This window comes from Girardinichthys multiradiatus, chromosome 17 (genome assembly GCF_021462225.1).
Source record: "Girardinichthys multiradiatus isolate DD_20200921_A chromosome 17, DD_fGirMul_XY1, whole genome shotgun sequence".
Classification (NCBI taxonomy): Eukaryota; Metazoa; Chordata; class Actinopteri; order Cyprinodontiformes; family Goodeidae; genus Girardinichthys; species Girardinichthys multiradiatus.
Window position 1 is genome coordinate 11,537,726 of NC_061809.1, and position 72,089 is coordinate 11,609,814.

The 72,089-nt window shown below is 38.2% G+C and overlaps 1 protein-coding gene across 4 annotated transcripts; it reads right to left on the minus strand.

Annotated features, from left to right (window-relative positions):
* Positions 1-20,127: 20,127 nt before the first annotated feature.
* On the minus strand, positions 20,128-58,690 carry il17rel (interleukin 17 receptor E-like). Of its 4 annotated transcripts, none has more exons than XM_047390276.1 (19): positions 58,159-58,690; positions 55,988-56,100; positions 39,216-39,243; positions 38,669-38,818; positions 35,438-35,544; positions 34,734-34,848; positions 34,474-34,518; positions 28,358-28,497; positions 27,586-27,657; positions 27,442-27,496; positions 27,177-27,340; positions 26,546-26,590; positions 23,674-23,728; positions 23,438-23,583; positions 22,847-22,906; positions 22,696-22,753; positions 20,998-21,111; positions 20,700-20,756; positions 20,128-20,583 (listed from the first exon to the last, which is right to left on the minus strand). In XM_047390276.1, exons 4-19 carry the CDS (start codon positions 38,733-38,735, stop codon positions 20,474-20,476), a joined length of 1,410 nt encoding a protein of 469 aa, XP_047246232.1. In that variant the 5' UTR covers positions 38,736-38,818; positions 39,216-39,243; positions 55,988-56,100; positions 58,159-58,690; the 3' UTR covers positions 20,128-20,473. The 4 variants fall into 4 exon arrangements, with proteins under 4 accessions (XP_047246232.1, XP_047246230.1, XP_047246228.1 ...); XM_047390274.1 differs by having other exon boundaries at positions 39,216-39,328; XM_047390272.1 differs by lacking the exons at positions 55,988-56,100; positions 58,159-58,690 and adding an exon at positions 41,386-41,757.
* Positions 58,691-72,089: the final 13,399 nt, after the last annotated feature.

Sequence of the window (72,089 nt, forward strand, 5' to 3'; positions counted from 1 at the left end):
GGCTCCACTGGCCCCACCTGCCTCAACGGTCCCTGCATCCACCACATTGGACCCTCCAGCCTCCACGGCCCCTGTAGCCACCACCACGGCCCCGTCTATGGCTCCACCGGCCCCACCCGCCTCCACGGCCCTGTCCACGGCCTCTGCAGCCACCCCAACAACCCCTCCAGCCTCCACTGCCCCATCTACGGCCCCACCGGCCTCCACAACCCCATCCAAAGGCCAGTCCATGGCCCAGTCCAAGGCTCCTCCAGACTCCACGGCAGAGTCCACACTGAACACCTTAATTATCCAAAGTAAGTTTTAACATGAAATCAAACAATACAAGTTATCATAGCTCTATTGAAAATGCTAAAACAGATTAAATGTATGCTTATGATAAGCTATATGGAGCGCTCTATTTGAAAGCAAGTCAAAGTCTGCATGAGCGTGCTGCAATGGTAGAGTAACATACTGACCTAACATATAAACATTTTTAATTTAGAGAATAATCATGATGAGGAATTTTTTTCTATTGAATTTTCAACACAGAGTTAAACACAAACATTGAGAAGACCAAATCAGATTAAACAAGATTTAAAGGAACAATAGTATTGAGATATTTCAAATTGATTTGGATTTAAAGCTGAAGATTAACGGAAAAAAATATCACATATTGATGTTTCATGACAGATGTGAAAGATGTATGGGAGGGTAAAAAAATCTATCTTCTGGTCTCCAAAATTGGATTCTACAAATTATTCTTCAGTGACATTTCCAACACTGCCCCTCAAAAAGAAGTTGAAAGTGAGGTAAGATGTCAATATATTCAGAACTACTGACTTCAACATTTTGTAAATGAAACTTGAAGGGTTTTTTTTTGTACGCTAGGTTATCAATGCATACTTGACCCTGCTTGTAAAGAAATTCAATGACAAAAACACGGAAAGGGCCTTTGTCATTGATTCCTTTGAAATGACAAACATCTGGCAACAAAAGAAACCAAAGATAACAGTAAGAGATCTTTTTTGGTCTTGTGCTTAATTTTGAAGTACCCTCACAATTTAAAGACTTTTATTTTTTTCTAACCTTCAAATTGACCCATGCTTGTACAAGTATCTCATAGGGATGGTCAATCAAAGCCATCACTGGATGTTTGTGGTAAGATTTCATGATTTAATGAACTCTGTTGTCCATTCAAGATCCCTTAAAATTACATTGCCACGACTATCACCTGGACTCACCTGGATTTGTATGTACAGGTTATAATGCCAGGAGAAAAGAGAAGTCTTTTCTTGGACCCATTGGGTGAGAGCAAACGGCAAATTAAACACTGTGGAGACATTTCCAGGTAATTTTGTTTTAATTAACATTTATTTGAAAGTCTTAGTAGAAACGCATAAGAACGTGTGGACATGTCTGTAATTTCTGGTTCCTTTATGAATCTTATGAATTTTAGGTCATTCATGAGACTCAAAGGCTTAAATGTATCTAGATGGGCATGTGACACAGTCAGTCACCCAATCCAACAAGATGCCACTTCATGTGGCATTTACGCATTAAAGGTATGAGTTTCTGATTTGTTATGCACAAAAAGCAGCCATGGAAAGACCTGCTGCATTGATGCTAAGATGAAATAGGCATATAGGCATGACAAGGCTAGCTGGCAGATGGTATGATTAATGAGATGTACAATTTGTAACAGTTTATTTTTTATTTATTCATTTTTTCTGAAGAATGTATAAAACAAAATGTATAAAAGAAAAAGAAAGTCTTCAGTTATGGTGCTGTGATATAATTCTTAAACATAGAACATGTAATGCTTGTTGGATATAAGATTTTATATTTATATTTATATTTGAGTATTGTAAGTGGTGAAAACAACACTAAAGTGTACCTGTGAGCAGTTTATAATAAAAATCACCACAGCCTTTAACCCATTTTTTATTGTTTTCACATTCCTTTTTTTTTTTGGCCAACAGTTTGCAGAGAGCATCCTCGACGGGTCTCCAGTGGCATTTCACAACTCGGCAGAAAGTGTCAATGCTATGAGAATGCAGATTGCTGTCTGCCTCCAGGAAAACACAGGTATCTTGCTAAAACCGCACACATGTACTGCCTTGCACAATGGATCCCGAAACGTAGTATGTTGAATCTAAATATTATCATTTACAGTTACATTTACATTGATAAACAATGTATTTTTCTTCCTTTTTGTCATGCTATGTAGAGGACTTGACAAACGTATGTTATTTATGTGGACTGATGGATGGTGACACTAACTGGGTAACATTTAACATGTTTAAACTATATGAAAGATTAAAATACTTAATTTTAAATTTCCATAAAATGTAATAAGCCTCAGAATAACAAAGTGCACGGACACAAATTTTCTAAAATCAATGTTGCCAACTGTTTGTTTTTGTCTCTTTGTCCAACACAGATTGGATATGATGTGTGCCCAAGATGGTTCCACCAAAACTGCGTGAAGATGCAATTCAAAGCCAATACAGGAAAATTTGTCTGTGAGGCATGTCAATGAAAAAAAAAGTTGTGTTAATGTATCCAGGGTTCTGTTGCATATTGCCTCTTGTCAAGATGTAAGTAAAACTGATAGTTGCATAGCCTATTTTTCTATATATTTATTTTGATTTCTGAGAGGAACAAATATTTCAAGTTGAATTTTTTTGTTCATTTTAAATCTTGTTTGATCAAAATTAAGTCAGTTCACTTTTTGAAGCTGTGTTGTTTACATTTTTGATTTGAGCATACAAATGTGTTCGTAGATGTTGATAGATTCTGAAGTGATAGCATAAAATAAGTGATTTGTACGAGAAATCTTGGTCATGATCTCTTGAAAAAGTTTCAGTTGAAATGAGACCAGGACTACCAGGTATGTAAAAATAAAGAATAGATCTTTTGTGGGTTTCTGTCACTTTTTCATGAGTGAAACTGTCCTATGTCAGCCATTTTTGGGGTGTTTAACACATTGAAATGAGTGTGGCATGCTTTGGATAATAACACCTACAGGAAAGAGACATTTAAAGGCAGATTAGTCCTGCAAAAATTCATTGTAAAGCCATTTGGATAGCTTGTTTGCAAATAAACATGGGTAAGTGGAAGGGCTTGTAACAACAAAAAAAACAACTCAAGTCAAAGTGAAAAAAAAAATGGAATCTAACTTAAATATTAACCAAAAAGGAGCTGTGAGTGCACCTGCAGCTGCTTAGTTTTTTTTTTTGTTCCAGTGAAAAACTTAGATCTACAAAAAGTAACCCACAGACATGATCACTTTTTGGCAGGTGAAATACCCCCAAATTGTACTTTTGGGGATCTTTTTCAGTGTGGTAGGGTTTGTGCTCAGCAAGATGTCTTAAATATGATCCCCCTAAATAAAATAAAGCACTTTTAGACAGAAATATTATTCCATGGGTCATAGAATAAGCCATAATCAGTTTTCGGCAGGTGAAATACCCCCAAATTGTACTTTTGGGGATCTTTTTCAGTGTGTGAGTGTCTGTGCTCAGCAAGATGTCTTAAATATGATCCCCCTCAATGAAATGAAGCAATTTTAGACAGAAATGGTGTCTCATGAGTAAGAAAATAATACATGATCAATTTTTGGCAGGTGAAATAGTCCTATTTGGTCCATTTGGGGACCTTTTTCAATGTGGGAATGATTGTTTGTTGCAGGATCAGTAAAGTATATTCCCTTTGAATGGAATAAAGTTATTTTAGGAAGAAATAACATTTCAAGGATCAGAAAACAACCCTTGATCAATTTTTGGCAAACAAAATAGTGCAATATTTTACATTTTGTGTATTTTATTTAGTGTGGAATGGGCAGTTTTCAGTAAGATCAGTGAAATATTTCTCAGACTGAAGCAGAGCACTTTTAGGCTGAAATTACATTTCAATGGTCAGAAAAAAGGCCATAATCAATTTTTGGCAGAGGAAAAACACCTAGATTTTTGGCTATTTTGGCAATTTTGCACAGAGTGCATTCTCAGAGGTCTGTGAAATTCAGCCCATCAGTAAAATAGAGTCATTTAAGGCAGAAATTACATTTCATTGGTCAAGACATATTGGCCATAATCATTTTTTAGCAAAGAAAAACATCGATTTTTGGCCATTTGGGACTTAATTCATGCCTTCACTGAGATCTGTAAAATGTAGTTCCTCTGAGTGAAATACAGATTATAATTTCGAAATTTTGCAACGTTTTCGTTGGGCACTACCTGTTCTATTTTTTATTTTTTTTTTTTTGTCAAAATAAATGAATAATAACCAGCTTGGAAAAAAAATATACGTCAAAAAAAAAAATTTTTTATTTTATTTTGTCATTTATTAAGTTACATCCATCACAGTACAGTTGCGTGACAGAGTGGTTCTAAATCCAAGCAAAGTTAGTGCAGATAAATGATCAAAAGTTTATTCTTACTGCTATAGTTTAAAATGTAAATTTGCAGATATTTATGACAAACGACGAAAGCGTGAAACCGAAACTTTCACAGTGAGAACGTCGCAAGTTTTACAAGAAGAAAAGGATAAACGAGACACGCCTTTGCTGTAACATTGACCATACAGATATAACTGTTTTATTTGTCGACTTCAAGAGCTAAACTACCGAGAAAGAAACTCTCAAAACCAAACACTCAGCTGAAACACTGGGCGCGCTCCTGCAGCAAGCTCCTCCCCCTTTCGCTGCTCGCTCCTTCGTGGGGACGCGCACGATCTTACCCGATCAGTTTTTGGCAGACCATCACTTTACGGCACAACAACTGTTGCAAACATTCACGAGCACACAAAGAATATCAGATCCGCTACCAATAGGCAGTCTAAAACATATATATAGCCTTTTTTCCCCTCATTCCAAATTGTTTCTGAACTGTTCTGCTATGCTGGAGCCTCAATGCTTATGAAAATGGTTTATCATTGTTTTCATATATGGCAGTTCTTTAACAATTGATATATTACATTGTCAAGTTATTCTAATTTCTGCCTTATACAGACAGCCTACAGTAAAGTAAAATATTAATACGTTTGAATTAGTTTGAGTTTGGACTTTGCTGAGAGAGAGAGATCTCGAAGGGGCCACAGATGAGAGTAACAATTACAACACACATTATGTATATATATATATATATATATATATATATATATATATATATATATATATATATATACCCTGCCTCTCGCCCGTAGACTGCTGGAGATAGGCACCAGCTCCCCCGTGACCCACTATGGAATAAGCGGTAGAAAATGACTGACTGACTATATATATATATATATATATATATATATATATATATATATATACCCCCAGTGCCTCCCAGCCGCCCCCTCTAGCTCCGCCCCTTAGTACCGGTAAAAATTTAAAACTACTCTCACCCTTGCTGATACCCCTCTGATGCCCAGTCAAAGTACAGACCTATTGGCAACACTTCAGAGATGACATGAACAGCAAACTGAATTCTGAACTGACTTTCAAACAGGGGGAGTTTTTTAGTTTTTATCTATTTAATAAATACAAAAAAAGAAAATCAGTTTTTAGTCTGGCAATCGCTGATCAGAAACAATTAAAATTGGCTAGTTCTAATCTCATACCGCTTGACTGATGCATCTGTTGACAAAAAAGTTACAAAACTGTTGTTATTTATGCTTTTAATCTGTTAATAACTTAAAAACCAAAATTATCAGTGAGGTGGAAAAAAAAGTCAAGGTTTGCTCTGGGAAATCAAAACACAAAGGTCACAATATATAATATAAATCAATGTAATAAAATCTTACTTTTTCTAAAATTACAATGTTTCTGTTATATAATTGAATAAGAAATAACGTATTGAAACTTAAACTCTATCCATATTCAATTTTGTTTCATTTTTATATTTTTCTTAGTTTTTTAAGGCTGCATAAGAAGTCTGAATGTTGACCTTTCAACAGAAGAAACATCAGAAACAGGTGCTGAAGTAAATGTTCATTACAATTTGCAAACACATAATTTCCACATGCCGAATTTATATGAAGCTGCTTCAAAAGGAAAAAATATATAGTTATTTGAACAAGAACTGGTGTCTTCTATGAATTACTATTTATTTTAGTTTTGTTTCATATGAATGGATCAAACCGGATGATTAACAGAACTTTGAAAATAAGCACTTTTTAAACATTTGTTCATCTGTCCAGAAGATGGCAGTGTTCATCATGTTTCTAAATACTGCAGTTTCATTAAACTACCATTTTCCATAGTGTTGTAAACATGTTGCAGAAATGTACAGATTTTCTGCTGCTGTACGGGATCTGCTATAATTCTCCATTTTGTTGCTGTTGTTGGACTATTTTGCAAGAAGGATTTCTTTTGAGTAAGCTCTGACATCCCTTCTTGAGCCAACAGGCACGCATCCTTCCTGTGACCAAACTGATATTCAAATCTGTGTAGTTTCTTTCAGACAAGGTTGCATAATCAGGGGCATCTTTTTTCACTGCCCACTAAATTTAGAGGAATTCAAAATGACTATCTTGACTTTCATCTTTTATCTCATGCTAGATTAAGGGCCATCATGGTCCCTCTGTCACACTACCAAAATCATGAGATCAAAAGCATGATTTACATAGTTTCAGGGTGTTTCTAGTTTTAGAGATTTTTCCATAAACACTGTCCAAAGATGTATTGTCTTCTTTTTATTACACTCAAAAATTATTGCACACATGCAGATGGTTTGTAATTTATGGTTTATCATCTGTAAGAAGAAAGAAAATCAAAACCTTTGTTCAAAAAACATCTGGGAAGATTCACCAGACTCCAAAGCAGTGTGGTGTTTGGTCTGTCATGGTGGAGTTGGAAAGAAGCCCACACTGATAAAGTAAGGTAGACGAGTCTTAGAACTTTCCAGACTGTGGGCCTTGGAGACTGCTCTGGACTAGCATAATGCAAATAAAAATTATGGTAGAGTAACCTGATGGGATGTAAACTCCACCTTGGAAACTAGTGGTAAAACATGGTGGGCATTTTATTTTCAGCATGCATACACTTTAGACAACAAAGACTGGAAACACAATTGAAACAAGATATTTACATGGACTATATAAAAAGGACAATTGTGTTTATTTCCCACACCCTGGCAATACATCAGACCCAACTGTCACTGTTTTGGGTCAGTTAGAATTGCCAATTCTTTTTCTATTTGCAAAATGCAAGAATAATGAGTGAGAAAGAGGTTATTTTTGTATTTTTTTACATTTATGAGTTTATGTACATTGTGATTTTTGTAAGCTTCTAAAAGTTTAATTTACAACATTTGAGTTAAATGAAGGCACCTGTGGGTGTACTGTAAGGCAACACCTTATACACACTGCTTCCTTGTTGACATCATGGAAACATTAGCCAAAAGGATTATGGACCACCACGCATCTGGTTCATCCTTGGGCACAATTTCCAGATCAACAAGTCTAAACAAGTCTGTTCAAAAAATTCTAGACATGTATATACAGTATGAGAATGTTCAGCCATCCATACTGTTTTGTGTCCCAGAGATTAACCTATTTGGTGTAAAAAATGTGGTAATCAGTCTAAGAAGAAAAACAAAATACCTGTTCAACGTGATTGCATTGGTGAGAAGGAAGCCATTATCTAAAAGTAACATAAAATGCCAGATTACAGTTTGCAAAACCCCTCTATACCCTGAGGTTCAAAGACCTTAATGTTTAGAGGCATGTCATCTGGTCTGATGAAACTAAAATCAAAGTGTTTAGCCTAAAGGACAATCATTACATTTGGAGGAAAAAGAGGAAAGCTTTCAGGTCTGAAAACACTAACCCAACAGAGAGATAGTATCATGTTCCGTTGGTGTTTTGCTGCAGGAAGGACGGATGTGCTTCAAAAAATAGATGACATCATGAGGAAGAAAAATCATCTGGAAATGTTGAGACGACATTTCCAGACATCAGCTAGGAAATAAAAGCTTGGGCACAAAAGTCTTCCATTAACAACAACAAGTCATTGAACCCAGGTCATACAGATTACATAAATTCTAAAAAATACCAAGGAAGTATCTGTAAACTTCCAAATTTGAAGAAAGTAAAAAGTAATATATCTCTCTCATCATTCTGGCATTTCTCAAACAGAAAGTTTTACCCTGAGTTCAAATTAAACAGGAAAACAAGTTCATCAGAACAAAAAGATTCTGATCTTGTCTAAAGCAAGGCTAGGGTAAAGATTCTGGCAGATTTTGGCAGATTCTGTTAAAACAACTGAAGTTGAAGTTTTTTCTTGTGCAGTTTACTCATTTTTCTCAGTGAATCACTTCATCTTAAGTTCAAACTTCACTGGAAACGCACAAAAGCAAGATAGGTGTGGGAACAAAACCTTATAAATGGTTTTGTTGTTGAGGTTTGTAGCACACAAATCCATGGTGGCCATGTGCAATGTGGGCCTTGATGTCATAGTTCTTAAGGATCCGTGTAGACAATGAACAGAATTTTCAACAAACTTTTAATGAAAGCAGTTCTTAAAAATATCTAGCAAAAAAGTAATAGTTTCTATCGCTTTGTGTCTTTATTTAATAACTTCAATGGTTTTATAAATAAAATTTTTGGTCTTTTATTGGTTCTGTTTATACCCTATTTACCTTGTGTTTCAGTTCCATACGCCTTTGCAGCTGATACTAAAGAATACCTTTTGCAGGTATATTTTTTGGACACCCAAAAACTATTCCATGGCATGAGTTTTGCAACTCAGAGACACAAGCTACAGTATATGTCACACAAATTGGACAGTGCTATGGAATTTAGGTTAATGCTACCCAAATGTTTTAGCAACAAATCGATAACTACATACATTTGACAATATCATGCTACATTATGCAGACACTCTGTCTGCACTGATGAAGATTCACTTACTTTGGCATGCCGAGTGCTCAGAGTGGCTGACCCGACAGTCTTTTAAGATTGTGCAGCAGATGGCAGCCTCTGTATTTCACTTTCTGGTTGTTTGTGTGTTTTAGTGTGTTTATTCTGCTCTCTGCCGTCTTTCTGTGGTTACCTTCACTAGAGAGCAACTCCTAAACATCAGTTTTTCCTTTTTTCTTGATTCTCCATTTTTCATCAACCATAACTTCACTGAGAACATGGTTGGCAACGCTTTGGCTCTCTATGGGATTTACCAGAGTCACAGACATGGTAAATGGGCAGGCACGGTCGAGAGGCTTCGGCGGCGGGGACTCTGCACACCCTTGCCCTCAATACACCTCGCTAATGTCGTCTCCTTGGCTAACAAAATGGACAAACTGTTGCTTCTCAAAGCACGTCCTAAACCGCACACTTCTAATCCCGGGCATCTAGTTGTTTTGAGCAGACACCAAATCTGTAGTTCTTGGGGAATGAGGAAATGGAATCTGATCTGGAATCTTTTACAAATGCAAAGATTAGTGTATTGATGCCACAGTGTTACACAAGACGTGTAGTCCTGACCTGGAGTATTTTTTTATAAACTGTAAACCGTTTTATTCACTGAGGTAGTTATCCTTGTTTGTCGTCAGTGTTTTCTCTCTCATCATTGTTCTTGGAGATTTTAAAAGCGCAAAACGCTCAAATGAACTACGAAAATACAGACAGCATTTAAATGCGCCACCAGGGATAAAAACACACTGGACCACTGTTACGCAGCATTAAAGGATGCATATTGGTCTGTCACCTTGGTCTACTTATGACTTTCTGATTATGGTCTGCGTGACATCATTCCAACCTACCCACAGAAATTTCAAACTTCTAAACCTGTGGTTAAAACTGTTTAGAAGTGGACTGATGAGTCAAAGCGAATGATAAATGCCTGCTTTGATTGCAGAGATTGAAATGTTTTTGGAGCTTGCTGAAACTGTCACTTCTTACAGCAGTTTTTGTGAGGACATGTGTGTGCAGACCAAGACCTAGCCCACATACAACAACAATAAGCCATGGTTCTCTTCAAATCTGAGGAAGCTCTGTCAGACCAAAGAAGAGGTTTACTACAGTGGGGACTGGGCCCTGTATAAGCTGGCAGGAAACATCCACCCAAGAAGATCAATGCAGCCAAGAGAAGTTAAAAAACAGCTTATTGGCTAACGACCCTGCTGCAGAGGAGCTTGGATGTCATCACTGGCTACAGGAGAACTTCTTTGAGCGACTGGTGTTGAAGCATCTGAAGGACATCACAGGCCCCGAGCAGTTAGCTTACTGGACAAACAGGTCAGCAGATGATGCAGTCAACCTGGGACTACACTTCATCCTGCACTACCACAACCACCCAGGGGAATATGCCAGGATCAGGTTTGCGACTTCAGCACCATCAACCCAGACGTCTTTACAAGAAGTTCACCCAGCTAACAGTGCCAGCCACAATCTGTCAGTGGATCACCAGCTTCCTGACTGTCCGGCAGCAGCAGAGTGAGGCTGGGGTATATCTTCTCCCAAGAACCATCAGCACTGTTGCCCCCCAGGGGAATATAGAAGTACTACATTTAGACACAAGGTGGGATAGCTGGTCCACTGGTGTGGTCAGAACCACCTGGAGATTAATCCACTCAAGACTTCAGAGGTTTGGGGAACTCTCCCCACACTCCCTCCCCTTACCATCGTCAACAACACTTAGCTACTGTGGATCACTTCCAGTTCCTAGGAACCGCCATTTCTCAGGACCTGAGAAGGGCCTCTCACAGAGACACTCTTCGGAAGAAGGCCAAGCAGAGACTCCATCGCTGTCTGGTTTGGCTCATCCACAAAACAGGACAGGTTCAGACTGCAACGAACAATCAGGTCTGCAGAGAGGATCATCAGGGCTGACCTTCCATCCATCCAGGACCTGTATAGGTCTAGGATCAGGAACAGGGCAGCTAACATCTCTGCAGACATCCCGTTCACAATCTAGACTTTTACCATTAGGTCAGCGCTACAGAGCACTATTTGCAAAAATCAGCCACTAAAGAGACAGTTTCTTCCTCCAGGCTGTCTCTATGATGATATTACAGTCAGTGTAGTCGGCTTTACATACACATACATACTACTCCTTTATCCTTATCATTGTTTAATCTAAAGTTAGTATATTTTTACTCAATATTTTAATGCTATTAGCGCTGGAAACCAAAGGTACGTTTTTGTGAGCACAAACCTGGCCAATAAAAATGTTAATTTTGGCATGGGTGTCAGACTAACTCCAAATCTGTTTTTTTAACACCAACTTTATGTGGCACAATAATAAAAACTGACTCAAAGGGTAAATATAATTTTTTAGCAATTCAGAGCAAAACGATTAAAATTAGGAAAGGCAAATAGATTAAGATTGAAAGTCCCGTTTAGATGTAACTCTCCTCCCTGGCCTCGTGCTACAGCTTTAGGATTCTTCCTTAAAAGGGCAAAACTAGTGCAGTGGTGGAGTGTAAACAGGTGGGAGCCAGAGTTTCTGTTCGCTAAAGGCTAATCCTGTCCTGTGTGTGGAACTAAAGGAGCTGTGAACATATGCAAACACTTGGTTATTAAACATAAATGAATACAAACAGCTCTAAAGAAATCCAGTGTTTGATTAAATCCTGTTCAAAAGTTTAAAGTCTTAAAGGCTGCTTTATCAGGAGAGATAAATCAGACTTCTTTTGTTCATTAAAAAAACAAGCTGTTTAAAACTGTTAACATGTATCATAGCAACCCTGCACCAAACACAGACAGCTGAAATATCTGTGTTCAGCAGAACATTCAAATAAGTGAGTAGCTTTTCACTGTGATAAGAACACAACACAACACTAGGAGTCATTGTAACCTTAAATTCAGTCCTCAGAGAACAACAGCCAAGAAGTAATGGCAGACATAGCGGGCAAAATTACTCTTTTTCTGTCTTTGCAAAGGTAAAATATTTGTCATTGTGAGTTGGGATTTTCCCTGAATGTTGTTTTAGCCTTTTTATATGCCCTTTGATAACATCACATTTATTCAACATAACAAATGCTGATAGTGAAGGTTTCTCAAGAAGGTCCCGGGTTCGACCCCCGGCTGGGGGTCTTTCTGCATGGAGTGTGCATGTTCTCCCCGTGCATGGGTTCTCTGTGGGTACTCCGGCTTCCTCCCACAGTCCTAAAACATGACTGTTAGGGTAATTGGTCTCTCTAAATTGCCCTTAGGTGTGAATGGGTGTGTGCATGGTTGTTTGTCCTGGGTGTCTCTGTGTTGCCCTGCGATAGACAGTGCAGACAAGAGCGAGGAAGCAGCATAGTGAGTAGATGAAAGTTTTTTAATGATACGAACAGGTTACATACAGTCTTAGGCAGGACATGAAAAACACAGGCAGGTCAAAGGACATGGAGCGTGTAGTTGCAAGGGTTTGCTACTGGTTCAGGAGGAACCAGTAGCAAACAATGAAAATCAGACAGTATAGGTACTGAGGGAGAGTGGAAAATTATCCAATGAACCAAGGCAGCTAATCGGAGGAAAATCAGGAACAGCTGATGGAAGAGAGAGTGAAGGTAACTAAAGGAGAGTGACAAATTAACACAAATGAGCAGGGAGTGCAGTAAGATAACAGAAAACATCCTCCTAGTAGCAAGTGTTACCTCAATTGGTTGTAAGAACTTCCAGGGGCCCCAGAGCAGCCCGATCAAGGCTGTCATGTTGAGCATCAGTATGATGTTCTTTTATATGCTTTTATGTGAGAGGACGTATATTTTGCAAAAAGTTCCACTTTTGTCCAGTCCACAATTTCTTTTTCCATTTGTGGTAATGGCTCTCACAGTGTCAATGACTGTCTTTCTCGCCTGTTCTTATGTTTCTTCTTGGAGATCTTTTAGCCTACTTCAAGTTATCAGACCGGTTCTATATAGGTAATTTCTTGATTCTGCAGGCCAAATAGTAATCAGGCCAGGGTGTGGCTTGTAAATCTGAACCAGAGCAAGATTTTTTGTGATTTAATAAACAAGGACTTATGCATTTAGTTACATTGTCTTTGAGGATGATTAGAAAACAGAAGAAAACCACAACCCATTAAAATGTTTGGACTTCCCCTGTAATGACAGATAAAATGCTTAAGCGACATCTACAAACCACATGCAGCCACCTTACCATCACATTTCTTCTAAATGTTGATGTACAAGCGGAGTTAGCATGTCACAACAGAGCTGTGGTTGCTCTGTTCCAAGCATCACCCACATAACAAGTCATCTATCAACATCCATCATTTTACCTGCTTAGGTTTTTCTACATTCCCTTCGAAAGCATGAGATAAACATTAGCTGAGTTCATGTGAATGTTGGGCGTTTAACAAGAATACATTAAAGCATTGACAGCAGTCTGACTTAATTGATTTTAATTTCTTTATTAATGGTTGTTCTACATTAACAGAATAACACCATATGGACACACACACCCTAAAGCAGTGATGACTTGGGGCAGTTACTTACACCTCAGATACCGTTTGGGAGTACAAAGCTATTATGACAAGTGGGGCGCGCCAAAGCATGCTCGCTGTGCAGCCAAAAAAGAGGCAAAGCAAATAAGCACTTCTATGGAAGTGTAGGGTAGCCAGTCATCTGAAAGCTGTGTTGACTGAAAACCTTTCATCACTTTGCTTGTTGTTCAAAAAAAACAAAGATCAAAAAGTAAGGCTGATATGATCAAGGATAATTCTGTCACCAGGCTCGAAGGCCACAATTAGATGGGAAAGACTAACTTTTGAGTTAAGAAAAATGCCAAAACAAAAAAATATATAAAATAAAATCTTAATGTCTGAAAGAACTGCCTGTTAAACTGAAATATTTTGGGAAACCCTACATAATTACTCACATTAGCTGGCTGGAGTTTTGGTCCATTCCTCCTGATATAAACTTGTGTTACAGAGATGGGTTTGAGATTGAGACTTAGTGATGGGCACTCCAAAACATTGACTGTGTTTTTTGTAACTAATTTGGCAGCACGTTCCGAGTAATTTTCCATTTGGAAGACCTATTTGTGCTCAAGCTTAATCCTGGCAGATCTTTCTGTAAGCTGTTCTCTTAATTGCATTAATTCCTTGTTCTTAGTCCAACATCATTCAGTTCCCTATTTTCACCAGTTGTCTTCCTTTCTTTCCATACAGTTCGGGAGTCATCCGTTACATTCCCAATTATCTTTGTCTCAATAAACATCTTCTATATATTCTGTTCTCCGGAGTGTTCTCTGTATGTGGGTCAGATCTATTGCAAACTGACAGTTACAGGCTGACTAGACGGCATGCGTCCAAAGAGAGAGATCTCTTTCTATTCATTAGAAACTCAAGACTTGATTTGGAAAAAAATTACTTCTATCCGCCTGAAGAGGAAGTTCTTTTTCCTTTTTGATCAGATAAATTGGAAGCATTTGCTGTCTGAGACGAAGTTATCACAGTGAAAGGGAAAATGACCTGGCTCTAGATAAATCTGTCAGATTTTTCCTTAAACATGCATTGGAATATTTCATGAACATGTCTAAAGGACGTCTTCCCTGAGTTTACAGGTCTGAGAACACACAATCAAACAAGGAAATGTGGGAGTGTTTTTGGTGTAACTAGAATCAAGAATTAGAGTTATCCAGAATTTCATTGTATCAAAGTTCCTTGTGTGGTAAAAGCCTGCATGGTGATTTGATTGGTGAATGTGCAGTGGCCTTCGCATGTCTGCATAGAGACGCTTTTGTTAGTTTACTGGAACACTGCCCTATGTTTAGAGGTCTCATTTGCATAAAGTACACTGCTCAAAAAAATAAAGTGAACACTCAAATAACACATCCTAGATCTGAATGAATGAAATATTCTCATTGAATACTTTGTTCTGTACAAAGTTGAATGTGCTGACAACAAAATCACACAAAAATCATCAATGGAAATCAAATTTATTAACCAATGGAGGCCTGGATTTGGAGTCACACATACAATTAAAGTGGAAAAACACATTACAGGCTGATCCAACTTTGATGTAATGTCCTTAAAACAAGTCAAAATGAGGCTCAGTATTGTGTGTGGCCTCCACGTGCCTGTATGACCTCCCTACAACGCCTGGGAATGCTCCTGATGAGACGACGGATGGTCTCCTGAGGGATCTCCTCCCAGACCTGGACGAAAGCATCCGCCAACTCCTGGACAGTCTGTGGTGCAACGTGACGTTGGTGGATGGAGCGAGACATGATGTCTCAGATGTGCTCAATTGGATTTAGGTCTGGGGAATGGGCGGGCCAGTCCATAGCTTCAATGTCTTCATCTTGCAGGAACTGCTGACACACTCCAGCCACATGAGGTCTAGCATTGTCCTGCATTAGGAGGAACCCAGGGCCAACCGCACCAGCATATGGTCTCACAAGGGGTCTGAGGATGTCCTCTCGGTACCTAATGGCAGTCATGCTACCTCTGGCGAGCACATGGAGGGTCATACGGCCCTCCAAAGAAATGTCACCCCACACCATTACTGACCCACTGCCAAACCAGTCATGCTGAAGGATGTTGCAGGCAGCAGATCGCTCTCCACGGTGTCTCCAGACTCTGTCACGTCTGTCACATGTCCTCAGTGTGAACCTGCTTTCATCTGTGAAGAGCACAGGGCACCAGTGGCGAATTTGCCAATCCTGGTGTTCTCTGCTAAATGCCAAGCATCCTGCCCAGTGTCGGGCTGTGAGCACAACCCCCATTTGTGGATGTCGGCCCCTCACACCATCCTCATGGAGTCGGTTTCCAACCGTTTGTGCAGACACATGCACATTTGTGGCCTGCTGGAGGTCATTTTGCAGGGCTCTGGCAGTGCTCCTCCTGATCCTCGTTGCACAAAGGCAGAGGTAGCGGTCCTGCTGCTGGGTTGTTGCCCTCCTATGGCCTCCTCCACACCTCCTAGTGTACTGGCCTGTCTTCTGGTAGCGCCTCCAGGCTCTGGACACTATGCTGACAGACACAGCAAACCTTCTTGCCACAGCTTGCATTGATGTGCCATCCTGGATGAGCTGCACTACCTCAGCCACTTGTGTGGGTTGTAGAGTCCGTCTCATGCTACCACGAGTGTGAAAGCATCACCAACATTCAAAAGTGACCAAAACATCAACCAGAAAGCATAGGTACTGAGAAGTGGTCTGTGGTCCCCATCTGCAGAACCACTCCTTAATTGAGTGGCCAAAGATTTCCTCCTGTTGTCTATTTCATTTGCACAACAGCATGTGAAATTGATTGTCAATCAGTGTTGCTTCCTAAGTGGACAGTTTGATTTCACAGAAGTTTGATTTACTTGGAGTTATATTGTGTTTAAGTGTTCCCTTTATTTTTTTGAGCAGTGTATATGAAACCTGTGGTAATCATTCTCAGACAGGAAGATGTGGGAAGAGGAGTAAAGTGCTCAGGAAGTAGACTATTTGGGGAATATAAGTTTTTGCCCAGAGATAAAGTGGTTTAACGTTTTTCTGGATGTTTAGCTTCTTTGATTTCCCAAGAAATTTGAATAGTACAAGAGTAAGTTTGATTTTGCTTTCTATTTACTCTCAATAAACACCCAGGCTGGACATACTACCAAAGGTCACTGTTTGTCTGCCTTGTTACATGTATGAAGTTAAGATACACTCTGTTCATTTGTGGCTAAAAAACTTAAGCTCTCCTGGAAGGGCTTCCAACAAAGTTTAGGCATATGCTTATGGGAGTTTTTGACTATTCTTCCAGAGATGTATTTATGAGGTCAGGAGATTATGTTGGACGAGAGAATCAAACAGCATTATGAGGGCTAAGGAACACAGCAGACAGATCAGGGAGTAGTGGAAGAGTTTATAGAGCAGGTTTCCAAAAATGGAAAGAGGTTTGTTCAAACTACAAATCCATCAAGACATGGGCCTCTATCTGAAATGACATGTCAGGCAAGGATCAGAGAAGGAACCAGAAGGGCCAAGGTAACACTGCAGGAGCTTCAGAGATCCACATCTCAGGTTAACTGTCTCAGAGACAGTTAACATGACATCTATTAGCCATTTAGTCTACAAGTTTTGCACTCAGGTATTGTTTGTCATGAGCCATTTAGATGGCACAGCAAAAGCTTGGCCTACTGGAATGCCTTATGTGGGGGCCAAACTGTGGGGATGAGGAGTGGGGGTTTCCATCTATATTTTCATGTATTGTCTTTATTCGCTTAATCATTCAGGCTTGAAGGAAGCTGGAGTACCCAGAGTACTCCAGCTTCTACCCTTTTTCTTAACATATGGCATGTTTTGTCATATTGCCGGGTATTTTCCTGACCCACATGTGGAACCACTCAGACACAGGGACAAGAGAACATTTTTAAACAAGTTTATTTTGCAGAGTAGCTAAAAGGCAGGACACAAGTGTCAACTGGATCTGGATCGTTCTGTGGAGGAGAGGTGGGTTAGAATGTATTCCGAAGGGAGTGAGTTGGATGTTAACAGAAAACGAGGAAGATTTATGTTTCTGGAGACGCTTAGTATCTTTGAGGGAGGCTAACGGTGGGGCGTTTCCTGGAGGTGATCCATGTGCTTTGTTTTCGGTTGAGAGGCTTGGCTGAATCGGTGAGTGAGCGGGAAGGCAGGTGCTCAGAGCGGCTTGGTTAGTTAGCTGACCTCTGGAGGAGGAATCTTTCGAGGGAAGAGCTATCCTCCACATGAACGCCCAGAACCCAGAAAGGAGGTCATTGGCCAAAACTATGAGCGAGGCAACAAACAGGGTTTATAACAGGAAACTGCTAGAAGCTTGGTCAGACCGAGTTTCTGGAGTTTAACTGAGAACAGAGTGGCTTGAGGTTACCAACTGCGTGGACCAACAGGCAGGGAATGTTTGTCCAGCCGCTCCTTTAAAGATTGTCCACAGGTGCGTTGATCAGCTGGTGCCATCACCGAGCTTCTGGTAAACAGCAGGAAGACTCACAAATCTACACAAGCATGCACACAAACTCACACAGGACCACTCAATCACACCCCACTGTAACATGTTTAGTTTATTGCTGAGCGGATAAAAATTTAAAAAATGGAAAAGGAAATTATTTTTGCATTTTAATTTTAAAAAACCTAACCAATCCAGCCTTCTGCATTAATCACTTTCCCACACAACACATATAATGCCTTTGGAACTGTGTGCAAAAAACACTCTGGGTGGTGCCTTTTACCGCTTGGTCTGTTGAAGACTACATTCACGCATGGTTGTATTACACGTTGATTATCTGATTCTATTGCACTACGCAGCTCCAAGGTCATGGCTGTTTGTGCACAGACATTTTCCTCCTCTCGGGTTGTAAAAGGTGTGTTTTGAAAAAAAAAAAACTTTTATTTTCTTTATGCTGTTTATTACAATTAACACAAGAAAGTAAGAAAATAACATAGGTAAGCTTATTTTGTTGCAGATACAAAGTACCGATTTGAATGCATGTTATTTTGCCAATATGTCCAACAGTCATTATGCATGTGCATGCGTGTGTGTGGGAGTTTCTGTGTCTTTATTAAACCTTTTGTTGAAAACTGCTGCAGGCAAGGGCAGAATAAAGCAGCGATGAAAGAAGTTGCAGATAACCCAAGCATTTATGTCATTGACTTTGCAGTTTAGAACATGTTCCTCAACAATTACTAGAATAGACCACGTTCTTTATGTTGGGTGTAAACATTCCCTGTTTTTTGGGGAGATCTCAAGTGCATGACATGAATCTGTGTAACTGGCCATCTGATTCGTGTTTTTCTTTGCACAAGTGTGAGGTTAGCAACTAACATGCAGAGGATCAAAGAAGAAGGATCAAAGGGAGATGTGGCAAGCAATAGTAAGAGCTCATTAGAGCAGACATACAAGCAAAGAAATGTCGAAACATTTAGCAAGAAACTGGAAAGTTTACTTTGTGACGGATGTTTTCATGGCTTAATCCAATGTGTCCTTAGATCCGCCAAAAGTAAATAATTTTTAGTTACACTTTTTTTGTTTTGAGTGTTGCTGACTGAAGCCACCATTCCACTCTCTATATATAATACATATAATGTAGTTGCTACAAATGTCTACACACACCTATTAAATTGGCATATTTTATTGACTTAACAAAATGAGACCATGATAAATCATTTGAGAACCTTTTCCTCCTTTAATGTGAACTATATCTGGTTTAATTCAACTGAAAAACAAAGGGGAAGAGGAAAAATATAGAAAATGAAAACATTGCAACATCCTTCTTAGATAAGTATGCACTCTGAAACTAATACCTTGTTGACACAGATTTTCATTCAGTTTCAGCATTTAATCTTCTTTGGTGGTCTTGTGCCCACTCTACCTTGCAAATCATCCAAATCTAAGAGCTTGTGAGGACGCCTTGTCCACAGCCCTCTCCAGCAACCCCCACGTATTTGCTGATTAACGATGTAATTTCATCTGCCTTGGCAAAAAGTCTAGTTCTAGTTGAAAAAAAGTAACCCCATAACATGACACTGCCACCACCATCTTTCACTGTGGATATGATGTTCTATTGATGATGTGCTTTGTTGGTTTACACCAAACCTGAGTTTTGGAGTTGTGAATAAGAGTTCAAGTTTGGTTTAAACAGACCATTAGACATTCTTCCACGCCGTTTTGGGGAATTTTAGCTAGGCCTGAATGTTATATTGGAAAGAAAAGTCGTGGTTTGGGAGTAGCCTAGAAAAAATCCAGACCTAAATTTGACTGAGATGCTGTTCCATCACCATAAAACTGGAAGCTTACTCATGTGGCTGGGAGAAATAATTTCTCAAAAGAAGAGTGGGCCAAAATTAATCCACGGTGATGTGAAAAGACACATTGCTAGTTATCACAATTGCTTGATGGCAAGGGTGGAACATCCAGTTATTAGTTTTAGGGGGAAATTACATTTTAACATAAGGCCCAGTTGGTATGGATACATTTTTTCTCTTTATAGATACAATATTTATTTTATAACCACCTTTTGTATTTATTCAGGCTTTATTTTTCTGATATTAAAATGTAAAGATCTGAAAACCACCAATATTCTCCATCATACTGTTAAAGTCGTTTTAATGACATGTCAGAGGATGTGCTGGATTCACTGGCATTTTCTTCAGCTGTGTGAAGCATAGGGTAGGGCAGCAGTGCCACTCTGCCTCCCATTGCTGTGCACTGCCTGTGAATTGGCTAAAAGAATCCTTTTTTCAGAGCTTTCACAAAACCTATTGTAGAAACGAGATCTGTTAGTTTATACAGTTAATAGTTTTATTGAAAATACACTTTTAAATAAGGACATAAAATATGCATTTTAGACTCATGAATATAGGAACTAATAACATTAGTATTCAGTTAAATTTCACCAAAACACAGACAGCAGAACACAAAAATATATTTATGTTTTTATATAAAACAGCATTAAACTACAACAAGTACACTACCAGGATATGTACTATGAAAAATGTGGTAAAAAAAATAATTGAAATGGTGGCAAAAGAACACAAATGGACTCAATAGAGAACTTTTTCATTTTTGTAACATCTTTAAACTGCACAATGCAAGTAGTGGTTCAGACCGGAGCACCCTTCAGGTTCAGTTTAGGAGTAAGTTGGCCTTCTCATTGTTTCCATACTTTGGCGCGTCAGGTATGAGGACCCTTCCCTTGGCTGTGACCTGGACTTGTACCTCAGAGACCTCAGTGTCTACAGCACAGCAGAAAGGTGGTTTAAAGGGGGAAACATGAGATAAGCTTGAGGTAAAGTTTGGCCTTTTCAAAATGCACCCAAAGCAAATTAAACAAATAAGGTAATCGTAATACCTGTTTGTTTGCCAGAAAGACAGACGCCTCTTCTTTTCTCTTTCCTCCTACGATAGACTAAAATAGAACAAGGGGCAGAAATGAGGAGGAAGCAGGTGAGCAGGATGAAAGAACCTGTAGCTGTTCTATTCAAATTAGTGCCAACCTATTTATTGTAAGCCTGCAGGAAAAGTCAACTGGTTTGCAAGGTAAGGATTAGAACTAAGCCTAAACCATCACAACAATCATTCCTATTACAACAGGCCAGCACAATAAATTAAATTAAAGCCTTGTTGATAGAAGGATTTTTTACACTAACCTGTTATCAGCAAGCAGAGCACCAGAGTAATGATAATGATGGCAGATAGGCAGGCAGCAGCTGGTAGAATAATCCATGTCAAGTCATAGGATGCTAGGGAAGTAGCTCTGGACACTGGAAAGAGAAATTGGAATTGACATGACATTGATTTTTACCTTTTTATTACTTATTTGAAATGAGCTAGGCTAGTTTTACATGAAAATATGATTTTTTGTTGACTAATCATAATATTGTAGAATTTAAATAAGCGTGTTCATGAATGCCATAAATGACACAGCAAGCATTGTATATAGAAAAAACATTTGCAACGTTCTCCCTCGAAAGCAAGACCTCTGTGTCTGGGGACATGTCTGCACACACAGTTGGCACTGTGCAGAAGTCTTTGAAGAAACCTACATAATGAGTTACAAAAACATTTAAATTCCCTTTGAGATTAATACAATATTTTTGAATTGAATTTGAAGTCTGCTTCAGCCAGGATAAGAGTCCAGGTTAGGTTTGAGTGAAATGAGAACTGAGTAATGAGTAATGAAACTGCTGCTGAATTTATTCTGTCACTTCTTCATCAAGGAGTAACACTAATCGTGTAGTACATTGAAAGCAGTTGCATTTATCAGGGTGTATACACAGTTGAAAAATATTCAATTTGGTTGAAATATTTTTTAAGTCTGGGAGTATGATCCATCCATCCATCCATCCATCCATCCATCCATCCATCCATCCATCCTTCCTTCCTTCCTTCCATCCTTCCTTCCTTCCTTCCTTCCTTCCTTGGGCTCTTTAAAACCTTCTACCATAGACACATAGTAAACGTTTTTATTAATATTTTTTAAAATATGCTAAAAGTGACAAAAAATATAGAAACAAATGCGGGTAATTGGGGTCTGGAAAACTATGAAATGTTGATATATAAATGTTCTGGAAGTCTGAAGTAAAAACGTGGTCTTAATGGGTTGCTTTTCAGTCTTACTTAGAATTAAAGAAAGAAACTAAGTAAATGAGAGCAGTTTAATGAGTGTCCATCCAAATTAAAATGTATATTTTTGCAAGCAAAGAGAACTATAAAGAATTAAGCTGGTAAAGGTTGCAAATGTTACACAGTTATATAGTCAACATGGTAATTGGTGCATGATGTCACAATTCATGTTTTAACTTAAAAACTGAACAAATGAGAGCTAGTTCAAGTTGGGACTTTGAATTTGGATTATGATGATGATATGTACCACCTACACATTATAATGTGTAGGTGGGCAACTGAACGACGATGGCGATAAACTCCTGCATGCATTTAAATACACAGTAATCTATGTAATCAGAATCTTGAATGAAGACACTACGAGTGTACTTTCTGCTCTTTATACGTAGAAACTAAATTAAATATCAAAACAAGATGTTTATCCCTTACAGTTCCATCTATGCCTTCAGACAAAGCATGTGTTGCTTTTATTTATCAAAAGAACTCCAGAAAAAGATTAGGGGGCACATGTGTTTGTAAATACTTTCAAGAAACTTTAACATCAGTAAATATGAAAGCAATTACTATCTGAAAAAAAAGTACTGGGAACAATTTGCATGTCAAACTGGTACAATTTCTTAGTTTTGTAGCACATTAAAAGAAAAAGAGGAAAGCCTACAATAAATAAAAAATGGATGAGTTCTTTGATAGTTTGAGACAAGCAAAACAAAAGCCATACTTACTGCACAGCTTGGTACAGTGAACCACTGTGGCAGCATACTTCACATCAATCCTCTTCACCTGCACAAATACAAAAGGAACATTCAATGCTGCTGTCTGAAGGATTGTGCAGGAGAAAGATGTTTACCCTTAAGAATCTTTTAAATTACATACCTGTTGACAAAAATTGCACTGTTCGCCCTTAAGCTCTAGTTCAACAGGTTTCTGTTTCTCCTGACGACAGAAAAACAACATAAAACATTACAATTGTATCCTGCTGCTGATTTAAAAGTTGTCATGGCTGGTGGATTTTATTGGCTCTTTAACCACCCATTCCAGTGTTGATGAGACATTGTAATCTGATAAAACCTTCCACCATTTGATGTACAAATTCAAAATGCTTCCTGCAACCATGGAGTGTTGCATATTTTACTTTCCTGACATGTTGACATAAATACATCATAACATGATCTTGAAGGTTTAATTATTTTTATTGCTGATAATAGAGAGGCTTCAGAGAAAACATGTTGTTTCCTAGCAACAATTAGGAAATTTAGACTTACACATAAACATTGACTGCAGGAATGACAAGTACAAGCGTGTTCTTCAATAAAGCAGAAGAACAGGGCAAGAGGTCAATAAAAACATGTAGCTTTTCATCTGGATATAAAATAAGTAATAATCCCCTTAAACAATGTCTGGAAATACCCTGCTGAAAGTAGTTTAAAACACCATAAGTTTGTGTTCATGATGCATGATACCTACAACGTCCACAAATTTCATGTTGGTTGTCTGGCCCACTGGAGATTCTGCAGAAGTCACCCACGGCCCCACTGAAAATTTTGCAGTAACTCGTGACAGAATCTGCAATTCTTCGTGTCCATGTCGCCTTGACACAATCACATCCCAGGCTAGAAAAAAAGTCAGATTACAATGAGTAGCTGCATCACATCCTGTTACATAAATGACTAATCTTAGCATAATACAAAACAAAGACACACCTTTGATCCCATCAGCAAAGGGGCATCGGATCCAGGACTGTGACCCTATTGTAAACTGATAGATTGGAAATGTTGTTAAACGCATGCATTAAAAAAAAAACTTTATTTATGCCACACATGGAAAACTTCTCAACTGAACATCTTCACCACTTTAAAACACTAACAGTACCTCAGCTCTGTATTTCCAGCTATGTCTTCCAGCTAATTTCAGACAGAATGTAAAGTAGCTGAACAGAGCTTCCTATCTGTTTGCATATGTGTGTCATTTAATATGATATTCTTAAAATACTCTAGTTGTTATTTACAATGAATTCCAAGAATTCACCAACGTTGTCCTGTTTAGGTTTTCAGAGAAACTTCCAAAACTTTGCTGGAGCCATCTTAGTTAGATGCCAAGTCACTCAAAACCCTCTGTATTAAGAAGGCTAAGCTCATCTGCTTTTATTCAAAGCCTAACTCTTTCAGTAATACATGGCCTTGGATGAAAGCTGTAAAATAGGCTCTGGTTAGTTGAAGACTTCCCCTTGTGCCTCAACTCGACAGTCTATATTACTGCTAATGATAATTGCGTGCTTCTTTTCTTTCCAATAACTTCCCAATACACTCGGGCTCCTCAACCCAAACCCTGATGGAAGCAACTTTACTTGCCAGAGTATGTTTCTGGCAGGAACCTTAATCTCCTAATAGTTCCCTTGCCTTACACTTATTTTGTTCAAACATCGCATATCCATGCATGATTAGAGCTAAAGCAATCTGAGAATATATGTATGATACATTTTATCCATTTCACAACCCTAACATACAAATTAAAGTGAGACAAGCTTGTCTTCTGTGGGCTATCAAGCTTATCTAGCTAAATGGACACTAACCGTGACAAATAGACTGCGTTTAGTGTAAACAAGAAAATGAAACTCAGACTTTTAGCATATTTGTTTAACAGCTTGAATGGTTAGTAGCCTAACCAAGCTTTCAAGGTTTTTGCTTCTGTGGTTAACTTGGTTAATAACAAAGCCCAACTTTCAACAGAAATACATTTCGTTAGCTTGGCCATTGACTACTCCTAATTTTCAGTTTCTTTGTTTAGGCTAAATTTGGTTAGCCCAAACAAAGATGGTAGAGGGAGACATTCAACATTTTCTTTTCACAACTTCAAAGGTATATCTCAGCTTGACTCCAAAGACATTGAAAGTCTTCAAAGGTGGCTTGGTTAATAACTACTGCTACATGCACATCCTATATGCAATCTGCTGATTTTCCTTAGATAGAAAACCTTTTAACCAATTTGAATTTAACTGCATTGATAACTAGAATTCATTTGCAGTGTATGTACTTGACTGAAAGATTCGACTGAATTAGCTAACTTTTTTTGTAGAGTGCCTTGAGATGACGTATGAATTGGCAGTTTTATAAATAAAATGAATTGAATTGCACTGAATTAAGCTAATATCAGGATAGATTTGGTTAGCTTGGTTTGTAACTTAAGGCTCCCACAGAGTCCAGCAAACTTGACTCTGTGGACATTCACGCGGCAGACTTGAAAGAATCAGAATTAGACTATCCTGTTATTATCTCAAGTACAATGAAATTGAGAAAAAGCTATCTGGTATGTGTATGAGCAATAATTTATGTAAAATAGAAAAATAGAAGTAATTGTTAAAAGATTAAATGAAAATGTAGGAAACAAAACACACATTCATACTGATTGCACATTCCCATTGTTGCATATCCATATATTCTGGCTGAGTTTAGGTAAACTATTGCTCTTGGATAGAAATTGCTGATTGTAGGCCAGCAATGAAGGTTTATGGAGAACACACAGAGAGCCTTGCCAGAAACTCAGTCAACGGGCTCTGGAGGCGGGAGCCCACGGTGGAGCCCTGCAGGCGGGGACCCATGTAGGAGCTCATGCGGCTGTTACCCAACGAGGAGCTCTGGAGATGGGGCCTCACAGAGGAGTATTAGAGTGTGGAACACAAAGGAGCTTGGGACAGGATCAGGCACGTCCACCTGATAACTCAGGGACAGGAACACGAGGAAGGTCTACCAGCGTGAAGCGGGTACCGACGGTTTCAGGCAGGCACAGGGATTCGCCAACCCTCGTAGAGGAAATGTGAGGTATTGGACTCAAAGACTGCCTGTCTTGCACGCTGTTTATTCTGGCATCCCATACAGTAAGACGGCATTCAGAACTTCAGCAGGCGCATGGTGGATGGATATATTTTAATGAAAAGGATTCAAACTTGGGTCTGCACGATGGTAGCACTGTTGCCTTGCAGCAAGAAGGTCCCGGGTTCGACTCCCGGCCAGGGGTTTTTCTGCATGGAGTTTGCATGTTCTCCCAATGCATCCATGGGTTCTCACCAGGTACTCCGGCTTCCTCCAACAGTCCAAAAACATGACTGTTAGGTTAATTGGTCTCTTTCAATTGCCCTTAGGTGTGAACAAGTGTGTGCATGGTTGTTTGTCCTGTGTGTCTCTGTGTTGCCCTGCGATGGACTGGCGACCTCTCCAGGGCATACCCCGTGTTTCACCCTCAATCCCCCGCTACCCTGTACGGAAGTATCAGGTATAGAAAATGGATGGATGAATGGATGAATTATAACTTACAGGCACGAAGGAAACACAAGAACCAAAGAGATGACAATAGAGAACCTAACAATGAAGGGACAGAAAACAAGAACCTGAATAGAACTAAAGTGAAGAGAACTACATAGAAAACAGGTGGCTGCAATAAAAAAAAAAAACTGGTGTGGATCAAGGCATACAGTCTAAGGGGAGATTGCTTTTCAACAGTCAGTCAGTCAGTCAGTAAGACATTTATTTATGTTGCATAAAACACCCAAAAAGATAGAAGAGAGGAGGTGAACCTTACTTTCATGCACAGTTGAGGGTGAGGGTCCACCTTGGCAAATCTGATCTGAAAAACATTGGTGAACGAAAAGATCGTTTATCTCAAGTTTCATCTATAACTAGGCTATTTTACTCAGATTTCCAACAAGACCTTCTGCTTCATTGGCTATTTTTATAACAAACACATAATTCCCCACTCAAGTGACATACCTTAGGCTCTAAGCCAGTAAGAATCTGTTCAGTTTTCCTATGGCTTCACAGTTATGGTACTGGCTATGCTTTTTTTAATACAGTGTTTACGTCTATAGGTCAAAAGAGAATGTTAGAATAAACCCATTACTTCAAAGATACAATGTAAAGTGGAAATTGACACAGTTTACTTTAAAATGTAAACTGTTTTTGTTGAGGTCGTTTGAAACCAATTTAGTTTGAGAAATTCAGAATGCTTGTCAAGAAGAAGACTGTTGACAGTATAGGGTTCATGTTGACATTGTAAACCATTTTTACATCAATGAACCAGCCTTTAAGGAGCCGCGATTATTCTGGAAGAATGAACTAATTAAAGAGCTGTCATGTTTCATTCAATCCTTATCTTGTACTGCGGTGGCATATCTATATAAGCATAATTATGTGTGTCTTGAAAAGTCTTTTACCTTTTCTCTGCTGACATTATGTGATGAATCAGGCAGATCCACACAGACGCCATCCTCCCTTTTCTCGCATAAGCCAGCCACAGCTGTGACAGGACAAACTGGTTCCCATATTAAAGCCTCCTCCAGCGGATCAAATGTGATTCCAAACCATAATTCTTCTAGATCTGCAGGTAGAATACGTCAGAAATCCTGGTTGGCATAATAAGGTCTCGGATGTAGTACTACACAATAAGATATTGATGTCACCATCATTTTTCTGACTCACGGTCTTTGAATGGGCAAACCTGGACTCTCGGGGCATCCATTACAGCTGACCATCCCTGCAAGGAATTACAAAACAAGTATCTAAGGTTGGTGACCTTTCATTAAAGTGATTACTTATAAATCCAAAAGCTGGTAAGGAAGTTACCTCAATACAAAGGCAAGGCAAAGGTCTGGAATAAGGCAGGACAGCAGACTTAATGGGTTGTTCCTTTTTAATCTAAAACAGAAGAAAATATTTTGTCTGCTTTTGAGATCCAGTGAAGTAGCTTCTATTAACAAACTGTTTCTCTGTTGAACATTCAATAGAGTACAAAACAACAGCATACAGATGTTGGAAATGCACCTTTTATTTATATATGTGTATATTTGTATATTGTATATATGTGTATATTCTGTAATGCAAAAACAAAACCAGAGAGCAAAGTGTACCGGAGTCAAATTCCTTGTTTGTATGTACGAACTTGGCAATAAAGCTGATTCTGATTCTGATTAAGAACTGTTACAGTGCTTTTTATTATCTGATCCGATCTTTCATAAAGTAGCGCGACAATAGTGCCCAGGTGTTCACTGAGTTAAGTGAGTCATGTAAAGTATGAGTGGTGAGTCAATTCAAAAGAAGAGGTTCAAGTTATACAGGACAGTCTAAAATAGAACAGGGTAGGCACTGTTAAAATGTCATGTTCATATTTTAAATTTAGGTGCTCTACATTTACAGGTAGTAAACAGAGTACTACAAAGAAGATTATTCTACAACAAATTTAGTCTTCAGCTAAGCTAAACCAAAGCATGTCAACTCCATCTAACAGAGTATTACAATTCTCTCAAACTATTAACTCTTCAGTACCAACATCTTGTAAGTTTATGGTGTGCTGACCTCAGATTCAACATTTAGCTAAGTAAAAGTTATTGTTTCTAACCAGATTGTAGATTCCTGTGCCAGTGCAGATGAAATCCTTGTGGCAGAGACGGAGATGGTAGTTGTAATCTTGAAGCATGTCTGATACATTGATTGTCAGCTCCTTCTTTTCTGGGTTTACAGTGTAAGACAGTGTACCAGCTGAAGGAGATAGAATAAAAGAACAATCATAAACTGAAGCAAACTACAACAAAAGAAAGTCTAGGGTTGGATTCATCTTCATAGCAAACTTTGGTCAAAATTAGGGCAGGTTTTTGCTTAAATGGTGCCTCCAGCAAGCCCCTTCCTCTGTAATAATCAAGCAATGATCAAAGTTGGTTCTAATGCCAAAGAAAGTATGAAAAAGATGTTTCATTTGTTTTTACTATTTCTGTGCAGTCCTCAAAAAAACCAGTTCACGTCACAAGTCTCAGCATTTTAGGAATTTTAGCAAGAGATAATTAAATGCAGTCTGAATTCCTCAACAAATAATGAATTAACTCTTTACTGAAGCACCAAATGTCCTGATCTGTGAGTGAGGAGCTGGACCAAAGAACAGACAGAAATATGGGAGCAGTATGGAGAGTTAAAGGATTTCATAAAGTCAAAAGATAAAAACTTACAGCACGGCCCGAGGAGAACAGGACATGGAGGATAGACAGAGATACAGGCAGTACAAAGTGGAAGTTACATGAAATAACTGGAGGTCTAACAGGCATTCCAACGGGAGGATACAGCAAAGAGCAATAAGCATCTATAAACCTATATACCGAGGGAAATGTTGTTGGAGTCATCCATTTTGGTCGCACAGTTTGACATGCGCAGTTCAACAAACATCGCAGCTCTGACATCACCGGGATTATAAATCCGCCGAAAAAAAAAGTTTCGTTGCCATTTCCCACGTGTCTCACGGGACGACGCAACAGAGGCACATATCTGGAGAGACAAAAGCTCGCAGGCGAACCTTTCCTCCACAGGGCCATTCCCGGAAGAGATTGAAAGCTGGAAATCTGTCTGATACAAGAAGGTCAGAAGATTCATATACCGATCGAAGACCACACCGACACGTGGTGAAAACCCACAGAGGTTTTATTTCCAAGGAGATGAGTTTCCTCCTTGTTGATTCAGTCGACTAACGGTTCTTCATATTTTGCCCTCCTGGACGGATAAGAAGTTTACCTTTTTTTTTTCTTGAGTTGATCACGAACGCGTGATCCCCCTCCCTCGTTTTTCTTCAAACCTGACCTATCCTCAACTGGTGGAGAGGAGAAATCAACGTCAGCGTAATTTTGTTCTTTTTATATTGTATTGGATAGGTACATTTAGAAATCTGGGCAGGATGAGGCATAGATTTAGAATCACCAGTAGTTAATCCAAGGTATCAACTTGTTGCATGCAATACTGATTGAAGTGTTTTATGCTGAGGTGTGTTTTGATTTGCTGCGCAAATGCTGCTGAATCGTGTATGTTCATGTTTCGTCCGGCTGATCCCAAATCAGCCAGGAGTTAGAAGTTGAACTTTAAAAGTTTTTCATTCAAAGCAACTGCGGTCTGGGCCTCGCCTGACCACTCCTTTGTTCCAGTTTTATTACTGGAGTTTTTCCATTGAGTTCCCGCCTCAGAGTTTTATGACTCTTTGTTCGAGATTTGGGGCAATCAGCTGCTAGAGGCTAAAGGGCCATGGCCCCAACGTTTTAACAGCTGATCGCTGCAATCAAGACATCAGCACACCAGGAGGACTTCTCTTTCCATTGAACCCAAATTGCACATCTTGTCCATAAAACTGCTGGTTTGATCTTCATAGACACTAAATGCGCTTTTAGGCCCGAGCAGGAAAATTGCAAGGGCCTATTGTAATCGCAAGAATTCTTATTCTTTTTTCTTTGTTTGTCTTTTCCATTGCGTCTTTGCGGGGCAATATGGGGACTTTGCCATGCACCAAAACTCACCAAATTTGACCCAAAATTGTCCCCGGCGTGAAATTCTTGTTCCATAATGTCGTTGTCAATGGGCGTGGCCAAACCACTTAGCCACGCCCCCAAACGTGAGATAGGCCGAACCGTAAGTCGTAGAGATCTGAAATGTGGCACACTGCTAGAGCTCTTCACACCAAGAAAAAAAGTCTCTTGGGGGTATGCCCTAAAACGCACAGGAAGTCGGCCATTTTCGGTCAAAGGCCAATTTTTGGCCGTTTTTCACTTTTACTCACCTCGAACTTTAACGAACTCCTCCTGGTGATTTTGAGCTATCGGGTTCATATTTGGTCTACATGCAGTTAAGGCATGGGGGATTAAAAGTTATCAAAATCGTGAGTTTTCGGCCATGTTTAGGGGGCGTGGCTGGGGCACGAACTTGGAGTTCGTGCAGAAAGTGAAAAATTGCAATAACTTTCCCGAAGAAACGGCAAATCAGACCAAAGTTTGCATGAAGGACGACCTTCGGGTTCCTGACGATCCTATGGGGTCATATGCTGACATCATCAAAGCCACGCCTCCTGAGAATAGGAAATACTTGGAAATGTGCCTCTCTGACCCTCTTGATCCAATCAACTTCAAAGTGTGTCAAAAGATAGATAACTAGTGGGTCTAACTTTGTTTGAAGCACAGTAACTTTTCATAAAAGGGCATGGCCGTGGTGGCGTGGTGAAGTTGGATGTCACGCCATGGCCATACGTTTTTGCTCTAATTTCCACATAGATCATCTGATATGCACCAAATTCAATCTGATTGATCCTTGTCCAGTCCCCAACAGAGATCTGATCACATATTTGATGGGGGTGACCTAATTTCAAAAAATCAGCCCCAAGCCATGCTTTTACCGAGGAATCTGAAATTCGGTACAAATATGTATCTTCTCAGGACCTACAAAAAACTCTCTTGGAGCATTGGTCCAAACCCCACAGGAAGTCGGCCATTTAGGATTGAATTTGCCATTTTGACCCAGTTTTGGGCGTTTCTAGCCCGCATATCTGAGCGAACTCCTCCTACAGCTTTTGACTTAGAGATGTGAAAATCACTCAGTTTACTCTCAAGGCATTGGGGATCAAAAGTTATCAAAAGCTTTTTGATACATGAAAGCGTGTGGGCGTGGCCACGCCTCAAAATATGACTTCTCGCCATAAAAGACTAAATTGATATAGCTCCTACATGGAAAGTCAAAGACACATGAAACCTTCTGGGATTGATCTGCCTCTAGGCCTGAACAATATTCACTGGTCAGAAGCTGACATCATCGAAGCCTGCCCTCTGAGAACAGGAAGTGTCACGTTTTCCTTTAGAGAGTCAATGTTTGATGTTCTTCACCTAATCAATGTGAAACTGTCCCAAGTAACAGATAACATGATGGTCTTAAGACAGTCGCCAGTATTGACTGCTTTAGCTGGAGAGTGTGGCTATGATGGTGCCGCGAATTCTGATGTTCTGATGTTACGCCACGGCCATACGTTTTGGCTCTAAATTACACATCCATGGTCCGATTCACTGCAACCTAAATATGGTTAATCTTTGTCAGCCCCCAAACACCTCTATTGGATTACATTGGAATTTGGATCAACAGTGCCCCCTACGACACTTCAAGGGCTATATCTCCCTCATACATCATCGGATCCACTTGAAATGTAGTAAACATCATCAGGGATCAATGCTGAACATCTTGCCACAGTCAGTTTATGACATCATTTCAGCCCCACCCACTAATAAACAAGTGAGTACAGCTTCCATCTGGAGGGTCGGATTTCCCCCAACTTTTTAATACTTCTCGCCAGACCAGGATTCTGCATGAGTGAAGATCATGACATGACACTCACAGCGCCACCTAGAGGCGACATATGGAATTGAACAGCGGCCTCGTTGGTGGCGTGCGATACCAGGCTCCCGCGGTCGGTGCACAGGCCGAGTTGTGCTGCGGTGCGAGGGCCTTCAAGGCTGCTTGCAGCTTTAATTTTTTTTTATTATTATTGTTAGGTAGTCATTTTTATTCCCTTTGTGTAGGATAGTGCTTGTTAGTTAGGTGAAGGTTTTTGGACCAGAATAATGATATATCAGAATTATTTGGCTTCAATAAATCCTCATATATTTAATTGAGAGAAGCATTTGTGTTTATTTCGTGCAAGAGTGATTTATCTGTCAAAACAAGGTCGAAGTTCCCCCACCTTCGGTGAAGCAGTTGAATAAATAGTGACATTTTGTGGTTTTGGTTAATAATTTATCAATTATTGATGAATAGCTCATTTTAATTATTAAAGAGCTTTGAGCGCATTATCACAACACCAGAGGACATCTCTGATTTCTATTCGTAAGTAATGATGTTTGGTTAAGAAATAATTTTTTTTCAAATTATGATTTTAAATTTAAATTCTTGATAAATATTAATTAATCAATAATCATAATTCTTACAGTGTGAAGAATGACACTGAATACTGGTGTGTTTATCAGGGGGTAATGTGGAGCAGCTGAGGCAGAAGGTAAGCAGGAAAACTGAGGGAGTGAGACTAACACAGAGGGAGCTGAACACAAGAAAATATCTAACCAAGGGGAAAACACAAATACTAATCAAAGGGAATTAGACACATGACACATAGAATGGAACACAAGAAATAAATAAGAAACTAAACCTAAAGGAATTAACTGATATGACAAGTCAAGTCAAGTCAAGTTTATTTATATAGCGCTTTTCAGCAACAAGGCACTCCAAGCGCTGTACGAGGAAAAACATTACAATGATACAGAAAATCAAACACAGAAGAACAAATCAAATGACATTAATAATCCTTGGGGGTTTACTGGTAAGAGCTGGTTCTAATCCAATCTTTCTAATAGAGGTAATTAGCTCATTAAGTCCACTGTGGTAAGGAATTAATCCTGTGTTAAAAGACACTAATAAACACAAAGAAATTATCTAAGTACAGAACTAAGTACAGAAAGAACAATCGAACATATTAGAAAACAGAGAGATGGTAAAAAGAAAGACACAAAAGAAAACCAAAACCCAAACACCTGCGAAATATATAACTGCAAATGAAACAGCAATGTTATATTCCTATAGTGATCCATCTAAAAGATGGATCACTATAGTAACAACCTTGCCACATGTTATATCTAGTTATGAAAACATTCCAAACCGATAGAGGTCCTAAGATATAATAATGGTTGCATGATCGGAGATGAGTCATGTGACTGCATAATTCCTTAGTGACATATAAACTCAATCACAGTCAGTTATATCGCTGACATATTATTGATGCGTGCATTTTTGTTTAAGCAGTGAATTAAAATGTGGTAAGTGTCCATTACTGTCATAAAGAATATACAAGACATAGGCAAAATCATTGCTCTTTCTTTTATACATTCCTTTTCTCCGGCCTGCTCCTTGGTTTGTTTTTAAGAGGTTTTCCTTGACACCTGGCCCTATGTCTCTGGTAGTTACTCAGCTGTGCAGTCTTGGCCATACAACCTCTGTATATTTTCTGCTTGAGTTCCCATGTCCTTTGCTGGTCAGCCAAACGTGATGCTTTTGTTCCATACCATGGAAAAGTCCTATTAATCCAAGTCAAGTTCTATCTTGCATGCTCTCTTTAATGTTTTGGATTTTCAAAGTCCTTGCATTCTGCTGTACCTTTATTCTTGTTTTTTTCAGTAAGGCCTGTGCAACCTATAGCTTCCTTGCCTTTGAAGACTACACTTCATCGTTGCACCTATATCACTATCTATTGACTCTGACATTGACACACCGCCAGTATTGTTCGAAGAAAGATTTTTCTCCATAATTCTGCTGTATGGAAATAATCAAGCTGTGTAGTTCTGTTTTTCTTCTTCTTACAATTGCAATATAACAAACTTTTTGTCTGAGCACTTGATCGTGATGTCTTATGTTTTTTGGAGGCTTTTCTGGGACATTCAAGTTGGTGGGAAGCCCAGGACAGACCAAGAACTGTCTGGAGGGACTATACACATCCCATTTGGTTTGGGAATGCCTTGTTGAACTGTTTTAGGTGAGAGATGTCTGGTTTTCCTTACCAGATTTCTGATAAGTGTAAGACACTGGGTGGATAGGTGGATCCTGCAAACTTAAAATGTTCTGTTTTGTTCTGTAGAGTCAAAGAAAAAATAAAAATAAAATAAATAAAATATATGTACTTACTGATACATTCTGGGACATTTTTTCTCAAATCTTTGTTGAAGCATTCTGTGGAAAAAAGTAAAGCCATCAAATATGTGCGGAAGAGCTGGTGCAACATATAAAGTAACTCATGCATGCTAGTATTTTGTAGTTAGAAAACACTAGCAGGACCCTGTCGAACCATTCTAAACAACACTATAGTGCTAATGACTCAATACCAAACAATGTGGAGTATCCAGCATGCTTTGTTCACGTCCTGACTAATCAAGAGCTTTTCTTACCAGGGGTAAGGTACTTGCTAGCCCAAGTTATGCCACAGTAGCTCGGGACTGTTTTCACTATTACTTGCAGTTGCTGGTTTGGAGACACTTCAGTGAAATCATTGTCAACTGTCACCTAAAGGCAAAAAATGGCATGAGAAAAACAAACTTCGGTTATGACATCCGTGTCGCAGTTCATTGGCGTCACCAATGCAAATGTAATAAACAGCTAAAGGCATTTTTAAAAATAACACTTCAATGCAAAATAAGAACTTGGCTCGTGAACCTTCTGGAGTCAAATTACACACAAGTTTTGAGCCTTTCACAAATATAGTCACCTCTGGTAAAAGATGTGCAAAAAGCCTTAAATTCATCTTACATATAAAACGTTGCCAAAGAAAAACTGTCTGGCAGCATCACTCCTCCTCCACTGTACTTAACAGCGGGCATGAGGTGCTTTTTCACATATTTTGATTTTAACTGAATCTTTAAAAAGCAACTTTTGTAATGTTGGAGAGTAACTGTTAGGAGTTCTGGTGAGTTTGTGGGTAATTATTTTCTAAAGTAGGATTTTTTTTTTTTTCACATTGAGCTATCATCCCTAAATTAAATATTGGATTCTTCAAGGATTTTCTGTCACATTATGCTGCTACAATAAAATATGGATTTATTTTAGGCTTTTTTACACATCTATAAGTGCCTAAATATATTTCTGCTGACATTACCGGCAGTCCAGACATTAATCTTCTCGATGCTTTGGTGAAGTTTATGATATGGCAGTTTGTCATCATCCCAGCACTGTTGGTGCAAATGGAAACGCCGTGGATGGAGTCTTCACCAAAAAAAAAAAGAAGTAAAGAAGTCAGAGAGAGCAAGACAACAGTAAGAAAAAAGTATTCAACTATAAACAGCAACTGCTCACAAGTCAGTTAATTATTTAAAAACTGTTAGAACATGGCAGGAGTCAAGGTGGCTTAAAAGAGAAATGCCGTTTGTAAGAAGCAATTCGATGACTGGACTCATTCCAACCTGAGGGATTTCCCCTCTCTTGGCCGGACAGGGAAGAACTTTGCAAGATATCTCATAGACAAACAACGATGTAATATATCTGTCTGCATGTGCCCTTTTTATAGGAATCCGACCAGATTACTCGCCGTGTCTGAACTTTCAGGAACATAGATTGCAAAGATTTTGATCTTGGAGTAGGACAGGTTTTGTGGATAAGATGTGCTTCACTGCCCTGCTTCTAAATATGCATACTGTGACTCATCTCCATGTTTGCTTGAGTACACTCAAATGATTACTCTTAAAACTTCCTCCTCAAGTTATACAAGCATTGAAAGGTCTTTGCTGGGTACAAAGTGCGCATGCTGTCTAAATTGTATGCTTTGGTAGCTAAGCATAGTGTTACATTGGAGCTCATCATATTTTTAGAAATCCATCATCACGGCTGAAGAAAGCAATTCCACCATACCTCCTTCTTTGTTTAACATGAATAAAACTTATAAACAAGACATGGCAGTTGAGTTAGCAGTCATCAGGATCTGATTAAATGTGTTAATGCCACAATCAACAGCTTGTTCACCTTTTGCTCCAATAATTGCAACTGTATGCATGTGGCTTGCTACTATTAATATTAGTACATCACCTAAAAAAACATGTTTTACTAATTAGCTATAACATTACGACCCCTGATGAGTATAGAGTGACTCTTTTGAATATCTGGCTGTCCAAGCAAAGGGCCCTGATATGTTTATGAATGTTTATTGGCCTTCGAAATCCAAAGCAAACATTTTCAATGATTTCATTGACCTTCTATTTGTGGTATGCGTTGATCACAACTGTTTAATCATTGTGGGAAACTTCAAAATCCATGTTGACCACCCTCAAGACAAAGGAGCAAAAGAACTATGTGATACACTCCATATGTTTAACAACCAACACACAAAAGGGGACATATTTTGGACTTAATCATCAGGAAGGGTCTGAACATTTCCAAGGTCTTTGTAACTGATGTCACCCTATCTGACCACTTTCTGTTATCTTTGAAAGCATAATTCCCACTGACTCTATTAGCCAAAGAGGTAGTATAAGAAAATGTTTTTTTTAAGGACAGTGCAACTGAAACATTTATCCAAGTTTACTCTTCAATTTCCACTTTGTCCTGTAACTCAGTAAAAGGGCTGGTAGATAACTTCCAATATACAATGTCAAACATTATTGCTCCCATTAAGGTGAAGGTTGTCTCTGTTAAAAAGAAGTCTCCGTGGAGAAATGCTCTACCAGTAAGAAGAGAAAAAAGGGAATGCCAAAAAGCTGGACGGAGACGGCAAAAGACCGGACTAAAGGTTCACTATGACATCTATAAAGAGAGACTTCTACAAAGAGTTTTCAACTGAAAAATACAAAGGAATCTTTATTTTCTGAAATCTTTAGCAAAAACATTATTAATGCCTTGTTTGCTATGGTCTGGATCCCCAGAATTAAAACCAAACACGAAGAAGCAGCATTTAGTACTTATGTTCCACTGATCTGGAACAAACATCCAGAACACAACAAAAATCCATGAGTTATTTTCAATCAAGGATGAAAAAAACAAAACATTTGTTTCAAGCTGCCTTTGACTGTTCTATTTAAATGATTAACTGAAACATAATTAATTTTAGCCTGTAAAAACGTACTTTCTTTCCTTTATGATAGTGGAATGTACTTCTTTGTGTGTTTTCTTATGTTTTCATCATGTAAAGCACTTTGAATTGTCTTGTTGCTGAAATGTGCTACAGAAATAAACTTGCCCTGCCTTTGTTGCACGCAGGCCTTTTAGACGCTAAAAAGCTCTCTTTGTAGGTTTACTTTCTTTGCACAGATGTTACAACATTTCAGTAGAGTGTGACAGGGCATGTTGAAATGCCTGGAGATTTGAAACTTAGCCTTAGGGGGTTAGTAAAAAGTTGTTTGTGTTATGTTTATTGCTTTTTATCCCTGAGATCCAGTTACAATTTGTCTTCTTCAGGAAGGCTAAATCTATGAAAACTTTATCTAAGTTGACCTCTTATCAGGAGATTTATTTTCTCCTAGTTTTGGTTTAATGTCAGCAGGAGCTGACCCTCAGCATAGAGCAAATAAAGTGGAGGGTTTTCACCATATTTAAGTTGATAATGCAATAATGAAATCTAGACTTTCACTGGGCCATTCTAACACATGACCATGATTTGATCTAAACCATTCCAATATAGGTCTTGCTGTATTTTCGGGATACTTGTTCTGATAGAAGGTGAACCACCACCCCAGTCTCAAATCTTTTGCAGCCTCTAACAGGTTTTGCTCCAGAATTGGCTCCAAGCATCTTCCCACCAACTAACACTAGTTTTCAGGTCCCTGTTGAAAAAAAGCATTCCGACAGCATGATGCTGCCACCACCATGCTTCACCATGATAAGTGATTTGTTCAAGTGATCTGCGGTGTTAGTTTTGTACGACATGTAACCTTATAGGCCAAAAAGTAAAATTTTGGTCTCTTTTGACTAGACACCCTCTTCCACACATTTAATGTGTCTTCAAAATGCATTGTGGAAAACTGCAAACATGACTTCCTATGGCTTTCTTTCAATTACCTTTCTTTCTGCCACTTTTCCATAAAGGACAGAATATAACATATGGCTGTCCATATATTGATATGTTTGCAGTTGGGCCATACTTGTTGGTTACAAGTATAGCTTCACAGTTATAGGGTCTACATGCAAACTTTTGGTACCTGTGTAAAGTTAAGATATAAAAGAATATTTTTCCAGTGGAAGCACTATAGCAACTGTTAGTATGTCTGATCTATGTGTAATCAAACATTTTGCAATACAATGTGCATCAAATATTTACAGTACAATTGATTTGCTATTCAAGCAAAATTAATGCCGATATTTACGTGAATCCTAATGGTTTAAAGTCATCACCGCTACATACCCGTAAGTTGCACAACTGTCTGAATTCTCAGGTGGAGCATGCACTTTTGCTTCTCCTCACACCTCATGACCGTTGAGATTCCCACATTGTGGAACACGGTGGTGCTGTTGAGACCCTTGGTAGGGTCCTGACACACAGGAGCAAACCAATCTGTTAAAAACAGAGACAAGGACACCATATGTCACACACTTTGAAGGTCAAATTCCATATATTACAGTTAAGTTTTAAGTAAACCTTTGTGCTGTCATGCTTCCAGTAAAGTGACTCAGATGTTTTGGGACTCTGGATGAGTTGGCAAATGAAAAAGAATTTCCTAGAGTCCTGTGTTGTGTTTACGTTATCTGCAATTTTCCTTAACACGTGACCTCTTTTGACAGGATTTGCTGAAATAATACCAATACCATCAGTTCCCAAAACCCTAGTCTGCTTGAAAATACTTTAGCAGTTTCTATAATGACTCAATTGAAAGTAGAGTTACATGATTGTCTGTATAGAGTTTGGTGTTCATTCCAAGGCAATATTACAGAGAAATAATCATAAGACTTACAGTCTGTACGGGTCTTGCAGATTAGTCCCTGCAGGAAGAGAAGAAAAGGGAGGCGTTCGGGTGAAACACTTTGCCATTATTGTTCTGAGTAACAGTGCTATCTTTTTCCAAAACTGAAACGAAACAAAGGAAACAAAAATAGCTGCCTTAAAAAGGGTTTTCTACATCCTCAATCCTCTATGATGTGTACACGTGCGTAGCTTTTCGCAAATATAAGCAGGAAGATATTTTAACATGGCTCAGTCACACCTTCTGTTTTTTCATAAAATACATTTTTCCATAAAATTACAACCTGCATCACTGAGTCCATGAGGAAAAAAATCTTCCTCGTTCAGAAAATTAGCCAAGTGATAAATATTCGATACATATTTGCTTCCGCTCTGGCACCAACTTAGGACTGGTGCATTTGTCACAATTTATGTCAGAAGAGTGAACAGGCTTTCCTTGAAAGAGCCTTAGGCTTTGTTATACGTTATAGCAAAGCAAATTCCCAGTGTTTTGCAAGAGCAGAGTCTTTTTGATCTTTTTTATGAGGGCAGCTTTAAAATATGAAGGGGTGGATTGATGAATAGTAATTATTAAATATTTTCAAACAAAGAAATAACTTATGTGTTTGTCATCTGAGGAAACTCATCAGACTGGGAATATTTTTATAAGTGAATGGTATTTTGACACACAGTGTGTAATGAATGCAGAATGTCTCTTGACTCACATGTAAATCAACAGAATCATTAATATTTTTGGCATCCAGGAACTCAGGACAAAAGAATTTAAAATGTGGAGTAAATTGAGTGCATTAATTGGCTATAGGTAAAATCCCCCCATTGCCAATTCATACTGCCATTTCACACCAAGATATTGACATTCTGTCCCTTACAGCATACATTTTGGAACCCTAAACAAACCTTTCCTTCACCTGAACCAAAAGCATTAGATACTAGTTAATTTCTCTTTGTGGTTAAGCATTTTATGAATTTCAGAGATTGCATTACAGCCATTTCCATTTGTTTTGGTTCTGACCCCATTTTGGGCCAGGCATGACCACTGATGAAAGATATTATAAGAGTTTTATTTACTAAAGTCATATATCCACATTTCCTTACAGTAGATCATAGAAAACTACTGTAAGTCAAAGCAGGTTATCAAAGTGGGTACAGTGTCCCCCCCTGGTGGGAAAAACTGTCACATGGTTGGTGTAAAAAAAAGTCAGAACCCAGATACACAACATCCCCCGGTGGGTATGAATTATGACATGGTTGGTACAAAATGTCAAGTGAAAGATGACTCTTACCCAAAAAAAAACTCTTACTTAAAAAAATAAGGTATCAAAACTACAAAGATAAAATAAAATAAAAACATTGGCATTACAAAATGATCTGCACCTGTCTAAACTTCGTTCAACTGTATACAGCAGTTTATGAGGTGATCCACATAACTTGGGTTGATGATGTCAATCCAAGCCTGATGGAGTTTTGTAATGTTCTCATAAAAAAACATTTTGTGGGAGCTTCTTGTGGCATTGTTAGGAACAGACATAGAGTGACATAAGAACCTGAAATTAAAAGGTACCTGAGCCACAGGTGCAGAAACCAACTGTTTCTTTTGTGGAACACAACATCCCATAAAAAAGACAATGAGCTTAAACACCAGTGAAGGGGAATGAAAAGAAGTAAATATTTTACTGCTCAGCTGTTCCTTTTCCCCTCATCTGCAATGACTACATTCCAGCTTCCTGAACACCTGAAGATGTTTTGCAGTATGTTACCTTATAAAGATTATTTTGTGAGTTACTAAGTGACTCATACAGCATGATATAATCACTTTACAACAGTACTCATGCCCTTTCATCCTTATTATTATAGTTACTTTAAATAGCATTAAAAGGACACTCCCACTTCACGATGTTTACCTCAAAGGTCCTGCCACATAAACTCTACAGAAAAATTTACTGAAAGTAAAGCAAATATCCTGTAAACAGGAGCAGCAGTTTCTGTGTGGAGCCAAACTGACCACAGAAGGAAGAGAAACTGCAGAAGTACAGGTTTTACTGTAAACTTTTTTTTCAAAGTAAAATTAACAGCAGATACTGGCTTATTTTTATCAGTGTATGCAAATTATAGCAGCTAGTTGACAGGAGACATTATGAGTGCAGTTGAGGATAAAACTTTACCTGAGAACACCTGGTCTGACATCTCTCAATCCTTTCCAGTTGAGTGCCTTCTCCTGTAGCTCCATTCAAACAACAGTAAGACATCAGCAAGGCAAGCCAGGGGATCATATTTTTTTAGACCTTTGGTGGTGGTGGTGTTGCTGCTGCTGCTGCTACTGCTGCTGCTCCTTTAAATATGCTTTTCCCTGAAGGACTGAGCTGGGTGAGGTCTGCACTGCAAGCCTGATAGGGATGATATCTGCGTTTGAAGCGTGTGGTGAGCAAATAAAGTAAATGACAACCACTGAGGAGAGTTGATATATATCGAGGAGGCGGGGCTCTATCAGACTACAAAATCTTCCACTACTCCTCTAATCTTTATCCATTCAGTTGCAAACTTGATGCAACTTGCTGGCACAGAAATTGGGTACTTTAAACCAAATATTGGATCTTAAATTATACCAAGCCTTGGTAAAATGATAAAGCGGTGTTGTATGTTGATGTCAGCAGGTTGTGTTAAGTCAAGTCAAGTCAAGTTTATTTATATAGTGCTTTTCAGCAAAGGCACTCAAGGCACTGTACATAAAATAAACATTACAATGATACAGAAAATCAAACTACAGAGGTAATTAAAAAATAAAGAGAATATATTGATGGATAAGAAAATGAAAGGAAAGTTAGACTGAAAACTTAACTAACGTTTAGATGACACATTCAAATGCCACTCTAAACAAATACGTTTTTAGTCTTGATTTGAAGCAACTTAGGGTTTCATCGCTTTTACAGTTTTCTGGGAGGTTTTTTTTCAGATTTGTGGAGCATAAGGACTAAAAGCTGCTTCTCCATGTTTGGTTCTGGTTCTGGGTGTGCGGAGTAGATTTGAGCCAGAAGACCGGAGAGGTCTGGGTGGTTGATACACTGACAACAAGTCTGTAATGTATTTTGATGCTAAGTTATTCAGTGATTTACAAGCTATCAGAAGTATTTTAAAGTCTATTCTGAGCTACAGGGAGCCAGTGTAGGGACTTTAGAACTGGGGTGATGTTCTCCACTTTCTTAGTTCTAGCGAGGATGCAGGCTGCAGCTCTTTTAATTGTTGTGGCTATAGTGGTCTTTATTTCATAAGTTGACCAACGGGAAGTGAGGTGGAGAGAGAGGGGAAGACATGCAGCAGGGGTCAATGGGATGGGACTTATGCTGTGTCCCATTTGTACTCAGAGGTCGGAATTTCCAACCTCCGAGTAGGAAATTTCAACTGGAACCTTGAAAGTCGTAATTACAAGTCGGAAACTTGGGGCAACACGACCATACCCGACTTCTGCATTCAAAATGGCTGCTATTTGCATCAATAATAGTAAAACTTTCATACCTTGACTGCTTTTAGCAGTTCTTTATTATCTATGTAACATTGAGTAACTATGTAACATTAAGTCATTCATACACATACTACTTTTCAGTGTTTATAAGACGAAATGTTTCAACACTGTATATATGCACAAAATACTATGTAGAACAGTGTTTATTGTCATCGTTATTGTTGAAACACTGCAGTTACAGCTGCCAGCAATACATTCGAGTTTCCTGCTTTTTTTCGTTTGTATTGCTAGCAACTGTACAGCAGTCTTACAACAATAACAATGACAATAATACTGTTTCACGCGGTGTTTCGTGCATATAAACAGCTTTGTTCTTCAAACAATGAAAAGCAGCACGTTTACAACTGACTAAATGTTACATAGATTGTAAAGAACTGCAAAAAACAGTTAAACTAAGAACATTTTACTATTATTGAAGCAAGTAGCAACCATCTTGAATGCGGACGTCGGCTTTGGTCATGTAACTCCGACTTGTAATTCTACCTTCCAGTTGAAGGTTCCGGTTGAAATTTTCTACTCAGAGGTCAGAAATTCTGACTTTCGAGTACAAATGGAAGGCAGCATCAGACCCATGATGACTGCATAGAGGACTGTAGCCTTCGTATGAGTCACACACTTTACCCCTGCGCCATCGCTTGGCTAGTTTTAACTAAACATTCGGTCAAAAATCGTGATCTAGGTTTAGTACAATTTTCGCCATTATGTCATATTATAATGTCAATATCATGGGCTTGTGTTAATGTTTTTAGCTAACACATAAGAAAGAAGTTTGTTAACTAGTGATAAAAATATGCTAAGCCTTATTAGATATTGTGAGATTTTTGCCTTTATTTTTATATATGATATATATATATATATGCTATGTATTCAATACATATGTTCAAAATAACAAAAAAAGGTACAGTAATTACCTCAAAGAAATCCTAGATGAGGTAAAATATTTGTTAGAGACAAAAGGTTTGGATACAATGAGCTCAGTGTTGATCACCTTTCCAAAAGCCACAGGGCAATGCAGCTGTTGTACAGGGAAACCTAATTCCTGAGTATTAGATTGAGGTTAAGAAATGCTCAGGATGTGTTTTAGGTACTTTCAAAAGATTATTTTTCAAACCACGTTTAACCTTCTCATCTCTTAGTCATAGCCACCTCTGGTAACTCCCTATAAATGTCAAGAAATACACTTCCTCTTAGGCTTCTCACAATACTGCTTTCTACGATATGGCAAAAAGAATAATATAACAAGTGCTTTAATTAGCTGGAATGCTCAAAAGACGTAATAGGGTTAGGGGTTAATAAGAGTTAATATGTTTGCTTTATTATTCCCCTTTAAAGCTATTCCCCAGACTATTCTGTTCAATCAGTCAAAACCACTTTAGAAATAGCGTGTCACCTATAATACAGTTTTTCATGGACAGTGTTTCCATTTATTTTGTTATTTTTATATTTTTGAATCATTATTTATCCAAAATGAAATCTAACCTCCTTAAAACAAGCTTTGCTGTATGTATGCCTCTGATGAAATCAAAAAGGCATGTTTTTTCCTCTTTATTTATGTTTTATCAAATTCCAGCTTTAAATGTGTTGTATCCTGTATGTCTGCAAGAACATTTGATTACACTAAAACCCAGGGAAGTGGCCATAGTGTTCACTCATGCCAATTGATCAGGCCCATTCTTGTGCTTCTTGTGATGTCATCAACTCTATAAACACAAGGTAGAATAAGTTATTTTCTTCCTGTGTGTGGTTTTAAAAAAACATTAGTTTGAGTAATCCTGCAGTTGAAATACATGTTTTGTGGCCCAACAATAGAAATAGCGAACATATTTGTATGCAGTTACATCTGAAATCATATAAAGGTATTTTTTTTATTATTATCTTCAACATTTCCAACTGAATAAATTTTATAACCACCATACTGGGCTTCTCACTACTTCACATTCTCATTATAACCCTTTTCAAGATGCTTGCATATAAAAGCTTCCTTGTATCCTATTTCCTTAATGGTTTACAATACATCATGTCCTAACTCTCTAATAAAACATGTATTATTCTTACCGACACACTACTTCATGCGACCCTAGTGCTGGGAAGGAATTGTGACACATTACACCTTACAAACACTTCCAGGTTAATCTAAGGTTGTTTGACAGACACATTATCAGTTTGTGAAAAAAAATATAGGTCACCATAAGAGGCTTTGACAACAGAAGCTTTTGTTTGTGTGTTTTAATTTAGCCAAAGATAATTATTGAATACCAAGACCACCACGAGTCCAACTAGAGCTGAAGAGCCAGATAATTAGTACTCCACCTCTTTGAACACAGAGGCGTAAAAAAAACAAGACCCAATCCAGTCACATGTGCCTCTAATAATAGTGCTGATAACAATCATGCCAAAGCCGTGGATGACACGAGCCTACAAAAAACATACATGACAATTGTTCAGTAAGGATTAAAAGAAGACGACAAAGAAACAGGAAACATTATTTAATTGGTACACGCTAAACACTTGAGATAAATTGTTGAGATAACACACCACTATGACTCAAGACTGGAAATAAGACCTCTTTATTGTAGAGTTTCAAAGAAGAGCACTGAAGGTTTGAAACATTTCCTGGAAACACACTGTGAAAACCCCTAGACTGTCCCTGAAAGTTGATTATCACCTTTCAATTTGCACATTCACTTTTGTGTTAGGGGCCTGCACGTTGGCGCAGTTCGTAGCACTGTCGCCTTGCAGCAAGAGGATCCTGGATTCGATTCCCGGCCGGGGGTCTTTCTGCATTGAGTTTGCATGTTCTCCCCGTGCATGCATGGGTTCTCACCGGGTACTCCGGCTTCCTCCCACAGTCCAAAGACATGCCTGTTAGGTTAATTGGTCTCTCTAAATTGCCCTTAGGTGTATGCAGCAGGTCCTGTCCAGGGTGTACCCTGCCTCTCACCCATATACTGCTGGAGATAGGCTCCAGCTTCCCCGCAACCCACTATGGAATAAGTGGTAGAAATGACTGACTGACCTTTGTGTTAGGGCTCTCTCTACTGGGAGTCCCTGTGTATTGCATAAAGTATGTTGCACACAGATGTCAAAAGTTTGGTCTATAAATGTTTAGTCATCAATGGAACCATTTTTGTTTGTGTGCAGACCTGACGCTCATTGTTTTATAAACTACCTAAGAAGCTCTAGTTCAGTAGTTATATATGTCGTTTTTTTGTTGAATTTTTATCAAAGTCCTACATGCCCATAAAGGCTTGAGCTGGTGTTGTGATATGAATCTGAAAATATTATTTAATATTTAATATTAATATTTTATCAAATAATATTTTGGTCTGTTAAGGGTTTTCATGTCCTTCAAATACCGGCCCAGTAAGGCGATGGCATTACGACAAAATGGAAAGGTGTGAAACGAGCTCTGACATTATTGAACAGCAAAACTCTGCACACACATGTAATGAATTCACACAATTTCTTAAAATACAAGAATTTATTAACAAAAATAAGTCGCCTTAAAGTCAAACATATTTCAATCAACAAACTCTTTACTATGCTAAAACAATCCAACTACAGTACCAAGCAGAATTAAAGAAAAAGAAGATTAATGGGCTATGTACAATATAAACAAGTTGATTAAAGATGATAGAAAATCATGACCAAAAGAGTGATGCAACATTATCATGCAGTGCTCATGTTTGAGAACCAAGGATTATCTTGAAGAATCTGGAAACGGAGTTACGTTAGTCTTGGAACCAACTTAGGCAATAATCAACATACCTTTAGACAACCATTCACAATGCAAGATCAGATAAAATATTATTTTAATAAAATAATGTGTAATGGAAAATTATTTTAAAGTGCTCTGATATTCCCTTCACCTCTCTCCTCTGACCTCTGTGTTTTATTAGTGTTCTGTTATTTAGAGCAGATGGACTCTAAATTCAAATGCTGGAGAGTTTTATGGTTAACACTTCCTGAAGTGTATATTTCAAGGGAAGGTAGATGGGTGCCCTCATAAATAACTTTGTTAACTCTGACCCGGGGAGGGTCTAGGGGCCATATTCCTAAAACTCTTTGAAGTTGAGATAACACCCTCATTTTTGGTATAAATACTGTTTGTGATTTCTGTTCGTGGCTCTGTTTCACTGACTAACCTCAGTGTCAGGGTCTTCAAACGCTGAATGCCTTTGAATAAAACTTATAAAGACAAAGTCCGGATTTTCTCTTGTTATGAGTCAACTTCTACCCACTTTGATAAGAAAATTCCACAACAATTTTGGCGTCACGAACAGGATCTAACGTGCCAGAGGAGACCGCAGGAGGGGACACGGACGCCTGGCCAGCCTGAGAGTTGTTCTCAGTCCACTTCCCTTTTACGGAGGGGAGTCCTCATGTCCGCCTGCGGCTTCTGGCTGATTAGATCCGAACTATTTGTCTTCAAATATATCTGGGTGAGAAGTTGCTCTGTATGATATAATGTATATTATTATTTTTATTACACATTAACCATCATCTCCTAACTAATTAATTAGGTTCCAGAGTTGCGAGAGGGAGGACATCAGCTGAGGGCCCGGTTACCCTGCAAAAGAAATTGCAGGGAGGTTCTCATTGGTAACGATGGGATAAAGCAGAACACAGGGTTTTGCGGGTGGTTTTTAGCAATTTTCTACACCTCATAAAGGAGAAAAGCCAGTGGGCAGACGTGCCGCTGAACAGGTAAAAAAATAAATGGTTCCGGAACCTTGAGGCATCAGGGGTGTCTCCTTCTTCAGACTCTGATTTATAAAATAATGAAAGGAAAAAGTGGGGATGATTGTGTTAAATGTGCTTTAATTTGGAAGATAAGTTTGGTTTTTCACAGCGTGGAAGTTTGAGTGTAAATAAGTGAAATAGTTTAAAAAGTTTCAAGTAAAACAGTTGATGGAAAAATTAAAAAAAACATAAGAAAAGATTAAAAAGCACAGAGTGCATCAATTAAGGGGTTAAAGAGTTAAAACTTTCCTGAAGGAAGTTTTGTTTGTCTTAAATATTGCGATCAGTCGGTAAAGAAGGTAAAAGTGAAAAGGGACATTAGAGATGCGAAAAGAAAGTTGTTTTAGAAAGGAGTATAATGCATGTTGTGGGAGGAAGTGACAGGCAGGGGGACAACTGACTGACTGACTGATAATATTTATTTGTACAAAATCTGAACCTATACTAAACTTTTCTTCTGCCTCTCTCACACACAAATACACACATATATGGGATTTGAGTTCAACATCTGTGTTTTTGAGTCTGGATTTTAGAAACCTGCCCTTCTCCATGGCTACTCCACCAGAGACGCTTCTCCAGCACGGCCTGAAAGAGAGAGATCTGCCTTCCTGCATGTTGAAAATCGCAGTGTGACTTTCTACAAGAAAAAAAAAAACGAAACTCAGAAGAAATCTGGACTCTCTGAGATGGACAAACATCCATGTTGTTTGCAAGAGCCAGAAGAGCGATACACTGGATTTATATTGAAAGCATCTTGTGCGGGCAGAAGAGAAACCGGAGCAAAGTTTCTTCTTTCTCCCTCCTGGAGAAGTTAACGTGGACAAAGAATGAGTGAATGTCTCACCAACAGACCGGGGAAGGGCCTGGTTGTTTTTTGGACTGATAGAGGACTCTGTGCCATGACAGTCTAACTGTGGAGCGATTTAGAAACTGATGGGGGTAACGTACAAACACACACACACATTTGCATAAATCTTTTCCTATTTTCTGCAATGAAGAACGCTTATTAACCGCTGCTCATGTGACGCTTGCTTGACGTTGACAGATATAGCGGGTTAAAATATTATTTTACGGTTAGAAAAGTATCTTTAAAAAGGTGATAACTTAGTTAATTTGATACTTTCCGGTTAATTCTTTCAGAGAAGCAAGTTCTCTTTCGTCGTGGAATATTCAGGGTCAATTATTCTAATTATTAAATGTTATTAAAAGCAGAGGAAGTTACAACATCTCCAAAACTCAGCAGTAACCATGTGTTTCTATGTTATTCTCAGGACAGATTTCATGAAGGAGCATTTTTAAAACCCAGCGCATGCGTAAAACCTGATGGGTTTCTCCTTCAGATATTATTTTCTGTTGTCAGATTTTGTATTCCATAAATCTAATGGGTAGAGACCTCATTAAAACAGCCTTAGTTCTACTGCAGATGGTCTTCATACAGTTTCTGACACAGTATTTACAGTTTGGTGCAGTTTTTGTCCACAAGTGTTAACTGAAGCTTATGGAAAGTACAAATTCATTGTTTTTCACAGCAGCTGCTGGGAAGAGGTTATATTAGGTTTTTCTTCCCTCTTCTGATTCATGCAGCGTGTTGATTTACACTGTACCTTATATCAGGTCCTGACAAAAAACTATGAAAGGTTTGGTTCTGCAGGTTCTTTTTTCTCCCTTTGGAGAAGGAAAGGACACCTGATCAGTTCTGTGCTGCACAGAAATATTAAAACACTTGTTGTTTTATAAGATATCAGCAGCTAAAAACTTTTAAAACTTTTGAGAGTAATTGGTTTTGTTAAACACATTTTCCTTGGTAAAACAAACCTTTAAAATGAGTATGAAAAAATTGGGTTATTTAGAAAGAATCTGATTGGACAGTGGTACCACACAAAAATTAAACTAATCTCATGCTTCCTAAAAGACTCTGCATGAAAAGGCCTTCAGAACCGTGGAGTTATTTTCCACCACAGTACCAAGTTTTTAAGCATGCTTTTTCTTTATTTTAAAACAGATCTGGTTTTTGTTTTGTTTTTGGCTTTTTAGCATAATGTTTGTCTGAAGCTTCTTATGAACTGTGTTAGAAGCAAATATGATCTGAGGTAAATTAGGAGCTGTGAACTAATAATTTTAAATCTGATTATTGTCCAAGCAGAAATAATATATTTAGCCAATACTTCAATCTCTGCAGAAAGTTAACACCATTGTTCAATGCAGTAGTACTCAACTTGTGGTTCCTGGACTCCTGAAGCCTGTAAGCCATAGATTTTGGGTCCATGAAATTATAAGACTTAATTAAAGGTAGGCTGATTACTTATTAAAATAGATCTAAGCCAATGATGAGTTCCAGTCATTTTGGTGACTTTGAAATGCAATAATACTCAAAATTTCTACTCTGGGGAACACAGATTGGGGTTGAAGAGTTTAGTTTTGGAACCAAGGTTAGGACATGTATAACGGAATAAAGACAAGTAAAATCCTTTATTTTAGGAAAAGAAAAGAAATAAAGGCTCTCTTAACAGTAAGAGGATGGTCGGCTCAAACTCAAGTCTCCTTGTTTGATTTCTTAGGGTTTAAAGATTAAAGGAATACATAGGAGTACAAAGGTACACAAGGTAATTTCAGATTACTAAGAGATAAAATATTGGAACATTTATCACCATTTGGATTGTAAAAGAGGGGTTCTAGTAATAAGTTCTCCCCAACTCTCAAAATTTAAATAGACAAATTAAAGAAAATGATGTTTTTTTTTTTTTTTTGAAACATTATGTGGGGAAAAGTCCAGTTTGGAGACAAGCTTCTTATCTTAATTTATGATTAAGTCAAACACTGCAGTTTTGTTTAGTTTGGGTATAACATGAAAATGTCAATGCTGACTTTTCTAATTTCCCCTCGGGGATCAATAAAGTATCTTTGAATTTGAATTGAATTAAATTAAAAATACTTCTTTGCATTTAACTTGAAATTCTGCAATACAGCTGCGATCAAATTGAGCCAAACAAAAAGAGAATTATAACAATAACTCTCAGGATTGTAGTTATTATTACAGAGTTACAGTACAAAGAATTAGAAAAAGGTTTCAGCATCAGTAAATTTGGATTCATATAAGAGAAAACTGTTGCTGTGCTTCTAAATACTTTGAGATCTCTTTGGACTATGTGCACTCATTTTTAAAAAGGATCCTGACGATTGTCATAACAAAATTGATCAATTATAGCATTAAAAGATATGGCTGAGAAAACATATTCTGAAAAGAAATTGTTAAAAATTTATTTGATTTCTTGAAGCTTCAAATTTGGCCATTTGTCTGTCTCTGATGTTTTGTCTTTGTTTTGTTGGTATGAATGTTTGATTATATGTTGCATGAAACAATAATCCATGTTTGGAATAATGTTTCTAAATCTCAGATTGATTAAACTTTGAGTTTTCAAGAGAGTTAAGAAGCAGCTTGTTTCTGAGGTAGGTGCATGTTAATAGCTTTGCAGTTTAAGTTACACTAATGTGGGATGGGATGAAGAAACTGTGGGTCCGCCCATAGGCTGTCAATCAGAGGTTAGTTCTGCCTGACTCCGCCCACCTACTAGATTGGTTCATGCCTTTGCTGTCATGGTAACGCTCAGCACCTCCCTTCCTGAGTTTTAACACTGTTTAAGAGACAATAGAATCAAAATGCTTGTATTGATTGTTGCCTTAATAACATGTTTTTTTTTGTATAATGATTAAGGATGTAGCATGACTTTTAGATTTATGTGTTTTATTATTAAAAGGTTAATGAAATAGTTTAAACTAGTTTGAAGAATTAGTTTTGCATGCAGAATCATTGGTGATTTATTAGATTGAAAGTTTCCCTGGTACCATTAAACTAGCTGACAATTCAAGATATGCCAAAAGTAAGGAATATATTTTTGATAAAGAATCAGAGTCATGCCTTTATACTTGGTGGGAATTATTTATTAGATTCAATTTGTAGGGTTTATGCATCTGAATTACATTAGATGTCCATTAATCTAATACTCATCTTCATACAAGACAAATCAGGATGATATGTGACTACTTTCTAAGTGAGACATTGATGAACTGAATGACAGTTAAATTGAATTGCAGTTAAAAACATCTGGATTTTCTTTATGTTGCTTTCGTTAAATTCATAGTGACACATAGTTATGTCAGAATTCATTTCTTTGGTTCTAGGTTATGTGATCTTGGTTACTAAAATATTTTTGTACAAACCTTTTGCTGGATTGTCGCATGGGTTGGACCCTGCGCCAGAAGAGGGGAATGTCAGAATAAAGTAACATGGGGTTCCAAAAGTTTTAGCACTCATGGGAAAAAGGGTAGCTCATACCTCCAGTGAGGACTTAGTGACAATGTGAGAGAGACGTTGTACTTTGTTTATATAAATGGTGCATAGCTCCCTAAGACCACATTATGAAAACTTCTCTGAAATTATGGTGTTGATTCTTTTGTGAAATTTTATATCTCCACAGATTAGACCATTTTTGAAATTCTTTGTGGGTATTCTGAAACTATGAAATGTTGACCTGTAATCAGACCTTCCTCAAACATCATGTCACATTTTTGATATTCAGAATATTTAGCTGATGGTCATTGCTAGTATATCAGGTGAAGTCAGAAGATCAATTATTTGGATTTTGTTGGATGTTTTGATGAAGTTCATGTAGTTAAGCACTTAGGTTTGAGAATGGGACTTTGAATTGAAAATTGGTCAAGTGTTGTGAAGGCTCTACCTATTGTTCTCACTTATATGAGATTGAGACAAAGGACACAGGCAAATCTCAGTCCTTTTGAAGTGCTGTGTGGCAGGTCTCCTAATTTGGACATGCGGATATTGCCAAGATAATTTTCTTCCACATCTTTGTGTGAAGATAGGATGTTGTTTTACTGTCAAAACCTGTCCACTGTGTTTTCTCAAGTTTCACAGACGGTGAAGGCTGCATTACCAGAAACAGCCACTTCCACCCTCCAGTTCTTTATTCCTGGCGACTGGATTCTGGTCAGAGAATTTAGGAGAAAACACAGGAAGTCCAGGTGCTGGAATGGCCCATATCAGATCCTACTAGACACCCAGAAAAGCTGCAGGAAAGCTGCAGGAAAGCTCCAGCTCCTCCAGCTTCATCTGGCTTCCAGGACGCAAGTCATCTTCCAACTGGATCATCCACGGCCTGAAAGGTGTGAGGACAGCGGACCACCACAAGATAAAGAACTGTTAGCTGATCACTGGCGAGTGATTGAACAGGTGGTTGAAGAACACTGTTCTTACAAGGGCACAATAATCCCTTGGGCAGTGCAACGTTATTTCAGAATCTACTTAAGGCCATCGCATTGCCTGAAAGTTAGAAATCATAAGGTCATTTGCCTCACTGCACACACACCACAGTGAGAGATTCTTTCCTCCCACTTTGACAGCGAGACTGACTCTGAGGAGGATATCTCGGATGCTTTTATCTAACTTTTATGTTTATTGCTTTATATTTATCATTATGGTATTATTACAAATTTGAATGTGTTCATTTCCACCGTTGTTTAGTTGGACTATGGAAGCCTAACTTCCAGCAGGTTAGAGTTCCTGTTTCTAAATATATTTCTAGAGGAGCTTCCAACGACCGCCCACCTGTACCAGACTGGTAACAGGGCAGCTTGAAGCGCAGAAGCCACTCAGGAGAGGCAGCAGGATTTTTGTTTTTTTTAAAGTTGTTTATAATTTGTTTTCTTTGAGAAAAAACTGTTTGCTTTCTGTACCAGAAGAAAGGACATTCCACTTCAAGGTCACGATGCAGTTAAATGGAAGATGGTCTGTTCTGATGCTAATGATTGGTATTTCAAGTATTTTTATAACTCTTGTGTTCATTTGGGAAAAGGTGCAGCAAAGACAATGTAAGGCTAATTTGAGGAATTGTGTTAATAATACTCATCAGCTGATTCGAAGAGAGATCCATCACTTTTCTGACTACTATGATCATGCTGATAATGTCTGGTGGCAACTGATGCATCAAACCGTGAGGAAGATAAGAAATGATAGTTGCTATGTTTGTTGTTTGATTCCACATGCTATTAATGATCAACCATTTTTGGTACCAGTTCCTATTGATACTGCTTATACTCTAGCTACTTTCTTTCCAGATAACCGGTTGGTGGAGGTCATTTTTCCTTGGGTGAGGAATTATGCTGTACGGAAAAGCAGAAATGTTAGTAAATTTTCTAGTGAGACTAATTTAACGTGTGCGTCTACAGGAACTCTTTATAGATTTCGGGGTAATAGAAATCCAATTAAAGATCCAGATATTTGTATTGCTCAGGAGGAAAGCACACCTTATTTCCTTGGAAAGACGGTGGGTTGTAAAACTATTATACCAGTTTCATGTGCCTTGACCCACATTAATACATCTAGACCTTGTCCTGTCAGAACTGATCCTTATACTATTTCAGAATCTTTGGCTCCAGATCCTTTTGTGTTAACTCTTAATCTTACAGCCTTACCGAATGGAAGTCAATTGTATGGCATGGCAGGTAAATTAACCAGGGTTCTTGTTACTTTTCCTAGTAGAGATGGGTTCTCGTGTCCTAAGAACATGGTTTGGATGTGTGGAAACAGATAATATCTGTATCTGCCTGCTAATTGGTCTGGAGTATGTTATCTAGCTCATTTACTACCTACAGTCATGACTTATGATTCAATCAGCCCATTATTAGAGAGGAAGACAATGCTCAAACGGCAAAAGAGAGCTAGGATCCCACATTGGAAAGGGATTTTGGGTACAATTTTTCCTAGTTATGGTGCTGCTAACGCCGCCCATAGGATTAATGAGTTGTCAGTTGAGTTAGAAAATCTTACTGCTTTATCTGAGGAAGGTTTCACTGTTCTAACTACGGAGCAGCAGGCTATAAGAACTATGAGTTTGCAAAATAGAATGGCTTTGGATTATCTGTTAGCTGAGAGGGGTGGTGTTTGTCATTTAATTGGGGAACAATGTTGCACTTTTATTCCTGATGTGTCTAAGAACATGACAAGTATCCATGATAAGTTTGAGGACTTGCTGACGACCCAACAGAAGGAGAATATGAGTTCCTCTTGGAATCCTTGGTCTTGGTTCTTTACTGGTGGATGGACATCTTGGTTAGTAAAGATTGGAGTGATTCTTTTATGTTTCTGTTTGATTTTGATGTTTCTTTCATGTTGTATTATTCCATTGGTTAGGGGAATGGTGATGAGACTGATACGTTTTTCTATGTTGCCTGTTGATAAGGATGTGAACTTAATTTCTGTTTGTCATGATTGTGATGATTCTGCATTTGAGGTGACAGATGGTATGGATACCGATGGATTTTATGTTGCTTAAGATGCTTTAATGATGGGCTAACTCTAAAGTGTTTGGGGAGTTATTACTGATGTTCAGCATTTTAGTGGTATATATAGAGATTTGGAGTTTTTTTTTTTTTTTTTTTTAAGTGTTGTTATCCTTATTATTTTAGCTTTGTTTTGGTTGTAATTTGGGAACAGTAGATCTTAGAGAAAGCCATGAAATAACACATGTATGTGTTATATATTCTTTTCTTTTATTAGTTTTACTTTGATTATAAGCTTGGGTGATGGTTTTGTAGAATTTTCTTTTGGTTATGTGATTATCTTGTAATCAGAAGAAAGGAGTGTAATGGAAAATTCTTTCAAAGTGCTCTGATATTCCCTTCACTTCTCTCATTTGATTCTGTCTTTTATCACCCACAGGTGACCTTCCATCTACCTCTCACCTCTGACCTCTGTGTTTTATTAGTGTTCTGTTATTTAGAGCAGATGGACTCTAAATTCAAATGCTGGAGAGTTTTATGGTTAACACTTCCTGAAGTGTATATTTCAAGGGAAGGTAGATGGGTGGCCTCATAAATAACTTTGTTAACTCTGACCTGGGGAGGGTCTAGGGGCCATATTTCTAAAACTCTTTGAAGTTGAGATAACACCCTCATTTTTGGTATAAATACTGTTTGTGATTTCTGTTCGGGGCTCTGTTTCACTGACTAACCTCAGTGTCAGGGTCTTCAAACGCTGAATGCCTTTGAATAAAACTTATAAGACAAAGTCCGGATTTTCTCTTGTTATGAGTCAACTTCTACCCATTTGATAAGAAAATTCCACAACACACACTTTGAAGGTCAAATTCCATATATTACAGTTAAGTTTTAAGTAAACCTTTGTGCTGTCATGCTTCCAGTAAAGTGACTCAGATGTTTTGGGACTCTGGATGAGTTGGCAAATGAAAAAGAATTTCCTAGAGTCCTGTGTTGTGTTTACGTTATCTGCAATTTTCCTTAACACGTGACCTCTTTTGACAGGATTTGCTGAAATAATACCAATACCATCAGTTCCCAAAACCCTAGTCTGCTTGAAAATACTTTAGCAGTTTCTATAATGACTCAATTGAAAGTAGAGTTACATGATTGTCTGTATAGAGTTTGGTGTTCATTCCAAGGCAATATTACAGAGAAATAATCATAAGACTTACAGTCTGTATGGGTCTTGCAGATTAGTCCCTGCAGGAAGAGAAGAAAAGGGAGGCGTTCGGGTGAAACACTTTGCCATTATTGTTCTGAGTAACAGTGCTATCTTTTTCCAAAACTGAAACGAAACAAAGGAAACAAAAATAGCTGCCTTAAAAAGGGTTTTCTACATCCTCAATCCTCTATGATGTGTACACGTGCGTAGCTTTTCGCAAATATAAGCAGGAAGATATTTTAACATGGCTCAGTCAAACCTTCTGTTTTTTCATAAAATATATTTTTCCATAAAATTACAACCTGCATCACTGAGTCCATGAGGAAAAAAATCTTCCTCGTTCAGAAAATTAGCCAAGTGATAAATATTCGATACATATTTGCTTCCGCTCTGGCACCAACTTAGGACTGGTGCATTTGTCACAATTTATGTCAGAAGAGTGAACAGGCTTTCCTTGAAAGAGCCTTAGGCTTTGTTATACGTTATAGCAAAGCAAATTCCCAGTGTTTTGCAAGAGCAGAGTCTTTTTGATCTTTTTTATGAGGGCAGCTTTAAAATATGAAGGGGTGGATTGATGAATAGTAATTATTAAATATTTTCAAACAAAGAAATAACTTATGTGTTTGTCATCTGAGGAAACTCATCAGACTGGGAATATTTTTATAAGTGAATGGTATTTTGACACACAGTGTGTAATGAATGCAGAATGTCTCTTGACTCACATGTAAATCAACAGAATCATTAATATTTTTTGGCATCCAGGAACTCAGGACAAAAGAATTTAAAATGTGGAGTAAATTGAGTGCATTAATTGGCTGTAGGTAAAATCCCCCCATTGCCAATTCATACTGCCATTTCACACCAAGATATTGACATTCTGTCCCTTACAGCATACATTTTGGAACCCTAAACAAACCTTTCCTTCACCTGAACCAAAAGCATTAGATACTAGTTAATTTCTCTTTGTGGTTAAGCATTTTATGAATTTCAGAGATTGCATTACAGCCATTTCCATTTGTTTTGGTTCTGACCCCATTTTGGGCCAGGCATGACCACTGATGAAAGATATTATAAGAGTTTTATTTACTAAAGTCATATATCCACATTTCCTTACAGTAGATCATAGAAAACTACTGTAAGTCAAAGCAGGTTATCAAAGTGGGTACAGTGTCCCCCCCTGGTGGGAAAAACTGTCACATGGTTGGTGTAAAAAAAAGTCAGAACCCAGATACACAACATCCCCCGGTGGGTATGAATTATGACATGGTTGGTACAAAATGTCAAGTGAAAGATGACTCTTACCCAAAAAAAAACTCTTACTTAAAAAAATAAGGTATCAAAACTACAAAGATAAAATAAAATAAAAACATTGGCATTACAAAATGATCTGCACCTGTCTAAACTTCGTTCAACTGTATACAGCAGTTTATGAGGTGATCCACATAACTTGGGTTGATGATGTCAATCCAAGCCTGATGGAGTTTTGTAATGTTCTCATAAAAAAACATTTTGTGGGAGCTTCTTGTGGCATTGTTAGGAACAGACATAGAGTGACATAAAAACCTGAAATTAAAAGGTACCTGAGCCGCAGGTGCAGAAACCAACTGTTTCTTTTGTGGAACACAACATCCCATAAAAAAGACAATGAGCTTAAACACCAGTGAAGGGGAATGAAAAGAAGTAAATATTTTACTGCTCAGCTGTTCCTTTTCCCCTCATCTGCAATGACTACATTCCAGCTTCCTGAACACCTGAAGATGTTTTGCAGTATGTTACCTTATAAAAATTATTTTGTGAGTTACTAAGTGACTCATACAGCATGATATAATCACTTTACAACAGTACTCATGCCCTTTCATCCTTATTATTATAGTTACTTTAAATAGCATTAAAAGGACACTCCCACTTCACGATGTTTACCTCAAAGGTCCTGCCACATAAACTCTACAGAAAAATTTACTGAAAGTAAAGCAAATATCCTGTAAACAGGAGCAGCAGTTTCTGTGTGGAGCCAAACTGACCACAGAAGGAAGAGAAACTGAGGAAGTACAGGTTTTACTGTAAACCTTTTTTTCAAAGTGAAATTAACAGCAGATACTGGCTTATTTTTATCAGTGTATGCAAATGATAGCAGCTAGTTGACAGGAGACATTATGAGTGCAGTTGAGGATAAAACTTTACCTGAGAACACCTGGTCTGACATCTCTCAATCCTTTCCAGTTGAGTGCCTTCTCCTGTAGCTCCATTCAAACAACAGTAAGACATCAGCAAGGCAAGCCAGGGGATCATATTTTTTTAGACCTTTGGTGGTGGTGGTGTTGCTGCTGCTGCTGCTACTGCTGCTGCTCCTTTAAATATGCTTTTCCCTGAAGGACTGAGCTGGGTGAGGTCTGCACTGCAAGCCTGATAGGGATGATATCTGCGTTTGAAGCGTGTGGTGAGCAAATAAAGTAAATGACAACCACTGAGGAGAGTTGATATATATCGAGGAGGCGGGGCTCTATCAGACTACAAAATCTTCCACTACTCCTCTAATCTTTATCCATTCAGTTGCAAACTTGATGCAACTTGCTGGCACAGAAATTGGGTACTTTAAACCAAATATTGGATCATAAATTATACCAAGCCTTGGTAAAATGATAAAGCGGTGTTGTATGTTGATGTCAGCAGGTTGTGTTAAGTCAAGTCAAGTCAAGTTTATTTATATAGTGCTTTTCAGCAAAGGCACTCAAGGCACTGTACATAAAATAAACATTACAATGATACAGAAAATCAAACTACAGAGGTAATTAAAAAATAAAGAGAATATATTGATGGATAAGAAAATGAAAGGAAAGTTAGACTGAAAACTTAACTAACGTTTAGATGACACATTCAAATGCCACTCTAAACAAATACGTTTTTAGTCTTGATTTGAAGCAACTTAGGGTTTCATCGCTTTTACAGTTTTCTGGGAGTTTTTTTTTTCAGATTTGTGGAGCATAAGGACTAAAAGCTGCTTCTCCATGTTTGGTTCTGGTTCTGGGTGTGCGGAGTAGATTTGAGCCAGAAGACCGGAGAGGTCTGGGTGGTTGATACACTGACAACAAGTCTGTAATGTATTTTGATGCTAAGTTATTCAGTGATTTACAAGCTATCAGAAGTATTTTAAAGTCTATTCTGAGCTACAGGGAGCCAGTGTAGGGACTTTAGAACTGGGGTGATGTTCTCCACTTTCTTAGTTCTAGCGAGGATGCAGGCTGCAGCTCTTTTAATTGTTGTGGCTATAGTGGTCTTTATTTCATAAGTTGACCAACAGGAAGTGAGGTGGAGAGAGAGGGGAAGACATGCAGCAAGGGTCAATGGGATGGGACTTATGCTGTGTCCCATTTGTACTCAGAGGTCGGAATTTCCAACCTCCGAGTAGGAAATTTCAACTGGAACCCTGAAAGTCGTAATTACAAGTCGGAAACTTGGGGCAACACAACCATACCCGACTTCTGCATTCAAAATGGCTGCTATTTGCATCAATAATAGTAAAACTTTCATACCTTGACTGCTTTTAGCAGTTCTTTATTATCTATGTAACATTGAGTAACTATGTAACATTAAGTCATTCATACACATACTACTTTTCAGTGTTTATAAGACGAAATGTTTCAACACTGTATATATGCACAAAATACCATGTAGAACAGTGTTTATTGTCATCGTTATTGTTGAAACACTGCAGTTACAGCTGCCAGCAATACATTCGAGTTTCCTGCTTTTTTTCGTTTGTATTGCTAGCAACTGTACAGCAGTCTTACAACAATAACAATGACAATAATACTGTTCCACGCGGTGTTTCGTGCATATAAACAGCTTTGTTCTTCAAACAATGAAAAGCAGCACGTTTACAACTGACTAAATGTTACATAGATTGTAAAGAACTGCAAAAAACAGTTAAACTAAGAACATTTTACTATTATTGAAGCAAGTAGCAACCATCTTGAATGCGGACGTCGGCTTTGGTCATGTAACTCCGACTTGTAATTCTACCTTCCAGTTGAAGGTTCCGGTTGAAATTTTCTACTCAGAGGTCAGAAATTCTGACTTTCGAGTACAAATGGAAGGCAGCATCAGACCCATGATGACTGCATAGAGGACTGTAGCCTCCGTATGAGTCACACACTTTACCCCTGCGCCATCGCTTGGCTAGTTTTAACTAAACATTCGGTCAAAAATCGTGATCTAGTTTTAGTACAATTTTCGCCATTATGTCATATTATAATGTCAATATCATGGGCTTGTGTTAATGTTTTTAGCTAACACATAAGAAAGAAGTTTGTTAACTAGTGATAAAAATATGCTAAGCCTTATTAGATATTGTGAGATTTTTGCCTTTATTTTTATATATGATATATATATATATGCTATGTATTCAATACATATGTTCAAAATAACAAAAAAAGGTACAGTAATTACCTCAAAGAAATCCTAGATGAGGTAAAATATTTGTTCTTCTCATCTCTTAGTCATAGCCACCTCTGGTAACTCCCTATAAATGTCAAGAAGTACACTTCCTCTTAGGCTTCTCACAATACTGCTTTCTACGATATGGCAAAAGAATAATATAACAAGTGCTTTAATTAGCTGGAATGCTCAAAAGACGTAATAGGGTTAGGTAAGAGTTCATGTGTTTGCTTTATTATTCCCCTTTAAAGCTATTCCCCAGACTATTCTGTTCAATCAGTCAAAACCACTTTAGAAATAGCGTGTCACCTATAATACAGTTTTTCATGGACAGTGTTTCCATTTATTTTGTTATTTTTATATTTTTGAATCATTATTTATCCAAAATGAAATCTAACCTCCTTAAAACAAGCTTTGCTGTATGTATGCCTCTGATGAAATCAAAAAGGCATGTTTTTTCCTTTTTATTTATGTTTTATCAAATTCCAGCTTTAAATGTGTTGTATCCTGTATGTCTGCAAGAACATTTGATTACACTAAAACCCAGGGAAGTGGCCATAGTGTTCACTCATGCCAATTGATCAGGCCCATTCTTGTGCTTCTTGTGATGTCATCAACTCTATAAACACAAGGTAGAATAAGTTATTTTCTTCCTGTGTGTGGTTTTAAAAAAACATTAGTTTGAGTAATCCTGCAGTTGAAATACATGTTTTGTGGCCCAACAATAGAAATAGCGAACATATTTGTATGCAGTTACATCTGAAATCATATAAAGGTATTTTTTTTATTATTATCTTCAACATTTCCAACTGAATAAATTTTATAACCACCATACTGGGCTTCTCACTACTTCACATTCTCATTATAACCCTTTTCAAGATGCTTGCATATAAAAGCTTCCTTGTATCCTATTTCCTTAATGGTTTACAATACATCATGTCCTAACTCTCTAATAAAACATGTATTATTCTTACCGACACACTACTTCATGCGACCCTAGTGCTGGGAAGGAATTGTGACACATTACACCTTACAAACACTTCCAGGTTAATCTAAGGTTGTTTGACAGACACGTTATCAGTTTGTGAAAAAAAATATAGGTCACCATAAGAGGCTTTGACAACAGAAGCTTTTGTTTGTGTGTTTTAATTTAGCCAAAGATAATTATTGAATACCAAGACCACCACGAGTCCAACTAGAGCTGAAGAGCCAGATAATTAGTACTCCACCTCTTTGAACACAGAGGCGTAAAAAAAACAAGACCCAATCCAGTCACATGTGCCTCTAATAATAGTGCTGATAACAATCATGCCAAAGCCGTGGATGACACGAGCCTACAAAAAACGTACATGACAATTGTTCAGTAAGGATTAAAAGAAGACGACAAAGAAACAGGAAACATTATTTAATTGGTACACGCTAAACACTTGAGATAAATTGTTGAGATAACACACCACTATGACTCAAGACTGGAAATAAGACCTCTTTATTGTAGAGTTTCAAAGAAGAGCACTGAAGGTTTGAAACATTTCCTGGAAACACACTGTGAAAACCCCTAGACTGTCCCTGAAAGTTGATTATCACCTTTCAATTTGCACATTCACTTTTGTGTTAGGGGCCTGCACGTTGGCGCAGTTGGTAGCACTGTCGCCTTGCAGCAAGAGGATCCTGGATTCGATTCCCGGCCGGGGGTCTTTCTGCATGGAGTTTGCATGTTCTCCCCGTGCATGCGTGGGTTCTCACCGGGTACTCCGGCTTCCTCCCACAGTCCAAAGACATGCCTGTTAGGTTAATTGGTCTCTCTAAATTGCCCTTAGGTGTATGCAGCAGGTCCTGTCCAGGGTGTACCCTGCCTCTCACCCATATACTGCTGGAGATAGGCTCCAGCTTCCCTGCAACCCACTATGGAATAAGTGGTAGAAATGACTGACTGACCTTTGTGTTAGGGCTCTCTCTACTGGGAGTCCCTGTGTATTGCATAAAGTGTGTTGCACACAGATGTCAAAAGTTTGGTCTATAAATGTTTAGTCATCAATGGAACCATTTTTGTTTGTGTGCAGACCTGACGCTCATTGTTTTATAAACTACCTAAGAAGCTCTAGTTCAGTAGTTATATATGTCGTTTTTTTGTTGAATTTTTATCAAAGTCCTACATGCCCATAAAGGCTTGAGCTGGTGTTGTGATATGAATCTGAAAATATTATTTAATATTTAATATTAATATTTTATCAAATAATATTTCGGTCTGTTAAGGGTTTTCATGTCCTTCAAATACCGGCCCAGTAAGGCGATGGCATTACGACCAAATGGAAAGGTGTGAAACGAGCTCTGACATTATTGAACAGCAAAACTCTGCACACACATGTAATGAATTCACACAATTTCTTAAAATACAAGAATTTATTAACAAAAATAAGTCGCCTTAAAGTCAAACATATTTCAATCAACAAACTCTTTACTATGCTAAAACAATCCAACTACAGTACCAAGCAGAATTAAAGAAAAAGAAGATTAATGGGCTATGTACAATATAAACAAGTTGATTAAAGATGATAGAAAATCATGACCAAAAGAGTGATGCAACATTATCATGCAGTGCTCATGTTTGAGAACCAAGGATTATCTTGAAGAATCTGGAAACGGAGTTACGTTAGTCTTGGAACCAACTTAGGCAATAATCAACATACCTTTAGACAACCATTCACAATGCAAGATCAGATAAAATATTATTTTAATAAAATAATGTGTAATGGAAAATTATTTTAAAGTGCTCTGATATTCCCTTCACCTCTCTCCTCTGACCTCTGTGTTTTATTAGTGTTCTGTTATTTAGAGCAGATGGACTCTAAATTCAAATGCTGGAGAGTTTTATGGTTAACACTTCCTGAAGTGTATATTTCAAGGGAAGGTAGATGGGTGCCCTCATAAATAACTTTGTTAGGGTCTAGGGGCCATATTTCTAAAACTCTTTGAAGTTGAGATAACACCCTCATTTTTGGTATAAATACTGTTTGTGATTTCTGTTCGTGGCTCTGTTTCACTGACTAACCTCAGTGTCAGGGTCTTCAAACGCTGAATGCCTTTGAATAAAACTTATAAAGACAAAGTCCGGATTTTCTCTTGTTATGAGTCAACTTCTACCCACTTTGATAAGAAAATTCCACAACAATTTTGGCGTCACGAACAGGATCTAACGTGCCAGAGGAGACCGCAGGAGGGGACACGGACGCCTGGCCAGCCTGAGAGTTGTTCTCAGTCCACTTCCCTTTTACGGAGGGGAGTCCTCATGTCCGCCTGCGGCTTCTGGCTGATTAGATCCGAACTATTTGTCTTCAAATACATCTGGGTGAGAAGTTGCTCTGTATGATATAATGTATATTATTATTTTAATTACACATTAACCATCATCTCCTAACTAATTAATTAGGTTCCAGAGTTGAGAGAGGGAGGACATCAGCTGAGGGCCCGGTTACCCTGCAAAAGAAATTGCAGGGAGGTTTTCATTGGTAACAATGGGATAAAGCAAAACACAGGGTTTTGCGGGTGGTTTTTAGCAATTTTCTACACCTCATAAAGGAGAAAAGCCAGTGGGCAGACGTGCCGCTGAACGAGTAAAAAAAAATGGTTCCGGAACCTTGAGACATCAGGGGTGTCCTTCTTCATACTCTGATTTATAAAATAATGAAAGGAAAAAGTGGGGATGATTGTGTTAAATGTGCTTTAATTTGGAAGATAAGTTTGGTTTTTCACAGCGTGGAAGTTTGAGTGTAAATAAGTTAAATAGTTTAAAAAGTTTCAAGTAAAACAGTTGATGGAAAAATAAATAAAAAAACATAAGAAAAGATTAAAAAGCACAGAGTGCATCAATTAAGGGGTTAAAGAGTTAAAACTTTCCTGAAGGAAGTTTTGTTTGTCTTAAATATTGCGATCAGTCGGTAAAGAAGGTAAAAGTGAAAAGGGACATTAGAGATGCGAAAAGAAAGTTGATTTAGAAAGGAGTATAGTTCATGTTGTGGAAGGAAGTGACAGGCAGGGGGACAACTGACTGACTGACTGATAATATTTCTTTGTGCAAAATCTGAACCTATACTAAACTTTTCTTCTGCCTCTCTCACACACAAATACACACATATATGGGATTTGAGTTCAACATCTGCATTTTTGAGTCTGGATTTTAGAAACCTGCCCTTCTCCAAGGCTACTCCGCCAGAGACGCTTCTCCAGCACGGCCTGAAAGAGAGAGATCTGCCTTCCTGCATTTTGAAAATCGCAGTGTGACTTTCTACAAGAAAAAAAAACGAAACTCAGAAGAAATCTGGACCCTCTGAGATGGACAAAGATCCATGCTGTTTGCAAGAGCCAGAAGAGTGATACACTAGATTTATATTGAAAGCATCTTGTGCGGGCAGAAGAGAAACCGGAGCAAAGTTTCTTCTTTTTCCCTCCTGGAGAAGTTAAAGTGGACAAAGAATGATTGAATGTCTCACCAACAGACCGGGGAAGGGCCTGGTTGTTTTTTGGACTGATAGAGAACTGTGTGCCTGACAGTCTGACTCTGGAGCGATTAAGAAACTAATGGGGGTAACGTACAAACACACACACATTTGCATAAATCTTTTCCTATTTTCCGCAACAAAGAACGCTTATTAACCGCTGCTCATGTGACGCTTGCTTGACGTTGACAGATATAGCGGGTTAAAATATTATTTTAGGGTTAGAAAAGTATCTTTAAAAAGGTGATAACTTAGTTCATTTGATACTTTCCGGTTAATACTTTCAGAGAAACAAGTTCTCTTTCGTCGCGGAATATTCAGGGTCAATTATTCTAGTTACTAAAAGTTATTAAAAGCAGAGAAAGTTACAACATCTCCAAAACTCAGCAGTAACCATGTGTTTCTATGTTATTCTCAGGACAGATCTCATGAAGGAGCATTTTTAAAACCCAGCGAATGCGTAAAACCTGATGGGTTTCTCCTTCAGATATTATTTTCTGTTGTCAGAGTTTGCATCCCATAAATCTAATGGGTAGAGACCTCATTAAAACAGGCTTAGTTCTTAGTTCAAGATATGCCAAAAGTAAGGAATATATTTTTGATAAAGAATCAGAGTCATGCCTTTATACTTGGTGGAAATTATTTATTAGATTCAATTTGTAGGGTTTATTCATCCAAATTACATTGGATGTCCATTAATCTAATACTCATCTTTGTACAAGACAAATTAGGATGATATGTGACTAATTTCTAAGTGAGACATTGATGAACTGAATAATTAAAGTTTGTGTTTGGTTGTTAATGGAACTGAATTGCAGTTAAAAACATCTGGATTTTCTTTATGTTGCTTTCGTTAAATTCATAGTGACACATAGTTATGTCAGAATTCATTTCTTTGGGTCTAGGTAATGTGATCTTGGTTACTAAAACATTTTTGTACAAACTTTTTGCTGGATTGTCGCATGGGTTGGACCCTGCGCCAGAAGAGGTGAATGTCAGAATAAAGTAACATGGGGTTCCAAAAGTTTTAGCACTCATGGGAAAAAGGGTAGCTCATACCTCCAGTGAAGACTTAGTGACAATGCGAGAGAGACGTTGTACTTTGTTTATATAAATGGTGCATAGCTCCCTATGACCACATTCTGAAAACCTCTCTGAAATTATGGTGTTGATTCTTTGTGAAATTTTATATCTCCACAGATTAGACCATTTTTGAAATTATTTTTGGGTTTTCTGAAACTATGAAATGTTGACCTGTAATCAGACCTTCCTCAAACATCATGTCACATTTTTGATATTCAGAATATTTAGCTGATGGTCATTGCTAGTATATCAGGTGAAGTCAGAAGATCAATTCTTTTGATTTTGTTGGATGTTTTGATGAAGTTCATGTAGTTAAGCACTTAGGTTTGAGAATGGGACTTTGAATTGAAAATTAGCCAAGTGTTGTGAAGGCTCTACCTATTGTTCTCACTTATATGAGATTGAGACAAAGGACACAGGCAAATCTCAGTCCTTTTGAAGTGCTGTGTGGCAGGTCTCCTATTTTGGACATGGGGATATTGCCAAGATAATTTTCTTCCACATCTTTGTGTGAAGTTAGGATGTTGTTTTACTGTCAAAACCTGTCCACTGTGTTTTCTCAAGTTTCACAGACGGTGAAGGCTGCATTACCAGAAACAGCCACTTCCACCCTCCAGTTCTTTATTCCTGGCGACTGGATTCTGGTCAGAGAATTTAGGAGAAAACACAGGAAGTCCAGGTGCTGGAATGGCCCATATCAGATCCTACTAGACACCCAGGAAAGCTGCAGGAAAGCTCCAGCTCCTCCAGCTTCATCTGGCTTCCAGGACACAAGTCATCTTCCAACTGGATCATCCACGGCCTGAAAGGTGTGAGGACAGCGGACCACCACAAGACAAAGAACTGTAAGCTGATCACTGGCGAGTGATTGAAGAGGTGGTTGAAGAACACTGTTCTTACAAGGGCACAATAATCCCTTGGGCAGTGCAACGTTATTTCAGAATCTACTTAAGGCCATCGCATTGCCTGAAAGTTAGAAATCATAAGGTAATTTGCCTCACTGCAGACACACCACAGTGAGAGATTATTTCCTCCCACTTTGACAGCAAGACTGACTCTGAGGAGGAAATCTCGGATGCTTTTATCTAACTTTTATGTTTATTGCTTGATATTTATCATTATGGTATTATTACAAATTTGAATGTGTTCATTTCCACCGTTGTTTAGTTGGACTATGGAAGCCTAACTTCCAGCAGGTTAGAGTTCCTGTTTCTAAATATATTTCTAGAGGAGCTTCCTACAACCGCCCACCTGTACCAGACTGGTAACAGGGCAGCTTGAAGCCACTCAGGAGAGACAGCAGGATTTTTTGTTTTTTAAGTTGTGTTTATAATTTGTTTTCTTTCAAAAAAAACTGTTTGCTTTCAGTACCAGAAGAAAGGACATTCCACTTCAAGGTCACGATGCAGTTAAATGGAAGATAGTCTGTTCTGATGCTAATGATTGGTATTGCAAATATTTTTTATAACTCTTGTGTTCATTTTGGGAAAGGTACAGCAAAGACAATGTGTGGTTAATCTGACTAATAATATTCATCAGCGGATTCGAAGAGAGATTCATCACTTTTCTGACTACTACTGATAATGTTTGGTGGCAACTGATGCATCAAAACTGTGAGGAATTATACTGTAAGAAAAAGCAGAAATGTTAGTAGATTTTCTGGTGAGACTAATTTAACGTGTGCTTCTACAGGAACTCTTTATAGAATTCGGGGTATTAGAAATCCAATTAAAGATCCAGATATTTGTATTACACAGGAGGTATGGATACCGATGGATTTTATGTTGCTTAAGATGCTTTAATAATGTGCTAACTCTAAATTGTTTGGGGAGTTATTACTGATGTTCAGCATTTTAGTGGTATATATAGAGATTTGGAGTTTTTTTTTTTTTTAAGTGTTGTTATCCTTATTATTTTAGCTTTGTTTTGGTAGTAATTTGAGAACAGTAGATCTTAGAGAAAGCCATAAAATAACACATGTATTTGTTATATATTGTTTTCTTTTATTAGTTTTACTTTGATTATAAGCTTGGGTGATGGTTTTGTAGAATTTTCTTTTAGTTATGTGATTATCTTGTAATCAGAAGAAAGGAGTGTAATGGAAAATTATTTTAAAGTGCTCTGATATTCCCTTCACCTCTCTCCTCTGACCTCTGTGTTTTATTAGTGTTCTGTTATTTAGAGCAGATGGAGTCTAAATTCAAATGCTGGAGAGTTTTATGGTTAACACTTCCTGAAGTGTATATTTCAAGGGAAGGTAGATGGGTGCCCTCATAAATAACTTTGTTAACTCTGACCCGGGGAGGGTCTAGGGGCCATATTTCTAAAACTCTTTGAAGTTGAGATAACACCCTCATTTTTGGTATAAATACTGTTTGTGATTTCTGTTCGTGGCTCTGTTTCACTGACTAACCTCAGTGTCAGGGTCTTCAAACGCTGAATGCCTTTGAATAAAACTTATAAAGACAAAGTCCGGATTTTCTCTTGTTATGAGTCAACTTCTACCCACTTTGATAAGAACATTCCACAACAAATGTTTTAAAGAATGATCTGCTGAATAAAACCAACCTTCTGGATGTCTAATTCTCAATGGTGTCTCATTATATACCTTTATTTATTAAAATAATATTCAAAGAAATATTATTAAGGAAGTGGTAAAATATTCAACAAAATATTTTGGAAAATAGCCAAATCTTTCTGGGAAAATGGGCTTAATGATGTTTACTTAGTTATCAAGTTTAGTAAAATAATGTTTAGGGAACTATTATTTACTGGATTGAAGAGTAACAACCTTTCTGGGTAAATATTCTTTACCAGGCAAGCACGTGTTCTAAGCTGTTAGCAGTTAAAGCTAACAAAGAAGCTGATAGCTTTGCACCAGAATCAAACACACTCCTTTAAAATACCATCAATAAAAGGGTTAAAATGCATAAGCGCAGACGGCGTGTTATGATCAATCTTCTGTTTAAAATCACCCTTTAATAAAGTTTGTCCATACTTTAAAAACACACAAACAGAACACAAAACAGCACGTCTGCTGCAGATAGCCTGCTAGCACTAAGATAGCAGAGTTTCACAAACAAAACCAAACTTCATAAAATGAAAACGTTCAGATAATTTCACCCGAAATCTCTCTGCCCAAACCCTAACCTCGTTTGAAACGTGTTGAGGAGGAGTCGTCAGGGCAACGACGACGTTTGAAGAAAGCTGCGTCTCTACTGGGGACTTCTCTGGAACACAACTTGCTTCTGCAGGCCTCAGAGAGAAAGTCAAGCAAAATGCTTATACCTTAATTTCCCCTTTTTATGAATGAATACCGGATACACAAACAGTGATTCACTCGTACTTAACGCGTATGAAAGCGTGATCTTATGGCACTCTTGGATCCAGTTTGAAGAGTTTATGTCTGTTTGCCAGCAAAGAGACATTATTACGCTTTCTCCCCCGGGCAGCCTCGCACAGAGTCCGGGTGGCAGAGAAAGGACCATTGGAAAGGTACAAAAACCTTAAAATGCAAGGCTATTATGAAGACCTGGTGACCATTAAGATGGCAATCATTTAGCCTTGAATTCAGTTTACATTGCAGTGGCATCAGAGCCAATCCAAGGCTGCATGGGGCCACTCGGGGCCCCAATTCCAGTCCACATTATTTTTTAAATAAATAGCAACAAAACAATTATGGAAACTAGGTTATTTGTCTCATTTACTGATTTGTCTGGTGTGTAGCATATAAAGCAGACTCAGTAGAGTAGGAAAACAGGCATTTAATGTGACACTAAATTATGACTGTCGACAACAGCAATCAAACTATGAATATTTCCTTCTGTATTTTTCTTTAAGTTTTAAATCAGTTTAAACTTTTAATATAGAACAATTTTAAGATTTTTTATTTTTTATTTTTCTAAAGTAAGCAGACAGGAAGTGGAGTAGAGAAAAGGGAAAAACATGCAGCACAGGTCCCCGAGGTCACGACTCGAACCTGGGTCAGCCACGTAGAGGATTGAAGCCTCTGTATATGGGTTGCGCGCTAGAAGCTGAACTGCGTTGCGCTCACTTTTTAAGGCAAAATATCCAGCTCTTATCCAGTCACGTAGAATCCATTTAAATCGGAATTCAAATCATGCAAATATAATCTGATCAAATAATAGGATTCAGATTCAGATGCATACAGTAATGCAATACAGTCAAATTAAGGTTTTCCCAATTGGTAAAATGGTTTTTACTAAGGAAGCACAGCCCACTACAATGAGTTGTTGACTTTGGAACAATTCCTCCTCTCCAATTCCCTGGGAAAACAAATACACACAAAAGCAGTGAGCAGGAGCTACTTTCTTTAAGAAAGAAAAATAAAGAGTGCGCGAAGTTAATGACGGCAACAGCTCGGTCATTGACTCAGTGCGGGAAAGGGATACAGCCAAACATGGAAGCACTAAAGCCACAGATACTTTCTATGGAAAAGAAAACTATCTAGGAGATAGAACTTCTAAAATTGCGCCGCTCAAGGTGGCAACAGGTTGTAGTAGCTCTGTTACTTTTGATTCTGATTTATTATTTTTTGGGAACTATTCCTCTTGTGGTGGATACAGTTGATTTTTTTTGGATGACTGTCCACTCCAGTGTCGGATGCTGTGCAGCTTGGAGGATTTTTCTTAATACTTTCTATTTTTGGACATTTGTTATGATGCATTGCCATGGCAATGGGGTTGTTTCTTACAACCGGGAGCAGCTGATTAATATCTCAAAGTTCAAATAATACTTCAGCTACAACCCCAAATCCCTGATGAGTTGAAAAGGAGATGCCGTGGATGCAGAGCAGGAGCTAAGAGAAGAGAGAGAAGGAGGAAGTTCAAACCATCTCTTCCGTCGATTTTGATGGGCAATGTGAGATTGTTGGGAAACAAGTTGGATGAACTCCAAGCATTACAAAGGACCCAGCCAGAGTACCGGGCATGCATTATCATGTGTTTTACTGAGACATGGCTGCAAGATCATATCCCTGACTCCAGCGTCTCTCTGTCGGGCTTTTTAACCATACGAGCAGACAGAGATTTAAGGTGGAGCGGCAAATGTAAAGGAGGTGGACTGGCAGAACTTGTGAACAACAGATGGTGTAATCCATCTTACCCTCTTGCTTGAGGGTGTCAATAGTGGCCTTCTGGACAGCAGTCAGGTCGGCAGTCTTACCCATGATTGGGGTTTTGAGTGATGAACCAGGCTGGGAGTTTTAAAGGCCTCAGGAATCTTTTGCAGGTGTTTAGAGTTAACTCGTTGATTCAGATGATTAGGTTCATAGCTCGTTTAGAGACCCTTTTAATGATATGCTAATTTTGTGAGATAGGAATTTTGGGTTTTCATGAGCTGTATGCCAAAATCATCCGTATTAAGACAATAAAAGACATGAAATATTTCAGTTAGTGTGCAATGAATCTAAAATATATGAATGTTAAATTTTCATCATGACATTATGGAAAATAATGAACTTTATCACAATATGCTAATATTTTGAGAAGGACCTGTATATATATTGTCGAGGTAGGAAAACTTTACTGGCCGTCCGTTAACTCTTACATTACTCCTCACCTCTCATCGACTCTTTTTATTTGGCACCCCAAAGGACAATCTTCAGTCAGAGATCAGTTGTAAGTTTCCGCTAGTTTATTAAAACCGATCTGAATTCAGAGAGGAGACATCACACTTATACGGGTACCTGGAAACATCTGTGTGTTGTCTCCTTTGGAAGTGCGCCACAATACCTTTATATACCCCACGCTGCTATGCAGTACACATACACAATCATTCTGTCTGTGGATGTCTCCCAGCAACAATATAACAGTTCCTTATGTCCAAATAAGGAGTGTTTCTGGTTATTCTCTTCTAGCAAGCTTGTCCTCCCCTATCTTTGAGATATATATATATATCTATATCAACACCCTGATATGGCCCTGATTTGCAAAGGCTTTATAACTGTTGCAGTCAATTTTAGCACTACTTATTTTTCATGTTTTAGTGGGCACCATATGTAATTTGTTCCTGATATGTTTGCGCTCATCACTTTTTCCCAGCCTTGTTCTGAGGGAAATATATCTAACTACATGCAGTGAC

Coding starts and splice junctions, on each gene's coding strand:
- il17rel (XM_047390272.1), bottom strand. CDS start 41,493: ATGATCCCCTGGCTTGCCTTGCTGATGTCTTACTGTTGTTTGAATGGA. Junction 27,341..27,441: donor GGTTTGCCCATTCAAAGACC/GTGAGTCAGAAA, acceptor TTCTACCTGCAG/ATCTAGAAGAATTATGGTTT. Junction 23,729..26,545: donor ACCCTCAACTGTGCATGAAA/GTAAGGTTCACC, acceptor CCAATCTATCAG/TTTACAATAGGGTCACAGTC.